Below are 72,089 nucleotides of genomic sequence, written 5' to 3'. Positions count from 1 at the left end.
CTCCCAAGTCTTCTCTGGGCATTCATAGTGAATGACAAACTGCACATTCGGAAAGAATGTGGTCTATTTCTCCAGAGTAAAACATAAATTATGGCCACCGTGTCATACTTGTTCTACATACAGCTTAAATCCTGGGAATTTCATAAAGGTGACCATTAAAAGAAGTTGCACATATATTAGCTACTATTTTATTTATTTGCCAACCAGCACAAAGAAGCATCTAACAAATGAAAAACAAAGGCAACTCTTATATTAAGTACAGTAGTAACAAACTATTCCAAAATAATATAACCAAGCACCAAGCAAACACTTAGGGCTTATCTACTTCTTCACCAAGGAACCAAAAGGCAGAAATTTACAGTTTAGGGCTGCTTTTCACCCTTGGGTGGAGTCCTGTGCAGAGAAAGTATATGTTCTGTGATTTAACAGACTCAGAGAAAAATAAGCTTTTAATCTTGCTTTATAACAAGATTCCTCCATAATATTTTCATAATTAAAAAACAGGAGTAGGCAGGTGAGAGGCAGAGCTGTTCCAAGTGAACAAAGAGATGAGAAAGGAAGGCGTAATTGGGGCTCCTACTTCCAGTTCCTACTACACAAGCTATAAAATTGCTGTAAAGTCTTTCTCAGAGAGCTTAATTATGTTATTTCATATTGTTTTCCAAGCTACAGTAGGCCTACAGACCTCCTTTGATATGTTTACACTGAATTCACATTAATTAATGATGAAGGGTACAATGAAAGTCAGCTGACCAAATGTAGATATCTACATAAGAATGAGATTAATTGTCTCTCATCTCCATTGATTCTACTGACTAGTTTGACTACAAAGGCATTTAGACACCCAGCTCACATGTGGACACCTACATTTAACTCAAGGGTAAACATCTAAAATCTCTCTGAGGCCTCACAACTCTCACTAGCAGATACGTGAATATTCCAGACTAGCTTAGTAATGAACTAAAAGATCTTAACAAAATGGAGAAATGGTCTAAAAATAATAGGAGGCAGTTCTACTGAGACAAGAGAAAGCTCTATACTTAGGCTGCATATGAAGGATGGGAGATGATAGGCTAAGGAGCAGTTCTCAGAAAAATACCTTAGGATTAAAGCTGAATAAACTGAAGATTAATCATCAGTGTCATTTAATTATGAAAAAAGCAGTCATAATATAATGGGATCTACACCTGACAGGGCATATGAAGGAATCCTTCCACTCTGTTTGGCACAGGTTACATCACATCCAGTTTTGGGCACTGCACATCAGAAAAGATGGAAAATAAAAGTAAAGCTGCAAGAATGGCTGAAGGTCAAGAAAAATTCTCAAACCATTTCCAGTCAAGATCAGGAAGAGGTAGCAATGGGCTTAAATTACAGCAAACGAGATTTAGGTTACAGATCAGGCTTGCATATATAACTTGCGTATGAAAACAGGATGATTTTCTAAAATGATTAAACACTGGAATGAACCATCTTGAGAAGTTCTGAAAGCTCCATTCTTGGAGATCTTGGAAAGCAGGTTAGTCAAATATCTGTTAAGGAGTACATAGGTATATTTAATTCTGCTCTGATCAGAGGGAAGGACTAGATGACTTTGGATCTGCTGTAGCACTGATTTCTATAATTCTGTGATAACGACCCATTTGAGAGATACAGAAGCAAAAATATTACTTGCCTTTGACTACAACAGTGTGCCATATCCAGAATTAGACACACTGACTTATGTCATTCTTTGAAAAAACACCAGCCATAATATCAATCTGTTCTCAAGACAAAAACATTATATTTTAAATAGCCACACATTAAAAATAGATCATAGAATAGTTTGGGTTGGAAGGGACCTTTAAAGATCATCTAGTCCAATCCCTCTGCCATGGGCAGTGGCTACTTTCATTCTCTAGCAAACCAACTGCATTGCTCAGCTTGGTGTTATCTGAAAACTTTCTGAGGGTACACTCAATCTCACTGTCTACATCATTGATGAAGATATTAAATAGTATTGGTCCCAGTACGGACCGTTGAAGGGACATCACTTGTTACTGGTTGCCACTTGAACATTGAGCAACTGATTTTACCAGCCAGATCCTTATCCAACAGTCCATGCAGCACACCTGTATCTCTCCAATTTACAGGTAAGAATGGTGAGGGGGATTGTATCAAAGGACTTACAAAAGTCCAGGTAGATGACATCTGTAGCTATTCCCTTGTCCACCGATGCAGTCACTGCATTGTACAAGGCCACTAAATTAGTCAGGCAAGATTTGCCCTTAGTGAAGCCTTGTTGGTCCTCTCTAGTCTCCTCCCTGTCTTACATGTGTTTTAACATATCTTCCAGGAGGATCTGCTCTGTAATTTTATGGAGCATAGAGGTGAGGCTGACAGGTCGGTAGTTACCAGGGCCCTCCTTTTCACCCTTTTTAAAAATGGGTGCGACATCTCCTTTTGTCCAGTCACGGGGAATTTTGCCTCACTGCCATGATTTTCCAGATATGATGGAGTGGCTTGGCAAATACATCAGTCAATTCCCTCAGGACCCTGCTGTGCACCTCTTTGGGTCCCACAGACTTATACATGTTCAGGTTCCTCAGGTGGTTTCAAACCTGATTGTCACTAACAATGGAAGGGACTTCATCCTTCCAGTTCCTGCCTTGAAGTTCAGGGGCTTGAGAGATGTGGGAAGAGAGATCACAGAATCATAGAATCACAGAATCACAGAATGGTCTGGGTTGGAAGGGACCTTAAAGATCACCTAGTTCCAAACCCCCTGCCATGGGCAGGGACATCTTCCACTAGACCAGGTTGCTCACAGCCCCACCCAACTTGGCCTTGAATGTTTCCAGGGATGAAGCATCCACAGCTTCTCTGGACAACCTGTTCCAGAGCCTCACAACCCTCATGGTAAAGAATTTCTTCCTCATATCTGATCTAAATCAACCTTCTTTCAGTTTAAAGCCATTACCCGTTGTCCTATCACTACATGTCCCCATAAAATATCCCTCTCCATCTTTCTTGTAGATCCCCTTTAGGTAGTTGAAGGCTGCTATAAGGTTTCCCCAGAGCCTTTTCTTCTTCGGGCTGAACAACCCCAACTCTGTCATCCTGTCTTCATAGGAGAGATGCTCCAGCCCTCTGACAGTCTTCGTGGCCCTTCTCTGCTTGCTCCAACAGTTCCATGTCTTTCTTATGTTGGAGCCTCCAGAGCTGAACACAGTACTCTAGGCAGGGTCTCACAAGAGTGGCTTGGAGAGGCAGAATCACCTCCCTTGACCTGCTGATCATGCTTCTTTTGATGCAGCCCAGGATACAGTTGGCTTTCTGAGCTGCAAGTACACATTGTTGGGTCATGTTGAGTTTGTCCTCAACCAACATCCCCAAGATTATCATTGAAAACTGAAGAAAAAAAATTCTTGAGCACTTCAGCCTTCTTCATGTCAGCTGTCACTAGTACTGTCTTATTTATCAGAGGAGGATGGGGGCAGCCCTTGCAAATTAAAAGAAGTGCATAACTACATTATTATTGAATCTGGAAATACAAACTGAGGAATTTCATCATGTTAACATAAAAAAGCAGTCTTGCACTTACAGACACATTAATTACTTAGTATAGTAAATATATGCATATTACATAGCAAATAGTGATATAAACCTGTGCATGCAGATTCATGAAGTATTTTTGTATATTTTAAGTTGCCTGTAAAATTCCTGAAACAAAGATACCACAGAAAACCTGAAAGAATGTAGTAGTATCATCTCTGTCATATGTAAAGATCATTTTCTTCAGTGACTTCCCTACAGAATAATGTTAACACAGACCCAGATGTATGATCTCATTCTTTGACCTTTTCAAAACAGATGGGCTAGGGGATCACCATGAAAACTGCAACTTCATAGTTCAGAAACCATGCCAATCATTTGTGCTGAATTAATGCAATTTTCTGACATAATATTTCAATGATCTTGTGGCCAGGGTGGAAAAAATACCTTGTAATTTGATCTAGATGGCCCAAGCATATACCCACAATTTCTGCAGGGTCCTGTGGCAATACTACAGAGCCTTCCAGCAAAGCAACGCTCAGGAGTTGAAGAAGTATAAATGGGAATTAACATTTAAAGTCAACTGTTCTTTTACGTCTGTGTTGGCTTCACCTGCCTGTGCCTCTTCCTTTCTGCAATTGTCTTGTTACTGTTATCTATTTCTTGAGAGTTTTTACCAAGCTTTAGAACTCAGTTGAATTTCCCAATTCAGCTTCAGGACAGACAGTCTTATCTGCATCACAGAACCCCGGTGGAAAAGTCTGTTGAAAATTGAGTGTCTCATGCTCTGCATACTGCTGTAGTTGGATACATACAATGACACTTCTCTGTGCCTTGGGAAAACCCGCTTGAAAACAGTTGTTCAGCACATTGGGCTTTTATATACCAAGCCTGAAAGAGTAGTCACACATCCTACCAGACTTCAATATTCATGACCTTATAAATTAGCGTGGTCATCGGATCAGTCAAATTACGATAAAATTCCCGTGCCATTTTTGGCTTCTGTAGCCCCTCAAGTAGCAACGTAGAAGCCAGTGGCTACGGGTCACGCACTATTTTCTGGAACTCCATCAGTGACATTCACCATCTGGATCCACAGATACTGTATTAGCAGCACGGACGATTTAGCTCTGTTATCAGGTCAAAGACACGCTCAGGATTTGTCTGCACAAAGCGCTTTGAGAAAATTAATCTAGATCAACGAAGTGAAGTAAAATTATCTTCACAGGTACTTAATACTATTTGGTAAATCTGCATTAGAAATCTATCAAGATTAATTTCTGTGTCCCAAAATACAGATCAATAGGGCATATTCAATGTGGAGATTTTGCCTTTCTTTCCATAATGATGAATAGAGACCAGAAGTGATTTGTTATGCACCTGACACCAAAAAAAATTGCATAACTTAACATTAGACATCTAAAATACAGATGTCTACCTCTGACCTTTCAGATCATGCTCTACACAAGTGCGTATTTCTGGGTGCAACTCCTCTTTAAAACAGGTTAGATGAATTATATACTTACGGTACCTACTTCTCTCTTCTGACTATAAAAAAGTGCGATGTGACATGGTGTACAATGTACACCTCTAAAGATAAATTATATTCATGTGTATCAAATTTTCCCTAATATTTGTTTCATCTTGGCATGTCCTGCTGAGCGCGATCAAGTTAATGACTGTAGATTTCAGATCTCTGGCTGCATGTTTTATTTCCCCTGTGCCTGCGTATGATATTTTCAGTACATTTTCACTACATACCTGAACAAAAGTAATTTTCTTTTTCTTTTGGTGTGTTCAGGGATCCATCTGTTTTCTTTTTCTTTTGCTACCAATAGCATCTGAGTGTCACTTGGCTCAAACACGAGTGCCTCAAGACACTACACTCACCTGTAGAAAAGATGAATGGAAAAAGGCTCTAGGGCAGTGTCTCCCACCAGGTTGCTCTAGCAGCCCCACTGTCCAGATTGCAACACCACATTAACTCTGGCAGACGTACTTCAGCGTATCAGCCCCACTTCTCCAGTTTGATTTCAGCCAGGTTGGCGCCCGTCCTCATAGGCAGCGTCTTCACTTGAGGCCATGGTTTGGGAACCGCTGCTGCAGGCCTTGTAAAGGCTTGAGTTAAGTGCGTATGTAGTCTTTTCTGGATAAGACTAGGTGGTGACATACTAATCTAGTTTCCTTCTGCAACAGGATAACAGATGGGAGAAGCAGGAGGTGTCATATCTTGACTGTTTTTGACACTGACAATCTTCTACCTAAGACAGAGAAACACAGTTTAGAGGAAACTAGTATAGGATGAGTACAAACTGGCTGGGAAAACATTCACTAGAAGCATTTATCAATGGTTAGTTATTGAAATGGAAGGATGTACAGAGTGGGATTCCCCGGGAATCTGTGCTAAATTTGAGGCTTCTCATTACTTCCATTAACAACCTGAATGAGGCAAGATAAAATAAGCTCATTTGTTATTGCAGATGATTGCTAATAGAGGCTGCCAGCTCACTGGAAGACAGGACTGAAATTCAGATTATCTTGACAAATTGGAGAAATAGTCTTAAAAATAGGTGGTAGATCAACGGGGACATATGCAATGTCCTGCACTTCCACACTGCACAAATACAGGCTAGGCAAAAAATCAGTAAGACAGCATTCCCAGAGAAAGGAGGTAGGGGAGCACAGCAAGGATATAATCAGCTTTGCTGCTTCAATTAAAAAAATAAGATTTAAAAAAGCAAACCCCATAGTGAGACACATAAGTAGTAAGAGAGCCTTTAGGAGACTTGGGTTGTCTGTTCCCTCAGCAGCAGCAAAGTCTTAGCTGGAATAATGAGTCTAGTTTGAGACATGGTAAAAGAGAAATTGGACTGAGTTGAGAAAAGAGAGGTATGAATTGTCAGAGGTAAAATAAAGAGAAAAAAAAATAAATAAACTGAACCCTATGAAAAAAAAAGCAAAAGGACTGGCATGGTTTAGTCTACACATGACTATGGAAAACATGCCAAGAAAAGGCTTCCAACATGAAGGGTGGTTAAACACTGGCATAGATTGCACAGGGGGTGTGAAATCTCCACTCCTAGATGTCTTTAGGAACAGGCTAGACAAACAGAAAAGACAGAAAGATAGAAGGTCATCAGGGCATAGGGAGAGGTTCAGTGATGTCTGAGGTCCCTTCTAACAGTTTTCTGTGATACAGTTGTTCTGCATCTTCTAAACTATTTGTTGTGAGTAGTTGTATTTAGAGCAATTGTGCAAAGAGCAGCATTTCTCATTCAGCATCCTTGGCACTGAAAGAACCTTGAGCTTTTTACTTGTTATAAATTCAGTAAGTCCGCCGGTTCTCAGAGTTCACTGCACTAAAGCTACGGCAGTTAGACAGCCAGCTTTTATAATGCTTTCATTGAATAAATTTGCAAAGCTGCTACCTAGAGTCTACATTATTGCTCAGCACCACTTTGTTAATTTGGAATCCAGATCTGGTGACTGATTTAGGAAAACAGTGCAGCTAATCCCTAGTGAATAGAAATCCTCAGCCTCAGATTGTATGGCTCACCAGATTCCCACACGTGCAAATGCAGCAGCTGCCTTGCAAGGGGAAGTTAAAATATCAAGTACAAACTTCAGGGGGGTTTCAGGACATGATTGTTTTCCTCCCTCAGAGATCTAGGGCTCCAAAAGGAAGAAGCAGAGACAAACACAAACTTTCCTGGTAGATAGCTTTTGTAATAAGGTGGCAAGTGCACATATGTATTCTAGAAAGGTCTTGGAAGGCAGCAATTCTGGCAGGAGAATGTTTAGAGCTACTGCTAAAAAACATAGTTATGCTAGTTAGCCTGGTTAAATATCTTCAGTCAGATGATACAATGAGCATGCATACCCATGTTACATCAATAACCTATGTATTTTCAACTATTTCCATGTAATTGCCTTCTGCATGATAAAACACATTCAGGCAGAGGACTATGATATAATTCCTCGGTGAGAGTTTCTGGGAAGGCATTTGCTGACCTGGGAAGGCCCCTGTCCAGATTGCTTCCTGCCTGATAGGAAGCCCTTAATTGACCCACAAACTGCCGAGCTTTGGGAGACCACATGAAGCCCAAACTTGGCATGAGGTGGGCAAGCAACTGATTTTCCTGAGATGTTCAGATAGGCCAGTCAGTCAGACATACGTTATATACTGTACCTGCTCCTGCAGTAGCCATCCAAATGTAAAAATAAATGAATAAATGTAATGAAATTAACTATTTAATGATGACAGCAATGAAAAGTCAGCTCTTCCTCAAAATTATTAAAAAGACATAATAGCTGCTCTCGGAGAAGTCCTTCTGAGTGGTTCTGCATTCATGAATGGTTCTAGTGCAGCTGAAACTAAAGTAGTTTCTACCAAGGGCAAGCACAAAACTTCTGCCCACCCATACTTGCAAGAATATCCCTCAACTATGATTCTTTCTGTTGTTATATTATTTACAATATGAGTTTTGAGAGTATTATGTAAGTTGCCTGGTTATATATATTGCTTTATACATGACGCTGGCTATCTCAGGTACTTGCCTCCCTCTTATCGATCTTGCTGTTTCCCACTTTCCCCCTCCCATAATTTCTTCCACTGTTTCTGAGATTTCTTCTTTCTCCTTCCAAATGAAGTTGTATGGGATTAACCTTGGAGGCTCTAAGTACCCTTTCAACAGACTGATGCTTCTCTCCAGTTCTCGGGAGGTGAGAGACCTATTTCTATAGTGCTCTCACCTCCTGCCAATTACAAAATGGAGCTCAGTTCTCTAACAGGGCAGTGCAGGTCACTAGATCAGAACAGCTGAAATCCCTGCATTAGAAGCAGGATATTCTTGTCCAGGGTTACTTTCTAGTAAATGTACATTTACAGGTGCAATGAGAGATCTTTGACACGACTAAGAAAAAAAATGAGACTCAAAATCTAAAGCTACTCAGATACTTACCTCCTCCTACCCAACAAGAAATATTTAAACAGGAGTCAGATGCCCAAGGATCCCAGATGACATTTGGGGGTCCAGGCCTATGGCTCCACCTGAGCTAACCAAGCACCAAATAATTCAAGATGCTTTCGGATGGATAAGACTCTCATGCGGAAAATTTTGCCAAAGTTTCTGAACTAAACATACTTCTGGGCAGTGAATTAGGTGTTGCTGGTATGTTTCCTGAAATCTGTGTCAGAGATAGCTGATGTGTACTAGAAATGGTTGTATAAAACATATGGAGAGCAAGGGTCTCTACAAAGATGTCTTGATGTGTTAACTTAGTTATAGTTTTTGTAGTGTCCCCCATAGTTGAGCCACTCACTTTAGCTGTAATAAAAGGCAAGCTGTATTTACTAAAATAAGGTAACTATTTTGTCATGAGCAAACACTTTCTTAGTACCATTTTACACTGACATGCTTTTAGTAACTAAAAGGACTTCCTTTTCATACACATTTTATCATTTTAATCTGTCTTGTTGATATCCTTGAGCCATCATGCCTATGACATGACTATCACATTTTATAAACATGCTATGTCTATAATCACTGTAAGTCAGTATAAAGAATTGCTCTGAGTTAGATAATTTCTGGACTCCCCAAACATGATCTTACCAGGTAAGCTTATAAGCCAGGTAAGCAACATACAAACAAGAACAGGGTGTAATAGCTGATTTTTTAAAAATATAAAAATATCTATTAAAGTGAAGAAATGCTAACCCTGAGGACACATTCTTCTCCTTCAAATGTTTTCTCCAACACCCTTTTGTTTCTTTGTGGGGAAGAATGACTGCAATATAGGGAAAAAAGAGACAAAACTGGTACAGTACCTATATGCTAGTGCTATTATATCCAGATTTCAGGGTCCTAGGCTCTAAGGTAGTATAGAAAGTCCCAAATCAGGTGCTTCAATCTGCTGCGAAATACATGAGAAAGTCTGGACTCTCAGAAGAGTGACAAACATGCACATTAAGTCACGTAGAGTTAGGTGATACAACAGCCCAGGCTTGTGAAGCTTCTGAAATCTCATTTCTGGCTAGAGTTTGCATACCTTGAAGCAACAACCCAAAACCAGTTTGAATTCTAGGCAACTGAGCGCTGCGGCAGAAGCAATACTTTGCATTTGCACATTGCAAATCTCCTTGGCCACAAACACACACATTTCATTACCTAAACGACTTTCATTTCTATCTGTGCAGACACACATTACAGATATTGAACAATGCTTCTCCATATATTAGCCCTTCAGTACACCAATCATTTTGGTTACTCTTCCCTGAATTCCCCCTAGAGCACTTATTAATTTATGACTGAGAAGTAATATTAATTAATCTATTAACATGAGAGCATACACATTCAGATGTACGCAGAGAAACATTTTTTTCTCTATGTACCCTTAATTTACATCTTGATGAGTCAAATCCCCACTGTTACATTGCCAAGTCAAATAACATTTCACCGGCGATTAAAGTTGTCCTGTGGGATTGTACAAAGCACACATCTTTAATGAGCTTGGCCTGCTAAATGCCCATGGCCAAGAAAGGTCAGCATTTTATATCTCTAAGCAAAAGTAATGAAGAAAACACTTTTTCAGAGCCAGCGGCATTTCAGAGTGCAAATAATTTTCAGTTTCAATAAATGAGTATTGATGTCTTTGATATATATATAATAATATAGATATAATAAGCCTAAATTATTCTCCTGGAAACGTTGTCCCACACTCTCAGTTACACGAAGTACTCCAGCAGCTTTCAGCTTGCTTGGGAGCTCTGGAAGGCCACGACTGAGATGCAAACATAACTCCACCTTTTTTTATTTTCATGTTTACGTCAGTTTTTTGTTTTTTGTCATTTGCCCTTCAGTTTCCACCTAACGGGTCCGATTCTGCCGCGACAAATGGACGGGCAGAAGGAGGTCTGTGAGCAGGAGCACGTCGGGTCGCCCCCGAGCTATGGGGAACCATTGGTAGTGCCGCTCTCAGTGGACTGGAGGCGGCGGAGCGGAGGGCAGCCGCCCCGTGTCCTCGGGAGGGGGGAAAGAAAAACTAACAAATAAACAAAACAACAACGAGGGAGGAAAACACAAGGTGTATTGGGAGAAACCAGAACGGATTGATGTTATCGGCCGTTTCTCCGAGCTCTGGGCTAGACGCTGATTTTTACATGGAAGAGATGCGGAGACGCGGACACGTTGAACGCCGCAGCACGGCAGCCGCGTATTACCGGCGAGCACGGCCAGAGGCGGCAGATGGCTGCCAAGAGCCCCGGGAGAGCTGCCCGGAGAGCCCGGGACCAGCTCCGCAGGCCGGCCCGGCCCCGCTCCGACCTTCCGCACCCGCCGCCCAGAGGCCGCGGTGCTGCCTGGGAAGCCCGGCGTGGGCAGGCGGGTCAGGGCCCCGGGGTCGAGGGTGTCCCCAGTGGGCTCCCCGGTAGGAGCGGGGGAAGCCGAGGCCGGGGATCCCCTATCCCTGCCTTCCCTCGACTCGGCTCGGCTGCTCGCTCCTACTTGGCCCTGCCCTCTCCCAGCCTGCCCAGCACAGTCCCAGCACCATCCCAGGATATCCCAGCACTACCCTAACTGTCCCAGACTGTCCCAGCACTGTCCCAACTGTTCCAGCACAGTCCCGACATAGTCCCAAGCTGTCCCAGCACTATCTCAGGATGTCACAGCACTATCCTAGCTGTCTCAGGACAGTCCAAGCCTGCCCCAGCATTGTCCCAGCACTGTCACAGAATGTCTCAGCACTGCTCTAACTGTTCTAGGACAGTCTCAGGCTATCCCAGCAATGTTCGACCACAGTCCCGAACTGTCCCAGCACTGCCACAGCTCCTCCGCGGGTATCCATCCTCCTCCGATGCGTCCTCCGGGTTGCCTTCGGGCGAGGGTCGCCCCCCGTGTATCGGCCGGGCGGCACGAAACGGAGGGACTCGGCGAGTGCACCCCTCGGTGACAGTCCCAGGGTCACGAGAGGAGTTAATTGTGGCCCGGGACAGCTCACGACCACTGCCACAGAAACACCGACGGGAAAAGGAGCCGGGGGCTCTGTAGATGGGGACCCACAAGTTGCTTTGCAGCCCAGCTGTAGTGTTTACAAAGTTACCGTGCACAGGGAAACGCCAGCAACGCTTCGGCTGTCCCAGGAAAGTGCGAGCACGGACAAAACCGCAGCTCGGGGTGTCAAGTTTACAGAAAATGGCCGAATACAAATTTCTTTTGCATTTCCCTTCCGGGAAAAAAAAACAAATAATAAGCTGAACTCGGGAGATAAACGACTGTCTAGCGGTAAATACTGACCAGCAGCAGCAGCTGGAGACGAATCACCACGCTGCCAGCATTTTAACTGCAGCGTTTAGCGGAGAGGGAAAAAAAGCGAGATCTTCGGGCTGCCGCAACTGCCTGCACACCCACTGGTTTCACTGGGTCGAGTGTCTGCGAGAAAAAGATAAGAGGCTGGTGTAGAGAAAGCAGAGAAACAATTAAAAGGGAAAAAAAAAAAAAAAAAAGGCAACTAAGAAGCACTAATGACTTGAAAGTATTTGCAGCGCTGCAGAACAGCTCGACCCGGCTGGGGAGCGCAACGCAGGTGGCAGCGGTGGCCGTGCCCGTCCGGCGGTCCCCGGGCCCTCTGCCTTGCTCAGGGCGGCCAAGGAGGCACGGGGGGAGCGGGGAAAAACGAATACCGGCGGCAGGGAGACCCCGCTGCCGGGAGGTTCGCCCGGTGTCCTCCCGGGGAAACCTGCGGGCAAGAGGGACGGCGACTCGGCGGTGCCCGTGGACCACGGGACAGGCGGTGGGTCAAGGAGGGCTCCCCCGCACTTCGAGGGGGAAACGGAAAGTCTGAAACTCCCTCAAACACACGCGGTTTGCTTTCAGCGAAGCGGGATGGAAATGACTATCATTAACTACCAGGTCCTGAAAGGTTTTTTTCTTGCTTTTCAGGGAGTCAGAAGTTACTTTTCAAAGTTCTGTCATTATCGTTCCTGTCTTTACGTATTTCCAATACACCGGAAAGTTTCCATCGGAGCAATTTGAACGTTTTACAGTAACTACTCATTTTCCCGTAAGCCAAAACCAGCTCGAGAGACAGATCCGCAAGAGGCTGCCAGCGGCTTCTCCGCACCGCTTCGCCTGACCAAGACCTAAGTGTGGACGTGACCCCCGCTCCGGCATCCGGCCCCGCCACCACCTCGCCGGTAACTGCCCCGGGAGCAGGATCGGGCCCCTCGGAACTCGGTGTCTTGTCAGGACAAGTAAAAAAGCAAAAAGAAGCGGCTATCTCAAATCCAGAAGGCGGTTAAACTTCGGGACAGAAAATCACCACAAAACAGTTGTTGCTGCTTTTTTTCACAGCGCTATTTCAGCATCTTCTGACTCGCTGAACTTTCTTCGATAAATTTCACCGTTTGACCTGCTAAAAGGAGGTGATTCTTCACTTCTTTCTATATGCTAAATAACTCCACATGTGTCGAGAGAAATAAAAGTACCAGTAGACACTCAAGATGCCGAATATTTGCATTTGGTGTTCGTAACGACGAGATTTAAAATCACTTAATTTAATTACGTCAAATAGGAAGATAACGTAGGCGTCTGTAGAGCTCAAGCTGCCTGAATTTACACCCAAATCTACGCGCAGTTTGACGAGAGACGAAATCGGTAGCCCCAGTGCCACTGGGGCGGCAGAGGGACGGGAGGACACATAAAAATATGGGCTTGAGGACATCTCTGAGAAAAAGAGTGTCCGAAAACGGGGCACTCGGAAACCTGACATCGAGAGGATGAGCTGGATGTTGAGCCTGGCAGGAAAGCAAGCGATCACACAGAGATTTGGTTGTTATCAGCCAAATCTTTGAACTGGGGAACGAAAAGGAGAGAGAAATTTTACATTCGCGGCTAGAAAATGAGCTCCCCGTGCTCCCGGCCCCGGTGCCCGGCAGCCCCTCTCCGGCCAGGGGCGACTCGGGGGTCACGGAGAGTATTTCTGAAATAACATCCTCTGCTCTTGGACACAGCTCTGAAATAATTAAAGTTCAAAAAAAAAAAAAAAAAAAAGGAAAAGAAGAAAAAGTCAAACAGGAAAAGACTAATCGTTGCTGGGACACCGTCATCCAAACCCAGGTCACCGCATTTCTTTCGCTAGGAGTTGTCATTATTTGCTATATGTATCCTCCCGCCAGTCAGTCGTGACGAGCACGTTTTAAAGCCTCCATTAATTACGCAAACAAAGCTACGTTGCAGCTACGATAGGAAAGAAAAAGGGAGGGGAAAAAAATCCAACTCGACTCAATTAAAAATAACGATTTTGTTCTTGGACAGCTACCAGTTTTTTGTTCTTACCATCCCGGGACTTTCATTTAACCTCGATAATATCCTGAAAGTCTGCAATCACTTTGAGGACATTGCATCGTACCTTTCAGCCCTGCAATGCAGAGCAGCACCGAGCTGACCGCAGGCTGCTCAAATTGCTAGTTTGTTCGGTAAAAGAAACGTGATGAGGCGCAGGGGGTTAATTAAGTCTTGCAGAGATCCAGTCGGCGTGAGCAAAAAACATCCAGTCTTTTAACAACCTTGTCGCACGCGCTGGATGTAGACAACGGTGTCTGAAAAACTAATTACGAAATTACGCTGCTCTAGATAGAAAAGTTTCCAGACCGAAAAAAAAAAAGTCTCAAAATCTCGGTAGAAGTGACTGGTGTTAACTGCGGCTGCTGATCCTTCAGCTTCGCTTTGACGCGCAGATCACGTCCACTCCCTCCACAGGTCTCCCAAAGTCTCGCTTTTCGAGCCCATTCTGCGGGCTTGATCGCACGGAGAGCTGTTTGGGGGAACGGAGAGGGCTCTGCCGCCTGCCCTCGACCCCCTGCGGGGCTGCCCAAGCCCTCCGGAGGCGTCCGAGCGAGGGGCAGGGGGAGGCCGGCAGGTCCCGGGGCTGCCCAGCAGGGCGCGGGGGCTGCGGCACCGGGGGAGCCGCGGGGCTCCCGGACAAGCCCCGAGCAAAGCGCCAGGGAAGAGAGCGGGACCCCGGAGCGGGATGCCGGAGTCGCTCCCGCTTCGATGGAAGTGGAAACGCATCGTGTCAGCTCCTGCACAGCCAAAACCCTTCTCACCCCTTCTTCCCTCACACCCCTCTCCTCCCAAGCTATGTCTGATTTTTTTTTTCCTCCCTAAGCACAAATGCTTTTTCCCCGCCTTTGACATTTGGGGCTTGTGAGCAAGGAGATCTGTGAAGCGGCGGTTACCACCGCGCTCTTTCCGTGACACCACGGGGGAATTTTGGGGGTTCTTTGAAAAATAAAATCAGGCAGATGCTGAATTTCTGTGGTGATGGTTGGCAGCACCCGCCAGGCGCAGAGCGGAGGTGGCTGCTCGTCCCCACGGTGAGACAGCAGCGACGTTCCCCCGTGTCCAGCTGCAAACATCTGGTGGGGAAACGAGGCTGGGAGAGATGTCACCTCCCCACCAAGAAACAACCCTTTCCCGAACCCCAAAATTAGAGCTGGCGTTTTCCTGCCCCACTCGCTGCTTAGGGGCACGGGGAGCAGCTTTTGATCGCTATCTCCAAATTTCGCTGTTTTTCTTAAGAAGGGAGACTGAAATCTCACTATTGCAGGAAACGCAGAGCTGCTAAAAGTTGTTAGTACAGAGAACCTAATCCACGCACTGCTCTGAAAGTTTCTTTTTTTAAAAAAAAATAAAAGAATTCGGATTTGTTGTCTCTGTCCCATATTGAAATGAGGTGAATTGCTGTAGTTGGCCAATAAGATCCTGAAAGTTTGCAAAAATATATCAGTGATAATGATCATAATACCAAAAGCAGCGCTCGGAGCAGCGTGCAAACCCGGTAAACGCCTGACCGGAAAATCCAGGCATTTGGAGCTGCTTTTTCTCGTTTCAGTTTGGTTGCTGATGTCAACGGCGTGGCGATAAATAAAAAGTGAGAGTCGCGGGGGAGCGGCGGGGGGCAAGGGAGAGACACCGAGAGCTTCTTTTCGAAAGGCGGAGTTTTTTGAGGTCATTTCATCCCGACTCTTTAGTCATTTTGAACATAAAAGCAAGCGGACTGGCTGATTCTCCCAGTCCCTTGCCCGGCTGGGGTGATGCGGTAACTTTGCGCACAGATTACTTTAATTAAGATGTTAAAACATTCTTGGTTCTCCCCCTGATGCTGACCGTGAGTTTTACAAAAGGTCCGTGTAACTGTCCGAGCTCGCTGCAAACTGGATTAAACTATGAGTCTTCAGAATGTGAACATTTGGAGCTTAATCATTGCTACTTTTATATCACATTACAGAAATAATATGGAAAGCTGTTGGTAAGCTTTTGAACTGCAGAGTTTCCTTGTCTATCTGAAGAGCAAAGCAGCGTGCAACACATAGGAACTTTTCCCTACAAGGCATGTCCTGCCCGGTGCAGGAAACAATCGGTACCTCTTCGGAAAATATAGTACAGTTCTTAAAAACTTGGGGAAAAAATCTCTTGTCCTTCGCTTAAATTAGCTTTCTCCCTCACAAACCAGCCGGTAAACCACTACAGAAGCAGGCAAAGTGCTCTGTCCGCAAACCTGGAAAAAAAAAAAAAAAAAAGAAAAGAAAAAAAAAACAAACGCGCGGAGGCACTCCTGACGCAGAAGTGAAACTGTCTCGATCCAGGCGAGTTTATTTGTAAACCCGTGGAGCAGCGAGCCCGGGCGGCGGCGGGGGAGGGGGGCGGCGGAGGCGGCTCCGCCCGCGGGTGCGCGGCGGCTGCGGGAGCGCGGCCGGACCCGCCGGGGCTGCGGCTGAGGCTGCTGACTCAGAAAAAGCAATGTAGGTCATAACGAGTTTCCTTAAGTTACCTAAGTTCGAACAATTCAGCTTTTCTTTAGAGACTTCCAAAGTGCTGTTGCGACATTTCTGAACGCCGTGGCTTCTGCCGAAGTTCAGCCCCCGGCTCCGGGCGGTGGGACTGCGGCGAAGCGGGCAGCGCTGGGGGCAGACGTGCCGGCTCCTCAGTGCTCGCACCTTTCATCTCTCGCTTTTATCTTCCTTCATCCACTTCCACCGCAATGCTACTCTTCTTTTTTTAAAAACAGTTTTGTCCCAGAGGCGTGTTTTTAAAAAGTTGTGCCAGCGTGTCACACTCCCATTTTCTTCTAAAATTTCAGAGAAGCAGCAAGCGAATTGCCGACCCCTACTCCCTATCCAGATCTCGGCTCTTTCCAGGAAGGCTTATTCACGGTTGATAGTTTGTATCTATTCTTTATTACCACTACTTGCTACTTTCCACCACCAATCAAGTTTTACATCACCGGTTCAAGGGCTGTTAAAAGAGTTCACTTTTGCCAAGGGTTTTGCACGCAAAAGACCATCCGTCTTTTAAGTGACACTGAACACTGTTCGCCTTGGAACTAGGTAATTTTCGTTTTTTTCTTTTTTATTATTTTTCTATTTTTATTTTGTTTTAACCACAGCAGAGCAGGAAAAAAAGTATCCACAGTCCCCACGGAGAGCTCACGGAGGATGAGCAAGCTTCGTGTTCTGTCGCAAGAGCAGCGAAGTGGGACGGCGACCTCACTGCGAAGCACAAAGTTGTAGAGAGGGAAAGCCCGGGATCAGGGGACGGTTCAGGAAAGGAACCACAGTAACGGATTTTATTTTATTCACTCGGAGCTTTCCGCAACCATTACCTGAGCTCCCAAGCGCCCCAGCAAGCAGGGGCCGTGCGTGGGCTGGGGCGGGGCGGGAGATTTTCCGAGGGACTCGCACTCTCCCCCAGAAAAATCATCATCGGGAAGGCATCCGTTGTCACGAAGCATAACTAAGAGGGAAAATCATCCGCCCATAGATTTCACGACAGTGAGGAGCGGGGGAAAAAAATTCCAAACCTCGCCCAGTCCGACGGCTGGATTTCACATCGCTCGCATGTCCATCACGGGTGTTTTTAGAGCGATCACGCAACCGGTGTCACGGCCACACACGCCTCCAGCCTTCCTCCTTCCCTCCAGCTCCTCTCTAAACCCGCAGTGAAACCCCTTCGGCCTTGGTGCGAGCAAGCGAGGATTTCCCCGCCTAAACACAGAAGGTTTTGCTAACGGAGCAGGAGTTCCGTGAATGTTTCCCCGAGCACGTTACCAGCAGCTCCACGCAACCCCGAGGCCGCAGCCAGGAGCGCCCGGCAGGCTCGGGCAAGCCCGGTCCCGGCCTCCGCCCGCCCAGGGCACGGCGGATATGCCTCCCGGGGCGGGAGGGGCGAGCCTTCGCTCTCAAAAAAAAAAAAGCCAAAAAAAAACCCACCCAAAAAACCCCAAAACCAAACAAAAAACCCCCAACGGGTTGAAAGCAAATTTTAAAAAGCAGCCTTTTTCTTTTTTTTTTTTTTGAGGTTTGTTACCCTGCGCCGTCCCCGCCGGCGGAAACTCCCCCCGTCCAGCGGGGCGGTGGCCGGGGTGACCGTAGGCACTGAGGACGAAGAGGGAAACGGGGGGTAGGCAAAGCTCGGCACCCGTTTGGTAACACGTTACCCAGCCTTGGCGGCGGTGGAAGGCCCTCCTCTGGTGTTTGCAGTTTTCTTTGTTTACATTCACTTTAGAAATATTGGCCTTCGGCCAGAAAAGCGCCGGTTTCCCCCACCCCCTCAAGCTCGCCGCCTTCCTCACGGGTGGCGAAAGAGGAGAGACTTCTAACTTTCACGATCCCCGGGTTTTAAAATGTTTTCCCCTCGGCTTCCCGAATTAACCCTTCGGCCACTTCGGAAAGAAAGCGGAGCTGGACAGTGTGTGCACCTGCCCTGGGAGCTTTCAACTGAGGGGTCGCAACAGGTTCTATCAGGGGGGATGGAGGCGCACCGCGGGGAGGGTGAAGGTGGAGAATACGGGCGAGGCGAGGAGCGCCGAACCGAGCGGCGGGGCCCTGGGCCCCGCCGCTCGGTTCGGCGCTCCTCGCCTCGCCGCCCGCGGGGCGGTGCTGTGCGGCGGCAGCCGGTCGGGGAAGCAGCGCGGTTCTCCCCGCCGCCGCACCGCCCGGTTCCCCCGTGCTCCGGAGGGCTGCGGGTGGGAAGAGCGCTGAGGTCGCTTGTATACACCGGGCTTGCTTGTGTGTGTGTCCGTCCCGCCTTTCCACCCCGATATCTTCACCCCCACCCCCCTCTAACCCCCCCCCGGCGAGGAGTAAGTGCCACCGCTCCGCCTTCTCCTTTTCGCAATGTTGACGCAATCTATAAATAGTGGAACAAAAGGACCAACTTCCTCGCAGCTTTGCTGAAACTGCACAAAAAAAGGCAACCGAGTGGGGGGTGGGCTGGTTATTTTTTGATTTTATTTTTCTCCGGTTAAAAGCCGAATCCTCCCTCCTCTCCTCTCACACACGCGCTACTGGAAGATTATTTGTATTTTTTTTTCCTCGCTGTCTCCTGTGCTGGCAACGTCCTGCGAGTGGCTATTTTGCTTTTGCACCGAAAGAAGGGCTTTCCTCCCCTCCTCTTCTGACAGTAAGTGCCACTTAGCTACTGCCTTTTCAAGGGGGAGGGAAGCGGGGGGGCCCTGCCTGCTCGCCTACCTGCTGGCTGCCCCGGAGAGCGGGCGGGAGGGACCAGGCGCTCCGGGGACTGGGGGGGTTTGAAGGGGAGAAGAGCCACGGAGCGAGTGGGGATGCGCCCACGGGGGACGGGGCGTGAGGGACCCGCGGATTTGGGAGGAGGGGGAATCGGTGAAATGAAGTGATCGGGAGAGGGGACGGTTGCCGCTGCCCGCCGAACAAAAGCTGACGCTGATATTAAACGGGCTTTTGTTAGGGGGAAGTGTGTGTACGTGTGTGCGTGTGTGTGCGCGGGGGGGGCACACCCCGCCCGCAGCAAGTTGCCGTGCGGCGGAGGGCACCTTAGACTTGTTTACCGCCGGCGCGGCGCTCACCGGCGTGTTTACCCTGCACACACGACGCGGGGCGCCCCCTCTCTGCTCCCCGCCCCAACCCCTATCCCTCCTCCGCGCCGCGGGGAGGCGGTGGGGGGGGACGGGACGAGCGGAGCGGCGTTTAAAGGGGGGGTTGCGCGGTCAGGAGATGCTGATACGAGTAAAACACACCCCCCCCCCCCCCTCCCGTTTGCCAGTCGGATCGGTGCAAGCGCAGGCAGTTACTGGCCAGAGGGAGAATTACATCATCCCTGCTCCAGTGATGCTACCTTTCGTGCCGCTACCATGCGCGCAGGGAAACAAGCGGGGGCGCGCCTCCCCCCCCGGATCGGGCTTACGCCAGGGGGTTGGGGGGGGGAGGCGCGCCCCCGCGACACTCATACACATACACGCCCGCCCGAGTGTTTACAGCGCTCACACAGGCGTATTGTGACGTCTCCTGAGTGACAGCCCGCCACGCCAACGGGGGGTGGCGCGGCCCCCGACGCCAAGGCAGGACGCGGGAGCCCCGCCCGCATTTCCCCCCCCTTCACTGGGACCGGAGCCGTGAACATTGGGGGCCTGGGGAGCCGAGCCCAAGACCGAATGCTCCAACAGTTAAATCAAATGTACACGCTCTAGTATTGGGCTGGTTTACATGATGCCGATTAATTTGCGTTTATGACGTTTTATGACGTTTTAAGCGCATACTGTACACTCGAGGAGCGATTTCTTGTGAGAGAGGCGAGGTGTACTTCTAAGCGGGGGATATCTGTGAAGTTAAACCGCCGTCTTAAGTCTTGGGCACCCGCTTAGGAGCAAGCTGGGACGCGAGGAGCTGGTCTCCTGCCCGGGAATATGCCCCTGGTGGGGTTTGGCACAGGGAAAATGTGAGCAGAGAAGCTGTCCTAGTGATGGCCTTGAACACTTAATTGTCCAGAGTGGACAATAAAAAGCTGGTTTTTTGTCGGTGGTCTTGGTGGTTTGTGGTTTTTTTTTTTTTTTTTTTTTGTAATGGGAAATAGATTAAAGCGCTGAGGACAAAAATCTGAATTTCACATATCGTATGCTTTCTCCAATGTTACGAATGTAGTGTTAGAGGGTTAGAAACTTGTTGCAATATGCTACTGGGGGGGGGGGAGCGGGAAGTGAGTTTTTTTACTCAGTCTGTGAAAATATCAGAGTCGTACTTACCCACTGCAAAGTCAATAAATCTGTATCACACTAAAACCAACAAAAAGTGTTTTACAAACTGATACTTGTCGAGAATTGTTTGCCAGAATGCAGCAGTGTAAAATTATTATTACTAAAACATCAGCATCTACTCACTGCAAAATGCAAGTAACCGTGAAGCCCTGTTTAGTAGCACACACAGTTTTTAATGTGTTAATGGTCTGGGTTTCTTCAAAGTGTACTACTTTTTGAAGTCTGGGTGTTTCTATTTGTGCAGAAAATAGACTGAGAAGCTTTGAGCTCCTACTGTTACAAAAGTTAAAAGGAAACAAAGTTGAGCTGCTAAGTCGGCAGTCTGGAATGAGTCAATAGTATCTCCTTTGTCCTGCTAGCTTTCTCTGCTGTGGTGTATCTTTGCTCTATTTCCTCTGCACAAGCAAATGAGCATTTCTGCTCTCAGTATATTTAATAGTTAGATTTTATAGCCTCCTGGCTTCTAAATATTCTAACCCACCAGTGATATTCAAATGCATTTGCCTTTCCAGGCTGTACACGACAGTTTTGATACTGTCAATGGCAGTACGCTCACTTCTTTAACCACATAGATACTTACACATTTTCCACTATCTATAATTAATGGGGCAAATTATTCATGCTTTGTTGTAGTAAGCCTTCATAAGGGAACAAATATATCTTTTTTAAAGTATCCCATCACTTTTTGGTTTCTCCCCCAAAAAAAGAAAAACAAAATTGTGACAGAGGCACAAAGGAGATGTAAATAACTCCCCTCCTCATTTACTTGGGGATTCCCTGGGAGTCTCAGAGGGCAAGAAGGTAACATAGCTGGCTTTTACAACAGGATCACAGGTCCTGACACAGGGTCACAGAGAATCTATGCTTGGCTAGCCCTGTGCTCCAGTTTTGTTTAGCTGGTAGCTAGTCCCTTGAGGCATCAATGTCAACTTCAGCATGCTGACTTCTACAGGCAATGGGCTGGCCAGTGACCGGGGGCTGTAACTGGCTCCTGGAGGTCTCTAGTTCTGCTGCACTTGGAGCCCAAGTGCTGCTGCCAGGCTGATGCTGCAGCTCTGGAGCTTGTCACAGAAAGGGATCAAAGTGGCAACTGTATAAAGCACATCCCAACACTGTCCGTTTTCTGAAAATAAAAGGCAGGTAGATGTATTCGGTGGGTTGGAAAAGCAGCTTGGGTAGGGACATGGCTTACAGACTAAGGCACAGGAACTGGAGCCAAATCCCATCACCATGAGCTAAGTTCCCGTGTACCCCAAACCTGTTTTGCTCTCGAATTCTGGCCTTGGGATTGGTATTAGTTGTTCTGCAGATCTCTCACACTCCCAGAGATTATAAACGTTAATTCATTATCCCACATGTAAAGGTATTAGTGTTCAGTAAATAAAACAGGGGCATACTTTCTCTACTTTCTCTGTATTACATATATGTCTTAAATTAATCCACTCAGGAAGGAGGTACATATATATATATGTGCACACACACATACATATCTCCGCACATTAATAGCCTCTTCTGGTTTAATAATCAAAAAGCATTGGAGAATAGAGTTGGGTTACTAGAGTATAAAGAAAAGTGAAACTATACTAACTCACTGGGAGGTTGTAGTTTTTACTTAACTTTACGCTACAATACAAAGGCTTTTTAGGTCTGCAAGACTAAGATTCTTACTTGTTTGTCTTGTTTTATAAAACATAGCTTGTTTATTATTGATTTATATAGGCCTGCTTTACTTTTGATTACCTGAATTGCATAAATGAGTAATTTAGCATATGATTATCTGAATGACCACTCCTTTCCCTTTCCACTCTTGAAAAAGATTATCTGTCAGCTGCTTCTGTAGCATTGTATCTGTGACCATTTTGACTCTACTGTTTGGTGTCTGATACTTTTTATGTTTTAAATATAATTTTGTACCTCCCCGAGTTCTTTTAAAAAATGAAGCCTCATAATTCCTAATGACAGCAAGCAGTCTTCTCTGGTGGCCACAAGGGCCCACGCTACGAATTTCTACTGCTTTTGTTCAAAACTTAAAACACTTTTCTATCTTTTCAGTTGAAAAGGGTGTTACTATCTTACATTTGGAAATTGGATGGATAAAGACAGTATAGTGGTCCTGGCTCTGCAAGCAGACAGTTCCAGTGTTCCAGCTTTTGCACAGCAGCACTTTAACAAGCAGCAGCGATGCATAACTAACAAGACTGCAAGTCCAGTTACTGCTTTCTAGAGGCCCGTACCCAGCTCCTGAGTTATCTGAAATGTCCATTTTATATCGTTGGACTCATATGACAAAACTATTAACAGCAGGAAAGCGCAGGAGGTATTCACAACGGGGAAGATACAGGGGGAGGAAAAAAAGTTTTAAAAAATAAAGCCAGAGGTACAGGAAGAAAGCAGCACAGCTCCATCTATCCTTTTATAGTAACTGGTGTTTTATGGAAAGTGGGAAAGAAAACTCTCTCCTCCTTCCAGCAGCTAGACAGTAATGTCATGACCCTTCTAACTGAAGACTGATAGCATACTTGGAGAAATCTTTATGCAGGTATCCTTTCTAGTATCTGGAAATGAGAAGTATTGTTTTCCCCAGTTCCTTCCCTTGAACTTACTTCTGGATTCTGAGTCTTATCCTCTAGCTATACTGAGGGATGTCTAATAGAACTGTTTTAAAGTTCGGCATTAATGCTTCATAAAAAGTAATATATTTTTCAGAATACCTTAAGTACTGTAGTAGTTTTCATGAATATTTTTTACATGTACAGTTAACAGTCTCAATACTATATATGTATAGATGAAATTAGCTGGTGAGGGCATTACTTTAAAATGTGTACATAATGTGTACACAGGACACACCTATCACGTTAAAAAAGTGCTCTCAGCATGGATTACAGCTGCAAATAAATCTTTGGTAAAAGATGAATGGAAATTCGGAAATCAGCAGTAGTTCAGCAGATGAAAATATGCCCTTTACACTGCACAAAGAAGTAAAAAATAAATATGCTGAAGACCAGGCAACACTAGCTGGCAAAACAATATTGAAACCACGGTACTTTTTCAGGACTCTTTAATATTCTTGTTTCTGGCTGAACGTGGTATGTGCATGAACATCCTTTCTTATGAAAGAATAAATTTCACAAAGATTCCACTGTATGACAGTGTACTGATTGGCTGTCATAACTACTGACTAAACATTAATTTTGGTAGTATTTCCAAGCTAGATCTATGATCTACTATATCTGGATAGCATGTAAATGCCTACCAACAAGTGAAACACCAACAAACCAATCTCCTGACTTGCACATTGTCTAACCTTGTTTGTAAAGATTTTTTTAGTAATTCACTTCAGTTCATAAAATTTACTTTTGTTAGTTGGTTAGAGAAATATTAAATAGTCTCTTTTTGATTTGGAGTTTATTTCATTTCAGTTTTACAACACTAAACAGTGCGATAAACACTGCATGCTAACTAGAAGGAGCTCCACATCAGTGCAATCCCTTCAGTATCGTAACTCCTGCAGACTTTTATCCCTTACAAGCAACAATTTACATACCAGTGAGGGAAAATTAAAATGAAGCTCATTATAACTCTGTAAGCGTACTTAGTTTCTGCTAACATGGACTAGATTAAACCTGGCCTATGTCACAGGAACTGTGAAGGGTGAGAGTAAAGGGTCCTTTCTCTTAATGGTCATGCACAATTAATGCTCTCTTCACCCATCAGAGAAAATCAGACCCAAAACGGGAAGGAGGGTCTGCACTACTATTTTTTCACCTTCGCTCCCCACCCCCACCCTTTGAGCTGTAAAGAAAGGATCAGGTTGCACTATTTTAAAAGCTGGTGCAGTACGCGCACTCCCTCACTATATTGGAGAGCACTAGGAGAAAACCTCTCTCAGAGCTCCCTGCGGGAACGCTTACTGCTTCACAACGTCCCTTACTCAGGGCTGTGCCTCATCAACAGCCCTGAGCCTTCAATTAAGTGACGAAAACTTCCCCTGTAAACGTACAATATTTCTAGGGACATATCCAAATAAGAATATCATTGAGCTAACTTACCTTTGACACATGGTTTTGAAAGCTCCAAGCTTGACACAAGTCATAAAAAGGAAACTATCTCAATAGCTCAGCACTACAGGTAAAGTAGACCTGCAAATAAATGAGAAAAGAAATTAAGCGACAGTATCATTTCCTGAACACACTTAAATAAACTGGATTGATTAACGCATTAAAGAATATAATTGTTATCTCTTTCATCCCACCATCTGAGTGTAGATTACTAGTTATTGTTCCTATAGACTTCTCAAGTTAAATCATACAAGTGACGTTAAATCTGTACCAAGGTGGAAGATGGACGGTGTTTCAGCCAAGGTTTGGAATGAGTGTTCAAACAAGGCCCATCATCCTGTCTTGTACTCAGAATTTCACCAATGGCTTTTCGATTCTAAGATAGGGACAATTAAAACTTGAATCTAAGAGACAAAATAATGCCTATAAGATATCCTAAGGCTACATATACTAAGGTTATAAAAAGTCTAAAATAACATAAGATCTGAAATAAGTGTTCAGCAACATTTTCTTTACCTGTGTATTTATCTATTCAAAATACAAAATTCACAGTTCCAGAGGCAAGGTGCCTTGTTAGCATTGCCTACTGAATGTCAAAAGCCTAATCCAGCTAGGAAGATCTCCCTTAAAGGAGTTCTTATGCTGCGTCATATGTCCATATAAAAGAACCAAAAACTATGGTGACTGAAATCCTCGCCAGTTTTCCACACTCTTGACATGAGCTACAAAGACCCAATTGGGAAAGGGCACTCACAGCCTCCCATCTGACCCAGGGAAGGATCCTTCTGTAGGAAGGGTGGAGGGAAGCCAGAAGCCTCCTCCTGTTGGAATGGGGGAAGTCTCGCTGTGGAGATGCTGGGCTGTGAGTCAGTGGCACTCAGGGGCCAGAAGAGCTCTATCATTATGGCAGCATCTGTCAAGCGGCCCAACGATGAGAAGGTATAAATGCCACTTAATCTTGCCTCAGCCACTTCTACCTGAGCTCTGTGACTTTTAAAAAGAACAGAAGCTCACTCCAGGTGTCAAAAAGAAGAAAAGTTGAGAGCTACAGATGAAAAGCTGTATAGTAGATCTAGGTATTACTATTGTAGTTGTTAATAATATACAATTTCAACACAAAGACTGGCAGACATTTCAATTTAAAGCAATAATTAAAATAACGGTAGGTTGAGTCATATGACAACAAATTTACAAGTAGTAGCAAAACTGTCCTTTTCGCATGTGCAAGATTCGTCATTCTAGAGGGAGAGCCTGCTGGAAATACAAAGGCACACAAAAATGGAGGGAAGGATAAGAAAAGAAGTTTAATGGAAGATGCTGAGTCAGATGACTGACGTCTTCATCAAATAAGAAAGCAGTATCCTATTTATTTTCTGATGCTGTGCAAAAAAATGAATCAAAGCCCACACATTCCCCTGCAAATCATTTCACAAATATTCTACCTCTCTATGCCCCTGAGCTCATGAGCGACCATGTACTGACCCCTGACAGAATCCTGACGCCTTTTCTTTAATCCAGCAACCATACACCTCTATAACCACTTAGGTCCATATGAGTGCTATACGTCACATGCTGCCTCCCCTTCCTTTATTTTGTTTTAGCAAACTATACCCCTAAAAACTCTACCAGCTTTTCTTGCACTGAGAAGTTTCTCGATACTTTAAGCAATCATGTGTTAAGATATGCAGAAACATATAAAACTATAAGATTATTTCAGGGAGAGATTCAGCAGTTTTTCAGAAACAAACAAACAAACAAACAAAAAGAATACTTTATTTCATAGAAAAAAGATCTTTTTCAATTGAAAGAGGCATATGTTTATATTATCACTGAAACTTTTGCCAAAAGGGGAAGAAACAGTAACTGTAGACAGTAGTTCAAAAGGAAGTTCTGTTATGCTACAGATCAAAAAATTCAAGTTCTTACAGTGTATAAAATATGTAATCAACGCTGAACTTCTGTATTTGCCTTAAATACTGAGCTGTGAGTGTGGACTGCTCTTTAATGTGTCCAACAGCCTTAATGCTGAAACCTACACAAGGAGATAATTAGCACAATAGCCTTCACCAAGCACAAAACTGAGATATTCTTTCATTGAAACTTCTCCAGCTCTAACAAAGATACCATTCAAAAAAAAAAAGGCTTTTCAAAGATGCTGGACATAGACTGATTCTTGAGTTAAAGACAGACATCCGCTAGCCAAGAGGAATAACTCAAACAAAGGAGAGACTTTCAAGTTTCAGACTTTTAAGTATGAGATCTCTAGTTTGAACTTATCTCTGTTTTCACACATCAGTAGGTTCAGTGGAGTTAGAAATAGCCAGTATGCGCAATGAAAACAATCTCTATCAGCGGATACAGCATGAACATGATAACATATGTTTTCCAAGCCTAGAGCAATTGTCAAGCAATTACTATTTGTCAAGGCAACACACTTGATAGTCAGGGTCGCCTAACCCTGGGTCATCTCCTTCCACCTTATTCCGATGGAGACCTCAGGAACTCGGCTGCCCAGTTTTCTTTGATTTACTCGGAAGGTAAGTAAGTCGCAGGCGCAGTTTTCCCTGGCCGCGGGAGGCAGAGGCAGCGCAAGGGGTGCAGTCGCTGCCCCGGGATGGTTTGTACAAGCAACAGCTGCTGGGGTTTTGTTCCGAGATGAAGGAGGGCCCGTGCGGGTCAGAGGGGACTCCTGGACAACTGATTATTAACCAGGGCTTTCTAAAGCGCTCGCAAGGCCCATATTGTGTTTGTTTAGGACCCAGAACTGCAAGCGCATGTTATCGGCAGACTGGGTGGATTGGTTTGTGTCTCCGAGTCAAATTATCAATTCTAACTGCCTTTTAAAACAGAAAAGAGAAAGACATCGCTTGCACAGTCTATTCTAGTACAATTTTACATTTGCCTTTTATTTTCATTTTAAAGGCCCTGATTCAACCAAATATATCGTCTTTACAGAATATTCTTTTCGCTACTCAGATTATTTCATGCCTGTACTATTTTTATTTAATCATCTATATAGCTAACCTCTGATTCTTAATTTTTACATTTTATGATAGAAAACAATGTTTTTTCTTTACCACATGATTCATTCTTCCAATTATAATTTGTAAACCATGTGTAGATGGAATTCAATTAAAATGTAGCAAAAGAGCACTTCATCGGTTAAATAACCATAGATGTACATAATATGTAAGAAAAAAAAAAATCAGAACATGTTGCACTGAAAACTGATTTATTCAACAAGGACTAATCACTGTTAGTTGGTGAACTTAAGTGATTGTTTCTGGTCAGCACGACCTTCAAGACTTAGAACTAGTACATCTCATCCTCTTACGGTTTTTGCTCATGGACCCGATGAGAAAAAAAATGAAATTGCCTGCTTTTCCATCTCCCAGCAGATTTTTCAATTTTGAACATACCAGCCATTAATATAAAGTAGATGAGTATATTAAAAGAAAGAAAAAAAGCTATCAGAAGTAGGTTTGGCATTCTGTAGGTTATTGTTCCAAGCGCTCTGCCAGTCACATTCTTATTGTGTAATTTTAAAATACTGTAGTAAATTTAACCTTAATATGGGCTGCCCTACTTCTGTACTTAATTTTAAGTGGTCTTGTTAAAAAACATAAACATTTAATTTAAATCAAGCGTATATATAGAACTCATTCATCTTATATTGATAATTCCAGGAGGCCACACAAGTAATAAAAAACGTGGATTCCTTCCTTTCCAATTTATCAGGCATCTATGCTATAGTATGTTCAAACAGAATGGGCTCCTACTGTGCCTGCTGGTGTACACACAAAGTTAAAGAGACAGAGCCCTGGCACAGAGGTTTGCCTTCATTTGCTCAACACCTGAGGTGCTAAAAGTAAAATGCCAAGCAGGAGAGGCTTTTTCAAATTATTTTTCCTTTTTCTAAAGCACTGGCTGTTCAGGTGCAGATTTACCAGTAGCAGGGGGTGAAGGGATGCTATGAAGGGCTTTAGATTGTCCCTTGGTCTCCATCCCTTCCTGTTCCCCTCCTCGTCAAGCTCTCGCTGGGTTCACTTGTGCCTGTCTACTGAACACTGGAAGGACTTTAAGCTACCAGGGAACTGAACACAAGCATCGACCACCTTAATCTCTGCTAAATATAGAGACTTCCCATTGAATTTCCTTGTCCCTGTTAAGTGGCTTAGGAGGATAAACCTACTTTCAGGACAACTGCCCAAATTGAAAGGAAGAGAAGGAAAGTTGTTTCTGAGAATGCCGAAGGTGGTGATCCCAGCTTGCTGCATTTTGCAACACTACTTACAGATTGGGCATTACAGATCTGTGGATTTGATTTATTCACTTAACAAGGATCAGAGTAAAATCGCTCCTCCCAAATTACCGTGATCGAAGCAACAATATCTCATGGATTTCCTGTTATTTTTTCTTCCTATTTTCTTTGGTGGGCTCAAATATTTTCTCTGTGCACTAGAGAGAATCTGAAGGCCAGCATAAGAAACAAGAAAAGTCACTACTCAAAATTACAATGGTAGCAACAAGTTGCTAAAGAGACAAAGATGAAGAAAAATTGTTTTAGGTAAAGGCATGATTAAGTGAGGAAAAAGAGATGAGGAAGAGACATTTCATTAACACATGCCATAATATCTTTGAAATAACACAGACTACATATTTAGCAAAGTTGACAGTGCAGAAACAGGGAAGGACTGACTAAAGTTGGTTCTAGTTGGTTGAATTTAAAGAGGGAAAAGTTCTTGAAAGCATTCATTTCATTTTTGCAAAGACTGTGCATAGGCCAAGATTCATAAACAAACCATATTTTAAGAACACAAAAGAGGTCAGACTGGTTCAGGGCAGGCATACACTTGGCCCATTTAACGATCTCCAGCAGCAGACATAGGCCAGTTCACACCCAGGCACGCTCTTGGACAACAGCAGGACCAGGACAAGCACATTTGATATTGCTCATGGGCTCCAGCATCCAACTTTGTTTTAGCCAGGGGGTGTTTCCTGAGCCTGATGTGGTTTGTCTAGCCAGTGACCTTTACTAGATCTCTCTTCCAAGGTGTTGTGCAGTGTCTCCTTGGATCCATGTGAACTTCTTTTATCTACACTGTCCAGGCAAAGAATGTCATGAGTATATTACCCGTGGGCCTATAAAACAATATAATTATTGTATTATTTGCTTTGAACTTGTCTACTGCCACCCTCATTTTTTTCTTGATAGAGGTGAGAAGTTGATCCCTATCCATCCTTTTCACGTGTGATTTTAAAACGTTTATTGTTGTTTTGAAGAAGCATTAGAGAGATGTTGTAAACAACAGACTACTACCCGCTGCTGGTCTTCCAGACAGATGGGGAGGAAGCTGCTTCCCGTAGTCTGAGGGCAATGAAGAATGATTTCAAGGTCTTGGGAAGGATGGTGAAAGACTCAGGGGCTCAAGTGATCTTTTCTTCACTCCTTCCATCTTCAAGTGACGATGTGGGATGGAATAGGAAAATTCATTCTCTAAATGGTTGGCTCCAAGAGTGGTGCTACAGGCAGGGCTTTGGATTTTTTGATAATGGTTGGTTCTATAAGACACCAGTCCGGACAGTGTCACGTGGGAAAGGTTTATCTCAGAGGGGCAAAAGAATGCTGGGGCAGGAATTAGCTGGGCTCATTTGGAGAGCTTTAAACTAGGCTCGAAGGGGGATGGGGTTGTAGCTGGGCTTGTCCCAGTGGGGCAGCATTCTAGAACTGATGAGGACCAGGTGGCCTCCTATGCTCCTAGGGAGAAATGGGAGTGCTCTGCTCGCTCCTTGAAATGCCTGTACACCAATGCGCGCAGCATGGGGAATAAGCAGGAGGAGTTAGAATCCTATGTTCAGCTGGGAGATTATGACCTGGTGGCAATTACAGAAACATGGTGGGACAGTTCACATGACTGGAATGTGGTCATGGATGGCTATGCCCTTTTCAGAAAAGACGGGCCAGCCAGGCGTGGTGGTGGAGTTGCTCTCTATGTGAGAGAGCAACTACAATGTACTGAATTCTGCCCAGGAGTGGATGATGAGCGAGTTGAGAGTGTATGGGTCAGGATCAAGGGGCAGGCTGGCAGGGGTGACACTGTTGTGGGTGTCTGTTACAGGCCACCAGATCAGGCTGAGGAAGTTGATGAGGCCTTCTATGGGCAGCTGAGAGTGGCCTCGCAGTCACAGGCCCTGGTTGTTGTGGGTGATTTTAACTTCCCTGATGTTTGCTGGAAGGACCATTCAGCCATCCAGCCACAGTCCAGGAGGTTCCTCCAGTGCATTGATGATAACTTCCTCATGCAGATGGTGGAGGAGCCGACTAGGAGAGGTGCACTGCTGGATCTCATCCTCACTAACAAGGAGGGTCTGGTCGAAGCAGTAAAGGTTGAGGGCTGCCTGGGTTGCAGTGACCACGAGATGGTGGAGTTCAGCATCTTGTGTGGCAGGAACAGCATAGCAAGTAGAATTGCAACCCTGGACTTTAGCAGGGCTAACTTTGGCCTTTTCAAGCAATTGCTGGGGGAAATTCCATGGGCAAGACTGCTTGAAGGAAAAGGGGCCCAAGAGAGCTGGATTACATTCAGCGATTGCTTCTTCCGCGCTCAGGATCAGAGCATCCCCACACGTAGGAAGTCAAGGAAGGGAGCCAGGAGGCCTGCGTGGTTGAATAGGAATCTATTGGGTATGCTCAAGCAGAAGAGGAGAGTTTACAGGTCATGGAAGCAGGGGCTGGCCACTTGGGAAGAATATAAGGCTGCTGTTAGAGGATGTAGGAAGGCAGCTAGGATAGCCAAGGCCTCCTTAGAATTACAGCTGGCGAGAGGGGTCAAGGACAGCAAAAAGAACTTTTTCAAATACATAGCGGATAAAACTAATACCAGAGGCAATGTAGGCCCACTGAGGAATGGGGTGGGTGCCCTGGTGGCGGAAGATACAGAGAAGGCAGAATTACTGAATGCCTTCTTTGTCTCTGTCTACTCTGCCGGAGGCTGTCCTGGGGAGCCCTGTACCCCTGAGACCCCAGATGAAGCCAGGTCAATGGAGGAGCTTGCTTTAGTTGACGAGGACTGGGTTAAGGAGCAATTAAATAGACTGGACATCCATAAATCCATGGGTCCAGATGGGATGCATCCGCGGGTGCTGAGGGAGCTGGCTGAGGTCATTGCTGGACCGCTCTCCATCATCTTTGCCAAGTCTTGGGAAACGGGAGAGGTGCCCGAGGATTGGAGGAAAGCAAATGTCACTCCAATCTTCAAAAAGGGCAAGAAGGAGGACCCGGGTAACTATAGACCGGTCAGCCTCACCTCTGTCCCTGGGAAAGTAATGGAACAACTTATCCTTGGTGCTATCTCAAGGCATATCAAGGATAGGAAGGTTATTAGGGGCAGTCAGCATGGCTTTACCAAGGGTAAGTCATGCTTGACCAACCTCATAGCCTTTTATGAGAATGTTACAAGGTGGATGGATGATGGCAGAGCCGTGGATGTGGTCTACCTTGACTTCAGTAAAGCCTTTGACACAGTCTCCCACAGCATCCTAGTTGCTAAGTTGCAGAGGTGTGGTCTAGACAATAGAGTAGTGAGGTGGGTTACAAACTGGCTTAAGGAGAGAAGCCAGAGAGTGGTAGTCAATGGTGTGGAGTCTAGTTGGAGACCAGTATCTAGTGGAGTACCTCAGGGGTCAGTACTGGGGCCAGTATTATTCAATATATTCATTAACGACTTAGACGAGGGAATAGAGTGTACTATCAGCAAGTTTGCTGATGACACTAAGCTGGGAGGAGTGGCTGACACGCCAGAAGGCTGTGCTGCCATCCAGCGAGACCTAGACAGGCTGGAGAGTTGGGCGGGGAATAACCTAATGAAATTTAACAAGGAAAAGTGTAGAGTCCTGCATCTGGGCAGGAACAACCCCAGGTTCCAGTATCGATTGGGAAATTACATATTAGAGAGCAGTGTAGGGGAAAGGGACCTGGGGATCCTGGTGGACAACAGGATGACCATGAGCCAGCACTGTGCCCTTGTGGCCAGGAAGGCCAATGGCATCCTGGGATGTATTAGAAGGGGGGTGGTTAGTAGATCGAGAGAGGTCCTCCTTCCCCTCTACTCTGCCCTGGTGAGACCCCATCTGGAATATTGTGTCCAGTTCTGGGCCCCTCAGTTCAAGAAGGACAAGGAACTGCTGGAGAGGGTCCAGCGTAGGGCAACCAAGATGATTAAGGGAGTGGAGCATCTCCCTTATGAGGAAAGGCTGAGGGAGCTGGGTCTCTTTAGTTTGGAGAAGAGGAGACTGAGGGGTGACCTTATTAATGTTTATAAATATATTAAAGGTGAGTGCCATGAGGATGGAGCTAGGCTCTTCTCGTTGGCAAACAATGATAGGACAAGGGGCAATGGGATCAAGCTGGAACACAAGAGGTTCCACTTAAATTTGAGAAAAAACTTCTTCTCAGTAAGGGTAACAGAGCACTGGAACAGGCTGCCCAGGGGGGTTGTGGAGTCTCCTTCTCTGGAGACATTCAAGACCCACCTGGACATGTTCCTGTGCAACCTCACTTAGGCGTTCCTGCTCCAGCAGGGGGATTGGACTAGATGATCTTTTGAGGTCCCTTCCAATCCAGAACATACTGTGATACTGTGATACAAAGTCTCTGAAGCAGAGTCCATTGCCTCTGTGCTGGAAATCTATTTCTTCTTAGCTCTTGCCAATTAGCCACCAGTTTGCCTGCTATCTGTGGCAGATGCTGAAGCTGCTATTGCACAGAAGTCCTTCCAAGATCCTGGGGAAATGGAAGCTTAGATGAGCACATTCTGAGAGAGCCATTCTTTCCCACTGTTAGGGAAGATGCGTTAGAGGAAAAGATGCAGTCATGCATATTGTGCACTTAAAACCCTGCCGGCCTTTCCGCAAGCAGAATCTAAAAGAATAGTAGGGAGTGGAAATGAAGAGAAGAAAATTTGCCCATGCACAGAAATCAGCCCCCTTCTAAGAAAAAAATTGGTAAGAACTAAAGCTCAAGGAATCAATGTAAAGTTTATCTGAAAACTGAAGTAGAAAAATGAAGATAAAGCAGTTCAAGCTTCCTCTAAAGGAAGAGGACACTGTTCCTAGAGTTTGGCAGTAGACCTTAAGCAGGTACAGTTAACATAATAATTCAAACAGCAGAAGCTTGTGAGACTTTTCTGTTATTTCACTAGGAGATTTGTGACCCATGCAGTACACTCCTATTTTCCCCGCTGTGTTTTACAAGGCACAAGAATATTGCTGAAGCAGGCAGGAAATCCCAGTTTCTGTTAGTAAAAAATCATATGGATGCATAAGACAGGTCTCCATTATTCAGCAAAAATACAAACGAAGGTCTTTCAGAAATCTTACTACAAGGTAAGGTATAATATATCCCTGTACAGAAGATAGGCAGAGCAGCTGTTGCAGAAAAATGCACTTTTAGAGAAATTATGTAAACCCCAGTTAGTGTCAAAGCTATTGAAGAGTCCTGTACTAGTGAAGTAGAGGAGGTTAAGGGAGACTGATGATGCTACAATACTCAAACAGAAAGTCTTTTCATTTAGGTTTGTGAGTAAGTTGAAGTGACTCTATTTGACACAAAATGATCTGTACTGTGGCAAAATAGTTTCTGTCAGCAGATTTGATGTAGGCAATGCCCAGTCTATCAGCTATAATCATACTGGGTTTGGCTGCAGCATCTGATAATTATTTCAGAAGAGTATGTTTGGCTAAGAAGGCAAAGAGATTGTACTGAAAGTTTCACACGACAAAGAAAGGTAAAAAAGAAAAAGCAGGCGAACTGTGTTATTAAACAGATAAACAACACATATTTTTCAGGAGCTCTCAGCATTCCCCTAGTTAGAACGGGACATCTATTTGCATCAGTTATGAACAAGTCCACACTTAGAAGTCCTCATTTGAAAAAGGTAACTCTGGAAGACAGATCATTGCTGTTGAGTCCCTGTGGCAATGGTTAGATATGCTGAAGGTTAAAAAGGCTCAGAGCCTCTAACGTTACCAACTCTATCTAACGCCAAAGGTTGCCTGGCTTAATTCAGAGCCATATGTCACGTAAAAGTTCCTGAAGATGGTCTTGCCCCTCACTGGCTTGTTGACAAAGCATGTAATTAATTATTACCTTGACTATCAGCACTTGTTTGGTAAGTCCCTGAAAAACAAAACCAAATGTTCAAGGCAGAGGGTCCTGACTGAAATATTTACATGGAAACAAAACATGATTTAATCAAACTGCCACTGGCTGGGATCTCTCCCCTGGGAAGTAAAAAAGCTCTTGGTAATATGATGTATAACAGCAAAACCATAACCAAGTGTTTCAAATCCATGTTGCTGTTTTTTTAAGTCTGCGAACTATTGACCATATAGTTTTAGACCTGTGTGAACTGAACTGATCATCTGTTGTGGTACTACAGTTCAGTTCTTTGTCTTCTGAGACAGGCTGTGATGATGGCTACTTTTTCTGGGAGGAGGCAGGAGAAACACAACAGAAAATTCCCGCTTGGTTCAAGAGAAAGACTGAAGTAATAGCACTCCGTAATGTAGTTCAGTGTTCATATGAGGAATCTAATGTCTTTTCTCTGCTGTATGGACCCCTATGTAAAAATAGACATCTTGCAGACTGGCAGTTGAAAATCCTTGAGGATTAGTGATTGGTTTGGAGATTATGGATACAACTTCAGTCTGAATTTGAAATAGCAAAGGAAAGTGCTGAGGCACTGATAGTTGACACTGAACTGCTATCCCCTTCACCCTCCCTGTAATGTTGTGGATACAGAAGGCTCTGTCACTGATTGGTAACAGTGCATTTGCTTCTGCAATCAGTCATAGAAGGGAATCCATTTCTGGTGTTTATTGTTTCTCATAAACCAGACAGCTTGTTAGACAATAAGAGAGAGAAAAGCCACGAGACCAACAAGTCACTGAACACTATGTACAACACGGTACTGAAAATACAATCACTACTATGAGAGCTATAAATACATAAGGGACTCAGCACAAAGCTGGTCACTATCAAGGTCCCTGCAGGGAGCATGAAAGTAATAAAATAGGTCTTTTCAGGCCCTGGACTTTAAAATATGTGAACCAAAGAGATGTCATATTGCTGATTAACCTTTTATCCCTTGCTATGTACATAGGCAGCAACTTGTGCTGGTAATCACGCTCCTCTTGCCTCTATCAGACTTCCCTACCAGTACAAGTGGACCCTGGTAATGGATGTGTCCCAGAAGCTCAGAATCACAGCTTTTAGGACACTGAATAAGAGACACTGTCTTATATCATAACTATAGCTTTACTTGTGGAATTTAGGAATAAATTGATTTCTGTTCAAGGGAAGACTGCTCCCTCCCTCCCCCGCTGTATGTTTCCTCTTGGAAAAAGGAAATGTTATTGTGGAACATGTTGCTCTCTGAAGAATCACTCTAGGGAATATCTTAAACATCAGTGACTTATGACTCCTTTATCCATATCTAAAGAGATATATCTAGTATGTTAACTCAAACTGTATTTTACTAATGATCAAAAAGAGACTTAATTTACTTCATGAAATTGGTTATACTATTACGGATAAAGTCAAGTGAATCACACAATACATACACTGCATTATTTCCATATTCGTGATGTAATGCAGATAATGAAACCACTAATGTTTGCACTTATGTTGCTATTTAATGCCCTAAGGATAGAGGACATGAGGGTGCTTCAAGTCGTAGCTGATGATACTCTCTAATGGACTCCGCTTGTCCAAATAATTTGTCCTTGAACTCATGGGACACATATACACTAGCAATGAAATCTATCTACACAACCACTCAAAGAAGCAGCCAAAAGTATCCCAGATGTGTTATTCATGGATTTTATAGAAATCAGGCAATTAAAATAACTCTCTGTGCTTTGGCCAGCTTAGATGGAAAACTATAGAAGTGCTATACAAACTAACACATAAATTGCATTACAAAAGCAATTGTCTCTTTATACTGTACACAATAGAGCCCAAAACTACACACAAATACACCTCCTAGTACTCCAGAAAAGAATATTTTCTCAATTCTGACATTTTCTTATCTATTTCTCAAAATTGGCCAAAAAACTTCCACACTCATATGCTAATGCTTATACTTTCAAACCTATATGAACCATAGGACTGTCTTTCTGAAGTATAGCTTCTACTACTTTGACCAGTCTAATTGCAGTTATGTTAAATAAGGGGACTACCACCACTTTAGAACATCATTAAATCTGCTAAAATAGAATAACTCAGAATAACTACACACCATGTTTTCCCAATTCTACCTCCAATTACACGTTCTCCTGCCAACTTAAATAAATATCATTCCAGTTTCCTCACATACAGTTGTTTACTTCAGTTAATCAAACTGCATGTATTCTTTTTCTTCCTAACTGCCCTTTAATTATTCTGTTTCTGAATGTCCCTATTTTATCTCTAAGCAATATTTTCAAAATTATTAAACGATAAATTCATTGGCACCTTTGCAAAAGGCACTTGATCCTTCTGTATTATTAGCTCTGTATTTTTCTGAGTATCATACTATCCAAAATAGACACAGGCACCTTGCTGCAGTAGCTGCATTGGGCCTCTGAAGATATGCAGGAAAACTAAATTCCTCATCATAATGAATTCCATTTGGTTAAGTAAATATTTTCTTTAGTCTGAAGAAAAAAAAAATTAAACTGTTCAATAGAAAACTGAATGGCAAAGCTGAAAATATAGTTTGCATGTTATAACTTCAAACAATAAACATAAATGTGAAAGTTCAAATACAAAAATTATTACATTCACATACATGTTGAAGAGCAAGTTCTGACAAGTAGATTTCAATTGTAAGTAAAAGGAGCCTTAGCAGTTTTTGCATTTTTCTCAGTTTGTCCAATTCATTAAGGCATCTCACAATTCAGAACCATTATTCACTTTTCACAGAACATCTTGGATCATAAGCCACTTCTTTGGCTTTCATGAGAAGTCAAGTCACTCAACTTGCAGAGTCCTTTTTAAAGCAGCATTTAACTTCCATCCAGGAATTATATTTTCCTATCCTTGTAAAAAAATGTGAGTCACACATTCTAGTTATTTGCTAAACATATTCCTCCAAAAGCTGCTCTGACCTACGCTGCTTTTCTTCTACATAAACTGTATTAATACAAAGGTGGAACGATATGTGATTCATGTTCTTGTACCACAGTTCTGTAGGAATTTTAACATACATTATACTTTCCCTGTAACAAACAAAGTTATAATGCAGTCAATTATTGCTGGCAAGTAAGACTCCCAAAATTAAATATATCAATTTGACAACGATTTTTCTCCAGACTGGCTTGTATTATAAAGGTTTTAAGCCTTGGGTAGCCTCTTTCTAAGTTAATTCTCAAATAGCCTAAGTAGATATTTCCTCCTCTAAAAAAAATTTTTTTTAGAAGTACAGTATTAAATAGAAAAGTTATACTGGAACCCCTTCCTTCTAAATCAAGTTAACAAGACAGACTGAGCTCCAAAATGAAGGGATGCTACTTTTCTTACTTAGATCTTCTTCTCTGGGAGGTTATCTGAGTGAAAGTACACTAGTCACGTATTTATTACAGCTGCTTCTAATAACTGTAACCTTTCTAACACAATTTGAGGGAAGAAGGTACAATAAAAGTCCATTTGCAAATGTTCACAGCCTTCCTGTCGCAGACCAAACACAAGAAAACACACTGCAAGATAAATACTTTAATTTGAAGACTTTACTTATTGTTTGACATGAATATGTAAGTCCTTAAGCAGCTAACAGATTATCACAGTAATAAACAGTTTTCTCAGCATCCTTCAAATTGAATTTCTTAGAAAGGACATGCTAGCCAGTATTCTGAATAGACTGAATTCTGTCAGTATTCTGAATAGGCAAATGATCTTCATTCCTTCAATATCCTTGCTCTCTTACATTTCTTACTATATGCTCTAACAAAAACATATATCCCAATGACATTATAATCAAGGCCACGAACGTTGGTAACGTGAACCATACATATTCTTTACTGTTGTTTTTGAGTACAGGAAAATAGAATATCTTGAGGTTTGGAGCAGAAATACAAGTGATACTTTCTAATATCAGTAACTAATTTCACTTTAGGGTTCCATTATCACAGCATAGATACTAGGTTTCATTTTTATTACTAACAGGCTTTACTTAGCACAGTAAAAACAGGCTGTTAACCACAAAAAGTAAAATGTACCATCAAAGTTCTGGTTTTGCTTAGGAATCAGAGTTTTTCAGATACTCTATCAAATAATAAAGTCTAGTTATCTATATGTGACATAAAAGAAACTACATGTGTTTTGAATGCAGAATATTTCCCTGAAATATCTACAAAGCTATACATAGATGAAGAGCATGTGTTAAATAGAATTAGAAGCCAAGGAAAAAAGTATTGACAATGCTGAAACGAGCTTCCTGACTGGAGAATCAAGTAGTGTAAGCAGAGTAACAGTACTGCTTGCATGAACAGGTAAAATGCTTTATCCTTGTTGACAATCTGAAAATAGAAATTATATGTATATGAACTTTAAAATTGAATTAAGTGAAAATTAAAATACAGAAAGGAATACAAAATACATTAATACATCTACTGACAAAAAAAATGATACTTTCATTTTTATTTATCACGTGTTCAGACTCTGCAATTTCGTCTCCACATTCCAAATTTCTTTTTCAAATTACTTTTTAATATTCCAGATTATTTACTGAGTGGAGCCAACCATTATGAAAGAAGATAGATGTAAGAGCATTACTATGACAGAAATGTTCTGTCTAATCTGTTCTGAACTGCCAGTGAGGAAGATGCTCCAGCACTGCCAGATACCCTGGTTCCAGTCTTTAACTGTCCTGGTACTTAGAAAGATTTTCCAAATATGTAGCCTGTTCTTCTTCACTGTAAATTAAGACAAATTGTTCTTGTCCTTCTACAACTGGGTACAAAATACAAATGATGACCGTCTTCTTCACAATCAGTTTTAGATGTTGGGTTATTTTCCCCAGTCTTCTCTAGGCTAAACAAATACAATGATTTTGAAATGTGCCTTATAAATCCTGCTTTCCAAAAACCTTTTCACTCATGTGCTCTCCTATGGATTCACTTTTGCCTGGATATCAAAATCAATTTCCTTTTCCAGATTTTATTCTAACAAACAGATGCAATTATTTTATTCACTGACTTATATTGTCTACTTTGCATGAACGTCCTTCAATTTTGCTTCGTCTGTAAAACCAGGTAGAATCAATGTTACTTGGAATTTTGTGGTACTCCAGAGCAGTAGGCCCCACAGACCCTTGAAACAAAATGCATCTGTGCATCTCTTCAGTAACTTTTTTTGAAATCAGTAATTACACTCAATTTTCTTTGAATGTAGAATAATTCACTTCTTATTTTTTCATTTTCTTTAAAGAATCAGATGAAGTAGGGATTTTGTATGCCTTTTGCTTACTAATCCTATAACTTTTGTTTTTACATTTAACAGCTACAACAAGAATTATAATATTCTTAATAAACAAACAGACGGATAGTTGGATGGACAGGCACGCATAAATCTAGTTTTCTTTAAGAATCAAGTGTATTAGAAGGAAGATTTGACTTAAAGCCTGTATCTCTATTGCCTCAAAATAGATGGTGTCTGCTGAAATGGAGGTAGAAAGACGTTGCTAGTTGAAGCATAGTATGGAGTCTCTTTTTGATGATTACACGATGATTAGTTTGTAGTAAAAGCATGTCACATTCTGCATTGTTTTCAAAGAGCTTTGTCTGAATAAAGCAGAAATATACTGGACCAAGAAAAGTAAAACAGAAGATGTAAGATAACAGAACTAAGAAGAGGTCTAAATGCTGCAGTGGCTGACTGGCTCTCTTCACATTTCTTTCCAGATGCCTGCCTTTAGATAATATAGTCCCTTTATGTTTTTTTACCCAGAGACAGTTTATCCCAGGAATCTCCAAATTAGTTCCTTGGAAAGATGAAAGAAAATTAAAAAATTGAAAAACTGGGCAGCAGTTTATGACACCAAGCCCAGAGAGTTTTTCTGCTTCTTTGCTCCACTTCACTTGTACAGACTATGCAACTATACCACAGTCGCATATGAAAGTTCTTCTAAGAAGTGGTTTCTATGGTTTGGTTTTGTCTTTTAATATTCATATAGTTTATTCATAGGGTACTTTCATAATGAATTCCTGAAATTTAGTAGTTCTTCTTTGTAATCTAGTTAATATATCCACCTTCAAAACACCCAAATCTCATGATACCTAGGTGTGCTTTCAATATACTACACAAATAAATAGGCGTAAGGGCTCCCAGCACCTACACTCCTGCTTAGAGCAATCCACGTCCCATCTCCGGAAAAGCCTTTTTACAATTTCTGTACCTTTCAGCCAAAATTCTGATGTAGTCATCTCCTACTTGCCATACTACAACTTAGCTTCCAGCAGCTCCTAAAAACTATGTCCCCCCACTTCCTAGGGAAACACAGAGAGGCAAACCCGCAACAAGTGATTACTTAAGGAGAAGTGATGAGCACGGAATGTATTCGCGATAAAGGGTGAAGCACTTAATGAACATGTCTCTAGCAAACAGTTGTACCTGCACTATCCGACATAACATTTTTAGAACCTCTCTTCATAGAAGTCTTAAAATTACTTTTTTCCTCAAAGCAGGAACTACCAGTTCTGGCAGTTCTGGTTAGAATATGCAATGTATTCAGAGAGAAGCAGACAACTTCAAATATTTTGGTTGTTTGTTTCATGTGATTTTCTAAAACTAGGCTCAAGGGGATCATAGTATTAGAATTTTATATAAAGCATTTGCATGTCAAAATTTTGAGGTAGTTATAAGAAAGAATACTCTTTTTTTTTCAGCTATGTATGTAATATATGTGACAGATTTGCTTTATGTTTTTCTCCAACTACATGTATAAAATTGTACTTTCTTACATTTTTCATTGATATTCTGTTGCTTTTAAAAATGTAGCTTCTATTATTTACAAGAACATAACACCGCTGAAGCCAAAGCAAGCTGAAGGTACAGAAGAATACATTCATATTACAGAAGTTACTTTTCCCCACCTAGTTCTCCATTGTGTTGCACATATGGTTGATGGCAACACAGTAAAGCCATGATAGCCACTTAGCTCCTCCAGAAAAGTTGCCTGCATTTCTGCAGGACTCTTTCTCCAAACAAATTACACTACTTAACTATAGGCAAATCTATTGCTGAATAGTTGTTATGATGGTCTATTTGCTTCCCAGTGTGTCATTAAGAATCATTTCCTATTAAGAATTGTTTCCAAACGCCTACTCCCAGCCTTCCTTCTCAACTTCTGGCCGTTTTCCTTTGATCTACAGCATCCTAAAATCTTGCCCAATTTACTTATTTCATTGATGTCCTTTATATACTAGACTTAAAATTAGTCAGTATTGTACACCTAAAAATTTGAACCATGCAAAATTGCTTTGTTGGCGGATTACATACATTTAGTAACTTTAGCATGTTTTCAGGAGAGTCATTACGTCGTTATGCATTTATTTTCTTTTAAACTACCTATGACACCATACCAAAATGCCTCAAGCATTACAGGTATGGTCATAATAGCACCATGTGTAAAAGATCTAGTCGCTCCTTAAATTTATACTTTTAAACATAACATGCTAACAAAACCAGTGACAGCTTTCCTTGCATGAACCCAATGGCATTGTGATAACTTTCTTGAGTTTACCACACTTTAGACAAATACTTCAAGCATCAATTTTGCAAAGTAAAGTAGGAAGTAGAGATCCTCAGCACTCGCCTTTCAGAATCTGCAAATAGTTTTGATTTGAGCAGTTTATTTCCTCTATTTACCTCTCAGTAACTTAAAAGACAATATTCAACTGAATACTAACGCATCCTGTTCCAACATTTTCTGACTTGTCACATTCTGCCTTCCCTTTTTATTTTCTGTCTTCAGACTTAAGTAGTTAATCCCAGGTCATAAAGTAGTCTATGAACGTAACTTTATTTCCCCCTTTTTTTTTTTTTTGCATCCTGCACATAGTTTTCTACAACCTGTAAAATTAGAAAAGATTATGAAAATAACTGGTGACCTCACTAGGTCAAAATATGACCTGGAACCTAATAGTAATTACATCACATACTGGAAAACTGTCCAAGTAATACAGAGCTTATGTTAATCCCAAGATATTATTGCATATCCCCTTTTGAAATCTGTATAAATATTCAGTAAAGCACTTATCCCATCATGTGCATGATGAGGTCATTATTTTATATTGCAGTGTGCCCATTTCAGCACCAGGTCCTTCTCAAAAGTCTCAGAATAAAACACTGTAAGCAAATGCACAATGTTTCAGGAGGTCTACATGGGTTGGACCCCAACAGTATTTTAATAATTAACTATTAATGAATCTATTCACCCAAATGGACAAATGCTGACTTCTTTATAGTAACCTTGCTTATTTTGAAGACAATATTAATTCATCTAACTGGCTTTCCAGTTTCCTTTTAAAAATACTACCACATCAGATAAATACCGGTTTGCCTTTTATTGTCCTCCTCCAGCTATCTTAATTTACTGATTTTTCAGATTTTCTATGCTTTCTTTCCTTTTTATAAAGTCACACATTACATCCAAATTTACAGATTCATTGACGTTTCTGTTCAAGAAACAGTAGTCTGAAAGATACCTATAGATCATCAGTTTTCATACCATTGCAATTTTAATTTAGAGCAGGCTAGTACGGTTTTAATTATTGCCAACTGGATGTAGTTCATAAGGTTACATCTGTTCCACTGACCTAAACAGGGCCCAGGCACGTGCTCGAGCTCTCCCATGTGACAATCCGTGTCATTTCACTCTCACCACGCTCTTTGGGATGCGTTTGGCTCAGGCCAACAAGTGCCCAGGTAAGACACAGCAAGATTTGGGGAAGAGCAGGGGTTAGGGACTGGTGAGGAGGCCACCTCTGCTTCAGGAGAGCGGATGGGTGAGCCATGTGAATGGGAGCTGTCATTTGCTACCAACTCTTGACTGGGCTGTGGTCCACTTTGTTTTCTAGCACTGATGTCACCTAAGACATTAAATGTAGCTGAAAATGGGTAGAGAGTAGGGGAACCCTCTCATGCTCCTGGGGGAAGGATGAGGCGGTTGGTGTGGGACAGGGAAAGCCCAGCGTTCAGACGACTGTCACTTCACCACAGCAGGAGGATTTTCAGCCTGTGAGCTGGAATGGCTCTTGGCTACCTGTGCTACCTCCAGTGGGCAGAACAGGGGTACAGAATCTGGACCCCTTTGTATTTTCAGACACTTTTCTATATTTTTGAATTATCATTTTTGTTTGTTCTCTCTTCAACTGCCTTTTCAAATAAATTCTATGCAGACAGTGGTCTCAGATTTCTTCTTATTCAGTATTACCCTACTGGAACCAAAGAAAAATATTAAACGTTAAAGAAATTTCTTAAAAAACTGCTTTCTAGAGTTTCTTTCAAAGTTTCATATATTTTCAGATTATATTAGCAAAACTATAGTAGCTAAGCAGATAATTAGGCTTTCTCAGATAGCATCACATGGTCCGAGCTTTCTTTCTGTTTTATTTTATCTTTGCATGATGGCAAGCTTCAAGTTCCCATTTCCAGTTCTGTTTTCTTTTCTCCTACTTTATACTTCACTCAACATTTATTTACAGCAGAATCTTGCTCTTATTCTATTGCAATGTTACTGCTGAACCAGCTTTCTGCTATTACTCTTCAAACTCTTTACCATTCTGTCAGTAATTTTCACAATATGTTTACCTTTTTTCTGGTCTCTTTATTAAACCAGAAGTATTGTACATTCATAAGGTCTTCATTTTAGATCTGTTATATTTTTTTTATTCCTGATCGATATCAGACCCAGGACTGAATTAACTCTCATTACTTCTTCCAGTTGTTTTAAGTACTACACAAAAATATTCCCCTGTAAGCCTATTTTGAAATATTTCTTGCATGTCCACAAATTCCCCTTCTACAGCTTTTCACACATTTATTTTCATATACATAGGAATATATGTATGTGTAATATACATATATGTGTATATATATATATAATAATAGAGATCCTGATAATGCTGGAGAAAGTCAAATGAAACAAACCTTCAACACGATCTTCATGGATTTTGCATCTTCCATTTTCATTTGTGAAATTATTTCTGTGTCTGCCAGCCACATGAATTGCAGGATCTGCAAGCAGGGTGGTTCTTTTATAAATTATGCTTCCCTCACCTTATCTTCCTTATATAGCAACAGATACTTATATTCTACTTATGTCTTAGCCAGACTTGTTTGTAATGTGATCAAAGAACATTTAATGGAATTTGTAGTGGCACTGCACCTCTCAAGACCACATGTACCTTGGCTGTGTTTATGAACAGAAATACCTAATTTTTCATTATTATTTCCTGCAGGAATTTATAGATGAAGTATGTTTTCACATCTGAATGTAGTAATAGTCACTCAATGTTACTGTCCTCTTGCAAGTGTTTCCCTATGGTTACACTTATTCATTTGCTGAAAAATCCTTCCTGTTTTGTTAATATTTCCAGCAATGCCTTCCTCACTGTTCTTCATATATTAAAGAGATGGACATTTTAACTGGTTATTTTAACTGAGACATTATCACTCAAAAATTGCAAATTAAAAAAACCCATAAACTTGAGTGTAAAAATAATTTTGTCGTCAAACTACAACTCTACATTTTAGATTAGTAGTGCGATTACCCATGGAATAGTTTTGTAACTTAACAAGCAATACCAATACTGTAGTTTCAAAGCCAAAGTAATTTGCTAAAACTATGCTAATTCAAGTCAGTTTGAAGTACTTCTTTCTAACAATAATATGCCATTGTTAGACTTGTATTATTTCTCATGATGAGTAAGACCTTATTCCATAATCACTCTACTGTAAAATGAATACAAGTATTAAGTAAGGGACTATTTCAGGATCTGTTATTGTATTATACAGTTAATAGAAAGGCCAAATCTTCAGTAAGCAGTGGTGACTTAACTTCATGCGTGCCAATTTATATCATTTGAGGATACAGCCCAGAAAACTCTAATGGGTTTTACATAGTTTTCAATATGCTTTCTTTTTCTATGGATAATTTTCATACAGTTAATTTTTACAAAATTAGTTGCAGTTGATTCATCCTAACAAAAAACACTGCTACTACTGTACAACACAAAACCTCATCATCAGTGTAACTGCTTTAGAGATTCCAAACTTCCTCTGCTTTCTAATCCTTGTGTGTAATGTCATCCTCATGTTCAGTAAATGAATCTGGCAAGGAAGGTACTTTTTAATGGGCTCAAAATTATGCAACGTCCTGCTCATAACTACACTAGTTTAAAAATTTGGGCATTACATTCTTAGCCACACCTTCAATCACCTCCTAGTGAGTTACTATTATTACTGTTATTGCAAATTACTGCGAGTATCAGAAGAGACTTCAGAATCATATTTTACACATCTAAACTGAAAAGTTCTGAACTTGACTATTTCTGTTTTATCGTGGATCTGGCTTTCCTTTTATTGCACTATCTCAAATCCAAAGAATTCAGATTAGCTAAAGAATATTTAGTATAGATAATAAAATATGTAGGTATCTACCCCTCAGACAGTAACTTTTATTTAATGTTTGTGCTATAACAAAACATGATTTGCAAAAATTCTCCTGATTTTATGTGTGTACATGTTTTAGTTGTCTTTATTATTTTTTTTTAATTTTAACTGCTTATACTATCAATACAAAACACTCTTTCCATTAGCATTTCTCTTTATCTGCAAACAAAATCTGAAAACATCTGCCATACCATTTATAAATGCAGTATGCTTGCTTTTGTTCAGATGCTCTTTTTAAGTCAGCATTCCTATACTGAACGAGTACCATCTATACTGAACGAGTACCATAAGTCTATATTTTTACAGGAATGTTTATCTCTGCCCATAATTGTCATTCTATTGATGTAGGAGGCAACATATTTTGATGCTATGTGTCATAAAAAACTTAAAATACTGTCACTGAATTGTTAAGTTTCTTATCTGGTTTACTGGGAGTCTTAAAATAGCAGATGCTTACAGTGTTTAGAAGTAAGTATATTCTTGAATATATATGATCATGCGTAAGGCAGTATTTTAGGCTAATGGATGCACACGACAGAAAAATGGATTGGTATTGAACCAAAAGACTTAGGAGAGTCCAGTGGAAAAAGGAATAGGAAATTTACATTAACAAAAGGAGTAAAAAAAAGGAGAAGACAGAGAGCTCAAGAGAAGGAGAGATCTTTAATAGGTATAAATCAAGAAAATATTACATTGGGAGGAAGAAAATATTCACCTTTTAATAAGTCAGACTTCACCAGTCCACAACTTTTAAAATCTCTCCCACTTCTTGCAAGTGAGCCATATGGGACTAGATTTTTAAAATAAAGACTAATGCTATATTTTGTTAAATCTAAATGTCTTTAATATGGATTTTATATTCTTGAAATTTGATTTTACATTTCTACAAACATCTTTAAATTAAAAGTACATTAGAAAAACAGCACATTTTATATTGAAGGTAGAAGAACAATACTTTTTGACTATTCAAAACCATAAAAAATTAACATGAGTGCCATATACTTCTTTTTCTGTGTCTTCACTACAATACTGTCTCTCACAGAAAATAATGGTATCAGCATCAAAGGAAAGTGTCAGCAATCTTCCACATCAGAAGTTAAGATGATACTCTCAGCATGGAAGGTAGGATGGTCAGAGAGGTAGCAAGTGAAAAGCATCAGAAGATTTGGTAGCTAAAACAAACAAACAAACACACACACCACAGGGAAAGATAACAAGATTGAAAAGGACAGGAAAAAACAAAATACGTAGGAAATAGCAACGGTAACAATTGTGTTTATTAATTTTAGAAACAGCACAAGAAGAACACTAACAGAAGAAGAAGTGAGGAATAAAGGCAGCCATTCTTAAAAAGAAAGGTCTACAGGTCTACAGAAAAGACCTACTATGATACGAAATGCTCACAGTTATTCCTCTCTTAAGGTGACAGGCCACTCACTTGACTTTTAGCTTGAGCTCGTCAGTTCAAAGCAGGATTCCTGTGAAGTCAGTAGACTGAAACGGGCACCTCCAGAGGGCGATTCATCCCATCCTAAGATCTGAATCCTAGACTCTGAATCACGTATTTGAAATGTGATTAATTTTGTGAAGTTCACTGGGTATTTGTGAACCTAGCAGCATATCTTTAAGCTAAATACTTATGGATAACAACTTTTGAACTAAAATAATACGAGAAAAAGCACATTTTCAACTTCCTTTACTCTGCACAAAGAAAATTTACTAATGACTTTCATCTGCATAGAACATGTTTGTGCTGCATAATATCTTTTGTTACTTAACATTACTTGTGTTCACTATACTGAGCACAAACATGAAGTCTGACCCAAAAGAAAGAAAATGCGCTTTTCTATTAGGGCTATGTACTACTGGGGGTGTTAAGTTCATCTGCTGTAAGCAGAAATCAAAGCTTGATATCACTGGGATTTTACATTCCCAACTTTTAAGACCTGATTCAGGAAATAACACATTTAACTGATACTTAAAATGACACTGCTGATATTTCAGTAATTTGTTACTGAACACAGTAAATACTGCTGTGAAAAAATGCTGAAATTCTATGTCATGGTGACAGATACTTGCATTATAATGGTTACTTTAAATGAACTATAATTACATACAAGATGGGTGAAGGGCTGGTTTTAAAGTTGGGCCATGGCCCAGTCTCTGTGCAGGAAGCTTCAGTGCAGAGCAGGTCTGTGGGGACAACCTCTTCATCCCACCTTCAGCAGCTTGCCAGCCCAGGCAATAAAAAAAGACTCTGCTCCTACAGAACTGTCATACCAAAGCACAAATAATCAGAGAAGAGGATGGGAAAGGGAGCTTTCCCCCTGTGCACTGATCTGGGCGCTGGAATATACACCAAAGGGACAGTTCACAGTCTGCACTTTCTTATTAGTACGGAAAGTCTGAGAGACATAATCCTGGGACTAGGCAATTCATACCTCACAGGAGACCTATGCATACCATGGTTTTCCACTAATGACCATTTCAGAATAGTCATCCCGATACTGCCTATTACATGTGAACAACATAGAGTTGTCAGTTACCATGCAACTAAAAAGACACCTTTAAAATCTAAATATGGGTCCACTTGAAGTGTTATTTTGCACTCAAGAATTTATATGATCTAAACAATTCTAGAGTCATGTAACATAACACAGGGTAACACTAATGCAAAACAACATTACAGTAAGGGCTAATTATAAAATACTGCACAAAGTCTTTTATTTAAAACTGCATTTAATTTCCTTTTCCTTTTAGAATTACCACAAAGAGTACAGTTATATCAATTTTCAGGTATTCATATCTTCACTAGGTGCCTTTAATAACTGCTGTCCAGTGACACAGACACTTAATTCTTATGTAGACCTATCTCTATCAGCAGAAAGTAATACTCTACCTTCCAAAAAGTAGATGTTAGCACTCCAAAAATATTTGTGAATTGGCACCATAAGGACTCTCCCTGCTCCACCCATTTTCACTCTTTGTGTCCCCAGTCAGCCACGGGGCAGTGTTAGAGGGGATGAGACTCTGCTGCACATCAGCTTGGGGATCAGTTACCCTGGAGTGTTGCTTGGATGGCCAGTAACAGCATTTGATGCAAACCACCACGTTTAAAAAGAAACAAGTTTTTAGCACAGTAATTCATGAAGACCAGTTGCAGTCACTATAGCAATATTAGTTACTTGCTCAGTTTAAGAAGTACATAATTTCCATAAATATTTACTCTGCTATAATACCATATATACTCATGAGACTCAAGGAATAACTAAGCACATAAATGAACAACTTATGATTCAAACTTTTTTGCCGATTTCCTAATTTATTTTATTTTATTACAGCTTATGGACGAAATCCTCACACTGATGTCTAACCTGTAATGAAAGCTGATGTAAGTAATCTATTGTTCTATGGCTATATTTGGTTATGAATTAAATTACTTTGCTAGTCCTGGTGAATAACAATTAATTAGCAATCTCAGTTCTCAATTTCAGCATTATTACAACTATGTTCTGCATGCAAATTTTGCCACTTTTAAGTATTACTGCCTGCCTGCGCCTCACTCCAAATGCTAGTGACTAGAATTAACAACAGAAATATAGAAAAAACTGGCTTTGATTTTTCATGTCTAATAATGGGGTTTTTTTTAAGAGCTAACTTAGGAAGACAAAACATTTGGGGTAGTGATCATTTGCTAGTAGTATAATGCATTTCGTGATTCAGGTCATCTCTGAAAGTCATTTTAAAGCCTTCCTTAGGCGCAACTGTGCTAAAGCAAAACTGTACAGAGCAAAGTACAGCTCAGTACAGCAGTTAGTCAGAAAGCTGAAGTCTGAATCTGTTCTCCATGCAAGCATAAAGCATAACATGTCTGAACACTAAATACAAATTAATAGTGTAAATACTTACCTGGCTTCTCCATTTTCACCCTATTATAATATTTCTCCTATGCTCATTATATTGTGTTTCACCCTTCCCTTCCTTCTGAAAAGAATTTCCTCCTCTCCATTTGAGTTTCTTCCTTTCATATTTGCGTTTCCTACTCACCTGCACAATTTCTGAAACTCCAAAATTTAAAAGGGCTATGGATCCAATCCTGGGGTGAAATACCAAGTTCTGAAAGCTTTTACCATGGCTGAAGATCAAAAAATTTGGTGTTTCTGTTCTCTTATTTCCATACGGATACAAAATCACCAGAATAAAATCAAACAATGAAAATCTACTTAGATAACTGTAATCCTAGAATGAGATCACCACTCTGTGAAGAGCTCTGCTCATACAGCAAAACATAACAACCATTTTTACTGATTTGGCACTACATTATTATCTCTGATACCTTATTTTTATGCATAGCTGTTATGAGAAGCGTGCATGCACTTCTCTCCTTTAGTAGCCATTTTAAATGATGCACTGAATGCTTCAACAAATGAAATGATTCATCTCTTTAAATACTTTACAACCAGTTTATGATAAGATATTTAGAAGGAGATAAAAATAGCTATGGTTAAGACTAGCATATTGTACATAAATGTACGTAAATATTTTTTTCGCCTGTAGCAATTCACAAACAGCATTTATCACAAACAGTATCCATGACATACATTTTTAGATGCCAGCTCTTCTAAACACAAAATCCATCTTTACAAGACCTTTTTCAAGTAACCTAATAGCCATTATATCAAATGTTGTTTCACAGATAGTATCAATATTTGATGTTTCACTGACATATAACAGTATAAGTTACTTTGTAGAGGACAGTGCCAAAACTTCAAGGTGTTACCTCTCAGTAGTCATGAACTCCTGCAGTCTTTAAAGATAAAATGACATATGACAAGCAATAAGAGCAGAGCGAATTTTTAGAGACCAGTATTGACTAACTAAAAGAGTGATCTCTATATCCACCATAAAAAATCTGCCCAAGAAACACCAAAATAGTTTTACATTAAAGTGTACCTCGGATCAAAAAAAAGTATGCTTTGTTTTATTATTGTTATGGTGATCTTGTTACCTAACCTATTTGTAATGTCAGGAGCTGAAAGGAATATTAATTATTTATTGAATTTGAAACTTTAACGGAAATCATGCTTTTGGCTAGCTAAGTCTAGTCATAGACATAAGTGTGCAGTCATATATTAAGAAGGAAAATGGTTAAATAATAAAAGCTTAAGACTTACAAAAATATCTGGTTTTAAAACAAACAAACAACAACAACAACAAACCTGCATTTAAAAAGAACTTGTATTTAGGGGGATGCCCTAAGACATGAGCTTTCAATCTTTCTGCAGATTCTTTAGACTTCACGAACAATTTTAAGGGGTCTGCAAAATAATAATTAAGAAAAGCAGCCATCCTGTCAGTAAGCTTCAACTTATCACCAGTAGGAGCAATCATCCACTGGATTAATTACTGTATTTGTTTTTAGGAAGGTCATACATCACAGAAAAACGCAAATTAACGATGACCAGGCTTTAGAAATCTGAGATTTTTTTTCTGCTGTTCAGTAAGATAAGCATTATAAAAGAAAAAAAATGATAATAATTTATCATGTGGAAAAAAAACCCTATCACATTCTAATGAGTATTACCTGAAGTGGGGGAAAAGAACTAAAGATTGATCTATGATCAGCAGATTTCAAATGACGGAACATGTCCCACTTGGAGGAGATGCAAACTGTATGTTGGAACCGAGAGGTGTTATTGTTTTGCATCCAGCACTTCCACAGCACCTGAGTCTCTTTGTACTGGGCATTGGTGATGCTGCACCTTGAATCCTGTGTTCAGTTTTGGGCCCCTCATTACAGGAAAAACATTGAGGTGCTGGAGAGAGTGGAGAGAAGGGCAATGAAGCTGGTGAAGGGTCTGGAGCACAAGTCTGATGAGGAGCGGCTGAGGGAACTGGGGCTGTTTAGCCTGGAGAAAAGGAGGCTGAGGGGAGACCTGATCACCATCTACAACTACCTGAAAGGAGGCTGTAGCAGGGAAGGTGTTGGTCTCTTCTCCCAAATAACAAGTGACAGGACGAGAGGAAATGGCCTCAAGTTGCATCAGGGGAGGTTTAGATTGGATATTAGGAAAAAAATATTGATGGAAAGGTGCATTGGAACAGGCTGCCCAGGGAAGTGTTTGGGTCACCATTCCTGGAGGTGTTTAAAAGGCATTTAGGCAAGGTTCTTAGGGATATGGCTTAGAGGTGGACTTGGCAGTGTTAATGGTTGGACTCAATGATTTTAAGGGTCTTTTCCAACCTCAATGATTCTATGATTCTATTCTATGAGTCATTTATCTGTCTGCACCTGCAGTGCAGAACCCCATAGGCAGGAGAAAGTATAATTGGACAGAAGAGAAACTTTAGATGGGAGGGATTTGTTGGACCATCTGTGTCTTTGCATGCAACTGTTCCTGAAGTAAACAGGAAAGCAGGTTTTCCACTTTAAAGGGTCACGTGCAGGAACTGCAGAAGCAGCTGGAGTTTCAGAAGGAAGACACAGGGAAGGCTGTAGCAAGGGCAAGTGTGGAGTGAACTAGATTCAGATAGAGAGCTACATCCACGTTCTGTGGTAAAGTGACTTCCAACCGACCCTGAGGTATCTCTAACTCCCATGGAAACCTTGTTCTGATCCCTATATCAAATTCTTTGTTCACATACACTCATTCCCAGTCCTACCCATAGACTCCATCACCACTTCTGTACCCATCTGCCTTGCCTAGACCCATAAATCCCTCTCTCCTGTCACTCACAGATGACACCGGGAAATAACCTTTTCCACACTACAGCAGAAGTCACTCTCTCCTGCCTAACGTGTTGTTTTCTGATACAAGGCAAAGATTCCCCTTGATCTCATATTCACCTAGCAGCTTAAGCCTGAGCAGACAGCTTCAGAATCGTGTAAGTTAGCAACAGGTATTTAGCACTATAGTATAAAAACACAGACAACCCCCCTTATTTTCAATACATGTATCAAAACACACAACTGAAAAACATGGAACAAAAAAGGTTACACAGAGCATGCTCACCTGCCAGCTTCCTTTAGCTCCTTCTAAAACACTATAACCAATAACTTTTGTTTCTAGTATTTTGTTTAAATTTCATAAAAAACACTACAGTCATTTTAGATTAGACAACTGATTTCTTCAGGATAAACACATTCATACCATCCGAATAAGGCGTATAATTTGGCATTTCTCAAATTCGACACCACTATAATTCCTAACATAAAGATGCGCAGGATGTTGGAAGAGACAACTTCTCCACTAAATACTTATGGATGTGCTTGTACGGTACTCAGAACAATGGGAAGTAACCTATGTCAAGGGCAACTAAAAGCAGGGATAATACAAATACTTTATGATTCCAGAAATTTTTCAGTAGGAAAAAAAAGTACTAAGAGACTTGATATGAGGACAAAGAAGATGTTTACAATGTAAAATTACCATTCAGGGTGCTGACATAGATTAAAAGAAGTTGGTCAAATAGAAGTGGGATTTTTTTAAAGTAATGAACAAACATTATAATAAGACATGTTAATACCTGTACGAGAAGTTTCCATCTGTTAATGACAGAACAGAAAATTTTAAAATCTGTTTTTCTGGCAATGAGAAATCAGGTATTAATTCACAGATGGATATATATTTTAATGTAGTGGAGTTGACAAGTTTAATATTTGACCCAAAGACTTGAAAAGTATATTCACTTCTCAAATCTAAATCTACTAGTCATGAGTATATATGAAAAGTAGGGGTAGCAAAGACTTTTAGTGATACTCAAGGACAAAGTAATGATTAAGAACTCCACAATTCTGTTACTGAGGAGGACATAGTGGGGACAGAAGGGTTAACGCTACCAGACTGCTTGTCCTGGCTCCTTTCTGGGAACCTCTGGCTGTTGCTTTTGGTGGAGAGACAGGCAACATACCTAGAGCTGAGAAAGTGGGGAGTGCTCTCTACCTTTTCATACACCCCAGAACAGTGGTTTCCATAATTTTGGAACAACAGATTGTTATCAGCCCCTAATATTTTTCAAAACCCACTATACACCCATCTGATCAAACTTTTAATGGGAAACACTATTTAAAACACTTAACTATGGTTTAGCCAAACAGCTGTTCAACTTACCATAGCCTTGTAGTCTACTAGGGCTTTGTGGACCACAGCTTGGAAATTGTTACAGCTGTTTCAAAGGTACAAGGATGCCTTTTACTCCACCCCTCCTCCCAGACCCTGTGGTTGTTGTGTGAAACATTTCTGCTTCTTTATCTGATTTCCTTTGGGACTAATTTTAAGGCCTGCTACTGCTTTTAGCTTTCTGAAGTAGCAGCAAACTGGCATTCTCCATTGCCCACAGGTTTGTAAACAACAGAAGTAAAACCGATCTGCCCATCCATAATGTTGCTACTGTCAGATAAAGGAACAAACAGAAGCAGACAATTAAAAAAAATATATCTGCAGATTTAGGAAAACAAGACCAGTTTACACTCGATTCATGTTTGAAAACTTATCAGTGATCAATGAGGACTACAAACTTTTATTTACAGAAAAGCTGCAATTCTGCACAGGTTGGATTTTGGCCATGGCTGGTTCAAGACAAGTGGAGTTTTCAAGACCAGTAAACAGCTGACTTTTGCACACTTGAAAAGATGTACCCACAAAACCATGGCAAATAAAACCGGTGATAAGTAGCCTTCCACCATTTTAAAAATCATCTAAATTAAACTAAACAGTGACCAAAGGCCTCTTGTTCCTCTGTTATGAAAAGAGGGAGTTTATATTAAACACTTAATATTAAACACTTCCACGTATTCACAGTTTTAGAGACCTTTCTCACATTACCTGCTCCTCAGTCCATATTCTTCCAAACTGAGGAATCCTGATCCATTTACTGTCCCTGCAGAAGAGCTGTGCCATACCTCTTAGTCATCCTTCTCTGTATCATATACAGCTCTCACCAACACTTGAAATGCACCAGCATGCCAGTGCCACTTCTCTGTTTCAAATACCATTTTGCCACTTTTTGCCAGCGTCGACTTCATTCAGAATGATTTCAGGAATTAGCAGGAGCTGCTAAAAATCCATGGGAACACCAGTAAGATGGCTTGAGAACCCTGGCTTCTCACAGCAGCAAGATACTACCTTTCAGTTTAACAGTGATATTCCACCCCTGTGACAGGCAGGACCTCCAGGATCAAAACCTGCATTTTAAACTCAATCAGGGCTGTGAAACCCTGAGAAATACAAAGAATCATCTCTTCAGCTTGCACCCCCGATGTGGTTAGAAAGAACAGCCACAAGTCCCCGCCTTCCTGAGCAGCAGGACTGGTCACAGCCTGCTGAGCTCAGGGTTTGCAGGGTGATGGCTGCTGTAATCCAACAGCCGCTGCCTCTCTCTGCTGATAGATGTGGCTGAACAGCAGGGTCAGCGATATCTGGCCTCTGTGACAGCCACAGCTCCTGGATCACCATAGGTCCTGCTGCAAGATCCTTCAGGGTCTACATCAGGTCTGACTCCAACTGAATATCTTCCTTTTATTATCTGCAGTCTTTATCACTGCACTTTTTCAGACCATTTAGGAATGAGTAGATGAGCAAAGGTGCCAGTACAAACCTTTCTGAGGTGGCGCTGTTAAAACTGCCCAGTAGGTGCAATACTGTTCCTTATCCTGTAACCCTTTACTAATCAACAAAATATTTTAAGTGACTCAATACTTCATTTTGTTAACAGTCTTTGGTTATGGAGCTTTTTTAAAACATTTGGGTCACCCTTTCTTCTACCTGTCGACTCCTTCAAATAACTGGCAAATCTCAGACAAAACTACCTCGTACAAAAGCCAATATGATGGTTCCTATTCATTACATACTTTATCACATTCACTGGCATTTTGTCTGTTGTGGTAGTCAGACCTATTAGCCCATTAGTCCATGATCATCCCTAGAGCCCTTTTTAAAACCAGTGTCATATTTGTTACTTTCCATTCCTCTGTTATCAAAGGTAATTTAAGTGACAGATTATACAACACAGTTCATGGCTCATGGATTTTATTTCTGAATTTCTCTAGGACTACTGAATGGCTATCTGGCAATCTGTTACTAATTTGTTCAACTAATTTGTTCAAAAATATTTTATTGATATTTTAAATCTGAAATATACCCTATAAAGAACAACTTTAATGTGGGAATGTTCTTAATCTCCCTGTAATAAACCTTGCCATGCAGAGTTCATTTGTTTCTGCGATGACTTTGTCTTTAAACGTTCCCTTTATCCATAATTATCTATTGAACTCACCTCTCCACAGGCAAAATTTACACTTGTAAAAAAAAAAAAAAGGCTTTGGCTTCTAGGATTTTAGCCTGTTGCATTTCAAAACCTTTATGTCCTGCCTTATAATAGTTCTAATATTTAACTTGCTACTTTGCTTACTTGGATTTCACTTTCTGAAAGACCTCTGTTTATTTCTAAAAACTTACTTTACTGTTTAGTTGTGTTGGACAATTCTTATTCATTTGGGTTAGAATCAGAAAGCAAAGTTCCCGGGGGTCTTTTAGTATTTATATAAACTGTACCTTCATTTATATGTAATACTTCTCTTTTAAAAAACACTGGATTTTTTTTTTAATATTTTTTTCTTTCCTAGAGAAACTTGAGTATGATATATCACTACTGAATGGCTCTTCTATAGCTACTTCTTGTGTGCTAATCTAGGCCAAATCAAGGGCTGTCCTTTTCTCGATTCTTTAGCTGGTTTTCTCGAAAAGTAGTTCTTGATGGTATCTCAAATACAGCCTGTGTATGATGGCCTAATGTTAAGTTTATCCAGTCATATATAGCTAACTGAGAACTCTTGTTATGATCAAGCTTTCGGGTTGTATAGCCTCTCCAGTCTCCCACAGTATTTCACAATCACTGTCTCCACCTCATCAATTAGTCCAGAGCTCTTGCTAGATATAGAAGGATTTGTAATTACGTTTTGTAGTTTATTCTGACAAAATTAATTTATTTGACTATATTTTCTTTGGTATATACAGTGCCATTTTTGTCTGCATAGTCCAATCTACCATCTCTGTGTCAGCTGGGCACTAAACATTCTATCTTCTCTGTATAATCTATACACCCACATTTCAGTGTCACTTTAAAAGAAGAGGGATACATGCAGACCCACTTCCCAAAAGAGGGTGACATACCTGGGGAATTCCTGACGGAATTCATGCTTGCAACTCTTCTGAAGAATCATTTTCTTCAAGACACAGTGGAAACAAAGCACTAGGAGATAGCAATGTACCAGTATACCAAATCAAAACTAGTGTAGGTTCCTTCTCAACAGAAATAGGGTGGTATTTGAAAAAGGACTGACCAACAGTATGGCTGGAACAGCTGCTTGTGGTTATTCAAGATTTCTGTACCAAGAGATGCTGTGTCAGGGAGGGAATGCACTAAAGAACAGAAGGAAGCTACAGAAGTAGAAAGAGTCCTTTACCCTTTTGCATCCTCTGCAGAACTTGATAATATTTGCATTTGCTTCCATCTACGAGAAGGGAGAGTCTGTTATTACTGCTGTGGAGAAGAGAGGGATGCTTTCAGGACCCAATGCCAGTACCTACTGACTTGGGTTTGACAGCTGAGGCGGCCTCTGGGACTTGTATTTTATCTGTTGGCTGCACCTCACTTCTTGTTCACTTTTGTGGTGTTTCTAGTTGGGGCACCTTCTGTCTGCATTAAATATAGCATGACATTAGACACAGCAGAATCCAACAGCTAGACTGCAGTATCCAGTGAGAATTCATGATTATTTGTTTGTATTACCATAAATCTTTGGAGGCCTTGCCCTGGACCAATTCTCATTATGCGGGGCCATGAATAAACACACAACAAAAAGTAGATGTGCTTGAATGCTACATAAAGAGACAATTGAGAGATTATGCCACATTACAAATCCAATGACACAGTACTACTGTGATAAGCACTGGCATTAATATACCTCCAATGTAACTGTTGTCTGGTTGGATTGTTTTAAGCTTCACAGTACATAAAACTTTTAAGAAGATACTTGAAGGAAGATAGTGAACAGTTCTGTTTACAAAGAAGTCAACCAATACATGAGAGGTAGCTGAGGAGAAAATATCCACTGTGGTCTGAAAATTTAATGACTGAATGATGGAAGCTGGCATCATATGTTGATCAAAACCAGAGTCAATCTCTTGATACTGAAGGAGAGGTATCAGGTAGAAGTAGTCTTGATAGGCCTTGAAAATGAAGACAGATAGCTTATCTTTATTCCTTTAAACTGAAGCAGGAAAACGAAAATACCAAAAGAGTAGTTTTGGAAACAGATATTTACAGTAGCACTTTGACAAGACAATGACCATGGCAAGACTGCATTTGTCAAGGCAAAAGAAAAATATTTTCTAATAAAGGTATGATGCATGGAAAACGTGGATGAAAAAATCTAATCATCTGACAGAGAAGAAAGACCATCCTTAAAGGGCTGGAAAAAGATTCCCAAAACTCAGATGTAGCCTAGATTGATGACTTAAAACAAACAATAGCATGATGGTGTCATTCACGGAGGATGTAGAGAGGTTTTGTGAAGGCCACAACCTGAATATAAAAAAAACCTACTAACAAAAGACCAATAGTTGTAACTGGAAATAAAGAACCAAGGGCACTGCTGAATAAAATTTTCATGCAGTATATCTGCTTATGAGTGGAAAAGAAGATGGGAGGAGGTATATGAAACACATAAAACATTGTTTTTCCTATAAACATCGTGAAATGAAAAATCTATTTCATGTCACATCTATTACTAAATTATTGCAGCTACCTATGCTACTACATTTTGACTTTCAAGGGTTGAAGAAAAACAATGTTGGTGAGGTCATAATATGACGAGTGCCTCATTCAACATAAACAAAAACATGCTACAGCCAGCTTGAAGACAGGACAGTCACAATTCACGCCAAGTGCAAATAGCAGCAGAGAAAAAGATCTCACAACTTACAACTACTAGCATGCTGGATGTTCAGGCACATTCCTTTGCTCCTCCTTCTTAGTGCACAGAAACAGGGCTATCGCCTCGATTTGCCACTAAAGGAAACTCAGTCTCTTGTCTGCAGTTTCATATTCCAGCTCTTGAAGTATTCCCAAGTCCACACAATGTGTAGCTGTGTAGCAAATGCCCACTCCCTATACTCCACATCAACTCCCTGTCTTGATATCTGCTTTCTTGCCTCTCTCCTAGCTTCAGTCATTTACAGCATGGGCTAAGCCAACGAAACAATCAGATCAGGTGCTCAGTAATGGGGGTTAGCAGCAGTGAGTAGTGGAGAGCTGGTTACACCAGGAGACAGCTCGGAGTTCCTTTTCTTCCCAATAATATTTGTAGTAGTACTACTGCAAGCAGAACATAAGTGTGCCCCAGCATTATCTCCTTCAAAGTACTGGGAAGCTGACATCTCAGGAAGCAGAAGCAGTCACCTCTAGGTGATCTGCCTCAGTAGATATTTACAAAACATCCACGGGATTCCTCACACCCGCTCACTAGCATGTCATTTTCCTCTCTTTTCTCTTCTGAAACCAGACCTATTCTGAGGCACCTCTTTTGACCTGGTTCAGGACTGGGCGGGTGCAGCTGGAGGGCCATGTTTGAGAGGTTTTTGCAATCACCTCATCTCCCTCTCCTTTTCTCTCTTTTACCCAACTCAGTGCAAGTAAGAATAACTAGGGCCAATAGGATGTAAAAGGTAAAAACAGTAATCCATTAGGTCTGAACATTTTAAAACCAAAATATGCTGATCAAGATTTTTTATGCAAAATGAAACACCCAATGTTCTCAAAACTTGATTTAATTTCAGATTAAAAAAAAAAAAATCTCAATTTTATATTGCAAAATCTCGAAAGAATCACTTCTAAGTTTTTAAACTAGTTTATACAGGTAATTCACAACTAGTTACCGAGCCTTCTTCAAAGCCCATATACTCCCCTCTAACAGAAAATAATTGGAGAAAAACACTGATCGAAAGTTTTAAACTGAAATGTACCATATATTCAGTGCAATGAGAAATACCAGTAGTTATGCATGTTTTTCTCCTTTCAGGCGTATTTTTGCTGTCCACTTTTGTTTTTTCAAATTGAACACTTTAGTCTGCTTCTGATGTGAGTTTATGATTTCTTCTTTGTTCTTACTCTTTCTTCAAACTACTTTAATTTCACATTGCTCTTGTGCCAAGCAAGCAAAAAAAATATATATATCCTGTCCTCCTTAATCTTTACATACCAATTATTATCTGTGTCCTTACTCCATGGGAAAGGATCTCTAATTGTTCTAACATACAACTCCTCTAGACCTTTACAGCCCCTTAATAATTATCCACAAATTCAACAATATTTCTAGTTCTTCCATTTTTCAGATATTAAGATGCCATTGAAAACATTCTTGTATTTGAATACCAGTAAGGAAATACAGCATCATAAAAAAGGGCATGGAGTTTATAATACCCCTTTTGTTATACAGGGAAAACACCTACATGTAGTTTTTGCTCATTTGGATATAAAAATAGAAGTCATAGCACTGACTGTACCCATAGCTACAGGAAAAGAACTTCCTCCTTAATCCAAGCATAGATATTTATAGTTATTTTGGGTGAATCCATTGACATATGATATGGGTAATTACTATTGATTAAGCACCAAGTACTTAGGTACAATAAAATATATCTTTCCTGCCTAAGCCTATAGTTAATGAGCATGCATGATCAAATTCACTCATAATGCCAGATTAGTTTCATTTAATTTAATCAAGTTACATTGACACAAGCGTATATTTATTAACATTTCAGTGTTCAACTCAGCAAAACAATTATGTTAGTAAATCTGTTTGCAATATCTACACAAATATTGGTGGTATTAACAGTTTTTATAGATCTATAAATTTCAAAAAGTTTCTGAGTGAAAATATAGAGCAAGTCAGAGACACTAATCTGAAAATAAAGAAAAACAAATTAAAACTCCCTACCTAATAGCAGTATGGAAGGACTCCAGGTTCACATGGTGAATTACTCAAGAATAATGAAATCCTTAATGGACATATAGTATATATTTTCTAGAAAGAACTGAAGTCAGCTGACGTAATTTAAACCTCTTGGTTCACCTTTTTATCAGTATTAGTTTGTCAACATCAGTAAAGACTAACTATTGAAAAATTCAATCATTTCAATGTACTTACAGCTGAATTTTCTCATCATGTGACCAACTATCCACAAAGTCTCAGTGCCATTAAGAAGTTTTGAGGAATATATTATTTGGTACTGCCAAAAAAACATAATTAAAAGAACGCATGTAAATGATATTACTTTTCCAATTAGAAATGTTTTATGATTATTTCATGTCTAAAGTACATTTGGGGGAAAAGCAGGACTTACATTATCCCAAAAGGCAGGTTCCAGCACAATCAATGATACACTGACAGAATTCACAGTAAGGAGTCACAGTAGCGTCCTGATCTTGCAACAGAACTTTCACAAAAAGAACCCTGCACTATTGTAGAATCTCCTTAATTTCAATAGGGCCCTACCCAGACATAATCAGTTACAGAGTCCGCCCATGTGGGAGTAACAACAGTGAAAACAGGACCTGTTCCTTCACACACCTGCAAAAATATTGGGATAAAAAAAAAAAATCAAATTAGTAACATGCAGCAAAACCTACTGATAGCCTGTTTTATTACAGCATTTAGCACATAATAAAGGAGTTCCATACATATTAATATAGGAATTTTTAGCTCCCTCTTTTAAAGAATGTTGGCTTAAAATTGCTTAAGAATTTTATATGGAGTGACAGCGCATTATGGGAGCTTTTACTGATATGTATTTGAAATATAAAACTTTAATTATTATTTTCTAAAAAGAAATTAGCCTAATTTATTTGGTCTATGATGCAACTCACTTTTCAGTGCTTAAGCTTTCTTAAAATCTGTCCCACAAGACCCATTCTGAGGATGCAGTATAGGCCTGTGAATTTACGGAGGTCTTCATGATCATGAAAGTATCTGACTACATACAGCAGCATGCAAGCCAAGGTCTTTGAAAACACATGGAAAAAGGTAGCTTAATATTTGTCATTTTTAGACTAAAAATGGTCATTTTTTTTCAACAAAAAATCCTTATGAAAATCAACTATAAGTAATTATTTAAAACACAGGAAGCATACAACATAATGTTAAACAAGAATATATCACCACTTCACTGTTCACACCGAACTTAACATTCATTATTTGACCTTACTGTTCTTATTAAAAGCACATCTATGTTAAACTTTAAAAGGAAAATACTATAAGTTACAATGTTTTTATATACTATATAGCATTTAAAACCAGGTTAGTCATAGGTTCCATGAAATAATGTAACAGGTGACACTGTGCAAGAGTATTGGTGATAAAGGTTGTAAGAACAACCACTAGATCCTAGAAACATGCTGAAGACATTTCTTCATTCCTTTAATACAGACAGCATTAGGGAAACAACAATAATTAAAAAAAAAAAAAAAAAAGAAGCTGGGATCTAACAGAAGAATCAAAGAATCAAAAGATGCACATAAAGGGAATGCAGTCTTTTATTTTTTTCACCAGTTGTTCTCTTCCTGGCTTTGATTTAGTGAAACAACAGACATGAAAATAAGCATAAAATGGATAAGAGCATCGCAGTTCTTCATTCCTTCCTGCCAGGCTGATGGTTTTCAACTGGGCAGAAGGACAAATGAAAATATTTAAAATACATATTTCAAACATCATGACAAATTTCAAGGCAGTTGTCTTACCATATTGGATTTGGAGTGTTTTTTCTCATGTACTGCTTTTAAATTTTTTGTTTCATATGCATGACTCTTAGGCTTCTGTTATTCTGAGAAATTCAACTGTTTCTAAAGAGCAGTGCTACAGTGCTAAGTTCTGTTTAAAAACTGGTTCCCATCTACCATGACACAGAAAATTTTAAAATATCAGACATCTGCCAAGTTAGTGCTGCCTACCTGAGCCTGCAAAGTGAGTGAGCCAATATCTCTGTCAAGTGTAATCTGCCCATTTCTCACTGAGAAGAAAGGACAGACCATACCTTTCAGGACAATCATGTAGCTACAGATTTAGCATTTCCCAAGTCGCAATACAATGTGGTAACTTGATGCAGCCAGATCCTAATATTGTTTTCCGTCCCTGTGCCTAGCTTCACATCTTTCTTCACAAAGGAAGTTAATTGGAATACAATGCATGTTTCCTGTACTGTTCCAAGAGTGTAGGTTGTAGGATGGGTCAGGGACACATAGCTGTGGTCAGTTTCTGGGGCGAGCTGAAAATACAGTTTTATAATTTTGACAGTCTAAGGAACAGCTCAGAGCTGCCATCCAGTCAAAGAAATTAAACATACTGAAGCTGTCTCAACAGTTCCCTTCTCTGACGTGGATAGGAAAAACATGCATCTAACCCAGGTATAGAAACTACTATAAAATGGAATGATTCATAAATGTTTTGGGAGACTACAAGGCCCTGGCAAAAACACTATTTTTTTTTTTTTCAGGACTAGCAGAAGTAATGAAGTCTAGTTTCCTATCAGCATGCTTGTATGTGCCACCAACACTCTTATGCAGTAATCGCAGGCTGACACTATCCTGGCTGGTTTCCCCTTCCCTTCCAAACAGATTTCCCTAAATTCCTGCAGAAAACACCAGCTTATGACTTTTCTCAAAGAAAAAGAGGCAGCTTACACTGTGGCTAGGTCTGAGCTACACATGCGTTAACTGGCAGACTAACAAAGAATGCTGACTGGCAAGTCAACAGGCTGAATAGAACAGAAACTTTCTGGATCCATTTTTTCTACCCCGGGAGCACCAATCTGAGTCCCTTTTCTACTCCCACCTGCTAAATTTCACTCAAATAGTAGAAACATGACTTTGTGAGTTCTGTCTCTGTATCAAATGCAGCTGAAATTAAGTGGTGGATTCAAAAGTTATTAGGAGACAACACAATCCTGTATATCTTGTTTTGTTCAAAAATTGGGCATGAAAACATTGTAGCATAATCACTGTGAAAATAACTGATTAATTTTATGTCACTTATTGTTTTCATTCAGGAGTTACACCACAAACTCAGTTATAACAGAACACAGATTTTTACATAGTGATAGCATAAATGAATCCAGAGCATGTAGAAATTGTTTCAATAAAATTGGCTTTGTTTTGACACTGTGAACAGGGCCCTAAATACACGCTGCTTCATAAACGTGAAAACGTAACAGGAATAGAATTTTGTATCTATTTTTTGAACTTACCAAAACTGCACTTGACTGCCCTTCATGAAGATCCCCACTTCTCTTCCAATTCCATGCTGTCTCTCCTAAGGCTCAAGAAAAGTTCAGTGATACATAGCTCAATAAAAGAACAGTGACATTAAGTCTAATTAATCTTTTCAGTATACCTGGACTTTCGTGGGATTTTTTGTTGGTTTTTGAGTTTTGTTTTGTTTTTCTAGAACAAGCATACTTATTCTTACAGAATCACTTTAAAATCCTGATCCTACTGTCTGGATCCAGATCCTGAAATCTCAATTTAGAGAATAATTTTTAATAATACGCAAGTTCCAGTTCCCTTTTTCATAAATGGCATCCACAATGCTCTGCTTACCCTTTCTACTCCTCTAGCACTACATTTTGACCTGTATGTTTCTCACCAAAAAGGCATCGTTGAAATCAGAGCGGTTTATTTGTTGTTGGATTCCAGGAAGTGATGGAAGTAAGGAAACTGAAAAAAAGTGTAATGACCTCTCCAAAACTTTAGTAAAGAGAGACAAAGAATAGTCAGTGTGGAAAAGTTAATAGAAAACTGGACATTAGAGGAGAGGTTAGCAGGAACAATGGGTATAAGAAGAGTCAGGGAAGTGAAAGTGATTTAGCCAAAAAGGAGATTGAATAAAAGAAACAAAATTATCTTCTTAGCAGAGCAATGAGAATGGGATTTTCAAAACTGTTTGACATTGGCTTATCTTTTCTTCTATTGAAGTAAAAGTACATCAATTCCAAAAATGCTTTAGGAAAACCTTTAAGCCACTTAACTTGAACCATTTCACTTTAAGCACGTGGAATATCTAAACTCAGCTCAGCTAAACAACTAAAGAAGTGCTTACATTTGAAAACAAATGTAAATTATCTTGTAATCATTCCCTATGTCTGTAGTATCAAGCACGAATTCAAATCTGAGCCCATACTTCTTACTCTGCTAATATACAGACTCACACTTAGGTACTAGTCTGGACTGACCCTACCTGTTATCAGATGGGCAAAGTCAAGTACAAGAGCGAGAGACTAATGTGGATTCGAACTCTTCCCTCAAAAGCCATACTCATGCAAGTATTGTGACTTAAGTAGAAGATTAATTGTTTGATGAAGCAGAATGTAAATAATTAAGTGCTTAAAGTTAATTCAAGAATCAAGTCTCAAGAAGAAAACTAAAGAAAGAGTGACTGAGAAAGAAAAAAGAAACAGATTGTTGAATCTGTAGTAAAAAAAAAATGACCTGTGGGTTATATCTCAATGCACTCTGCCTGAAAACTACTGCTTCTTTCTGGCTTAAGTATTAAATATTATTAATACACTAAATGGTAAATAACTGGCAAAGGTTAAATTACTTCAGAGTTTGGTAACAGTACTAAAGTAATTCTTAACACAGGCTGCAGTTCAGTTATTGGTACAAAGGGCTCACCATCTCTTTTGCTTTTTGCAAACACATTTGCCCTTCCAAACCCAACCTGGTAAACAGCTGGGAAAGGGTTAACATCCCATATTCCAATCTCTATGGTAACAACCATAGAGAGAGAAGAGAAAACATGGAAATCATAAGATGCTATTAGGTTCTGTCCCTTTCACTCCTTACTCTACAATACAGTTACTAAAGGAAAACAGAAATTAAGCCACTTTTTGAGATCAAAAAGTGAATTAAAAAAGGTCTGGGGCATCTCTCAGCACTCTGTGAACTTCTAAACACTACGATCTGGATAATTTTGTGCACTGCTATTTTAAGCTGTCATGTATCTAAATGACCAGAAAGCTAATATCAACACTAAACAACTATGTTCTTACACACACACCCCCTGCTACCAATATTCCACCCTTTATCTATAGCTGTAAAAAAGGAAACTCCCTGTTTTTAAGAAGTGTGCTTAATAAATCCACACATATAAGAGTCATTACTTGATGAAAGTAGGGCGTTAAGACAGTAAGTTAGAGACAGAATTAGTTCCTCTGTGGATACAGTCACTTTTTCATTAAATGGTTGAATACAATAATGTTTTGTTTTTCTCAGGAGAATTATGAGCATTACTAAAATTTTATAAATGTTTTGAAGCTCAGATTTCAAAATTTCCCAGAAATTAAGAAACTAGAGAAGCTAATGAACAACTTACATCAAGCTGCTTGAAAATAAATAAATTCAACTGCATAAAAGCAAACAAATTATTATTAGCTAAAGCATTTCCAGATCCCTCACTCCTGCATTCATTTCAGTAGCATTTAATTTAAATGCAGGCATATATATCTGCAAAGTTTAGGCTTCAATCTTTCAAACAATTCCACATATCTGAACTTCACTCCTCTAAGTAGCGCTACTAATAAAACTACTAATGTGAACAGAGTTAAGCACGTGCACAAGATAAAGGCTAAACCAACTAATAGAGAAATTAGCTCATGAATTCAGAGTATCACTAACTTATTACTTTTGAAAAGTCAAGGACAGCTAAGAAGATAGCAAAGCTTGAGAAATTAACAGCTGAAATACTTGGGAGAGGAGGAGAAATTAGGTTATGGTCCCAGCAATTACCCTACAAAAAAAAATCTAACTTCAATACCTATTAAATAGCAAAATCCATGCTAGGAAGAAAAAAAAAAAAATATAGAGCATCCCCTCAACTTAATAGGCATGACAACCACACTATTTTCTCACCATTTGATGAGTCCTCTTCAGTTCAAAGCTGAAGTTCATGGGTGCTGTGGAGAAGATCACTTGGCAACTGCTCTGCTGTAATTAATCCATGAATAAAGAATAGGCTTCAGTTTTCACAGATACCAAGCCAGCACTTTTCACAACCACTAAATCCATAAAATTATTAAAATATTTAGAAGTTACAGCCAGGCCACATTGGCAAAACCTTACCATGGAACCTAAGTTTAATAACAAATCTTTCTTAAATCTTCAGGGATATGTTCATGATTATGAGTCAGGCCTATAGCTATGTTAGAGTCAACATTACAATATCTGAATGAAATACAGTAAATCCAACATTTTGACTACACCATTAGTCTTTATGCTACATTGAGCATTTTAGAGGTTGAAAAAGAAAAGTTAAATTGAAAGCTGGCTACTGAAAAATTGGGAGGTAGTCTACAGTACAAAACCTGCTAGGTTTTCTTTCATCTGAAGTTTATAGGAAGTCTAATAAAGCAGATGCAAGTTCTAAACCAGCACATACTTCTTGCAGTCCTTACTGCCTACAGAAGCATCCCTAGATCAGGTCTATACCGGCAAATTCAGAACCTTGTTTTCACCATACAATAGCAAATGCTGTACACTTCTGTCCTTTCTGGATTACAACCCCTGTCATTGCTAGCAGACTGAAATTGTGAAAGTAATGAATTCCAAATCCTATATTTGTCAGGATAAATCAGGCTACAGAAGGAAACTCATACATGAAAGAGGATGTTCAGCTGCAGTTACAAGGCTATTAAACTGAAACTTTAAACTTCAACTGATATCAAACTTACAGAGAAGGTCTGCAGTGAGGCTTATATGAACCTGTAACAGGGATCTAGAAGGCTGGATGAGCACCAGGGGCAAGGCAGGGCTCATATTAGAAAAATAAGTTTAAAAAATGTTTGAATTCCCGTGGGATGTATGTCCATATGCCATATAAACACAGAATACCAAAGTAATATGTAGATGTGCAGTTACTGAAAAAAGATTATTACAATTACTACATGTGGATCTATCTTGGTGCCCTCCAACTAGTCTAACTTACCTAGGAAATGGACCAGATGAAGGTCATGAAATAATATGCAAGTATCCAGGCAAGCCAAAGAATCTAACTAAAAAGTTACATGGTAACGACACAATGCCGGCTTTTATTACAACAAATTCCTCTAATCCTCATGGTTGTAAAATAAATCTTAAAAACACACAGCAAGGTAATTTGTAAAGTAATATGTGCCTGAGTCAGAAGACAGCCTCCAGCCTTCTAATCACCCCTAACTAGGCTATAAGCTTCCGTGACATTTTGGCAGAGAAGTACCTTGCTTTGGTTTTGCCACCTCTCAACTGGACCTAGGCAATTCAGTATATCCAAGTATGAAACTGGATACTCCAAACTCTGTAAACTCCAAATGCAGGAAGCTGAGAGGATGTCACCTCAGCAATGTGGTTTATTATAAGTCACTCTCTTCCACTCTATACTAATTTTCTCTAGGATTTTAAATTACAAATTCAGGGTCTCAAGATCCTCCAGGGCCTAAATCCAGGATTCCTAAAGAAATGTCTACTAAGTCTCTAGACTGCATCCAGTTGTCAAACGTTTCCCTCTTCTGACATAAGAGAACTTGTGCAAAAAACGGGAAGAAGGTACGATTTCTAGAGACAGAACTTTCTCAGGGCTGGTGCAAATATATGGAATGAATGTGCCTAAGAGCTAAGGGCCATCAGAAACCTAACTGCATTTTGCTTGAAGAACAAAATATTACTTTGACCTTGCCTCACTAACATAAATACATAATACATATATGGAAGAAAAGACAAATAAAATAAGCTGAAAACATTCAATTGTACATGCACCTTCCCCTGGTGACAAGAGAATAGATAATATGACAAACGCTCGTCATGTCACTTATTACAGCATGAGGAGATTCTCTGACAATACAATGACACGTTCCAAGGATAAGAATCTATAACAGAGGACAAGCACTACTAGAAGTTGTCCAGGTAGTGCTGTAACGACAACTGTGTGAGGAAAGGAGTCCATTATAGAAACTGCAGCTTAACCTCATATTTGCTACCACAGCAGATAAGACTTCTACCATTCTGATGAGCCCAAGTTGTCTGGAATGGAAATTTGATCTAAAGAACTGACATCACTTTTGGTGAGGCTCAAAAGCCCTTTCGTCTCCTTTCCGTCCTCAGCTGGGTTCCTGCTGTGACTTCTTGACTTCACTAGTCACTGAGAAAACAAACTGATGACCCTCTCCCAGATGCTACAGTCAGAGAATGCAATATCCACCTTGTATTACATAGATTTTCAGACTATGGCAATTGTCTTTCTCACTTTTTCTGATACTCAGTTAAATATTTACCCATTCTGATCCTCAAATTACTATAACAGTGCATTATGTAACGTAAGTCCCAGAAATATGAATGGAAGATGTAAATCAAGATGATTACATTAGGTTTATGTTTTGTGCAGTCTTAAGTAATACCGAGAATAATGATTGTGTAATATCACTATTAGCTTCTTAAGTCTGAAATACAAGAGCATAATAATGAAGAGAACTACTCAGTGTGCTTACACATAATAATATACATTTCAGTCTGTACAGTATTGGGACCTATGTGCATTAAGTATGGAATCTGAGAGCAAATATTGGATATTAGAGGGTGTAAAAATCACACTTTCATTAAAAATCTTAATGAAACCTCAGGAATGACATCTGAAAGAACAATAGTGCGATTCATACAAGAGGATATCATATCCTGTTAAACAGAATGACATAATATCATCTATATCTTATTCTAATATTACGGTTGGAAAAATGGGTGAAAAATAATAACTAAAATTATTTTAGGGCAAAACTATACATAATCTAAGTACAGAGAAGTGGTATCAGCAACAACATAATTTTATATTTTTCTTTACTGTTTTCACTGCTATTCCTACTGCAAATCCCTGTTCTCACAGGCACATAACCTTCAGAAAAAAAATAGAAGACATTTGCTATCATTCTTTCCAGTTGAAAGGCACACTTTCTGAAAATTTCACGCATGGTAATTTTAATAAAATAACAGCAAAAATGTAAAAATACTGCAAATAATTTATATTTTCTCCTTTTTAACAGAAAGGTTTTGCAAAGGAAGTTTTTTCATCTAATTTTCACTGAGAACTTGCCTTAAAAAATTAGTAATCAATTTCTTTAGCAATACTGAACCTGAAATCCGAGGAAAATATAGTAACATAAATGTATGTTAGCTATATAATTACTTACATGTTGCCTTTTACTACTTTTTCACTAAGGAGCTCCAGAGTTACATATTTTCTGAGTAGCAGCCGTTTTCGTAGCCATGATGGTCTAAGCTTTTTGAGCCCAAAAGCTTGCTGTTTTCTACTGTGTCAGTTGGTGTAAAAAAAAAAAAAAAAAAAAAAAAAGACAGAAATTACCTCTCCGTTCAAAACTTGTTCTGCTTATATTTTTGTCAGTGTAGCTGTAAAAGGGAGCAGTGGAAGCAAGGGAAGCATTAGGCCCTGAGCCTGCTAACGTTCGTCTGCAAGTAGTCCAACTAAGTCTGAGAGGACCAGCTCACAGACGTGCAGGGAAGATTTTGAAAGTCAGTGGGAACAGAGCTCCCAAACTCTCATTATGTACTTTTGAAAATCTTTGCCCAAAGTCATGGGAACAACTGCTCGCAGATCTGAGGCCTCGGCTTTTGACTGCTTTCCTTTCCCTTTTAAAAAGCGGGACCAGATTAAAAAAAAAAAAAAATACCACTTAAGTAAAAAATCGAGAGGAGCCGCTCGCACGCTCGCAAGGATGCGTTGGGTCTGTACAAAGGCAGGGGTCGGCACAGCCCGCGGAGAGCTCACACACGGGAGAGAATCCCTCAGCAGTCAAAAGTCAAGTGCAGACCGGTGCTTCGGGCGGCACCGCAGCCTGCCTGCCCTCCCTGGCTTTCCGCAGCCAGCGACCTCCATCTCGGTTTCCCCGTCTGTGAAATGGGGACAGGAGCGCTAACCCAACTATCAGGTACCTTATGATCCGTCACAACTTGGGTCCGGGGGAGGGGGGGAGGTGGGTTCGGCGTGAAAATGAAAGTTCACGTTTGTCCCCCCGAGCACTGCGAGCAGCCGAGGCGGGAGCGCTCTCAGAGTTGAACCTCGCTCCGTCAAGTTCCTCCGAGAGATATTTTTTTTCAAATGACCAGCATACGGCACTCCGGGCCCAATCTGCCCTAAGATGCGCCCACACAGCCCCGCTCAGCTTCGCTCCGCCGGAGGCTGTTCGCAAGCCCGGGCGGGGGCGGGGAGGGGTGGTGGTTGGGGCGGGAGGTGGGGAGGGGGGGGTCGCGGGGCCGCTGCCGCCGCGGCGGGCGGGAGCGGGGCCGCTGCCGCGGAGCCGGTGCGGCGGAGCGCGTGAGGCGGCGGGAGGGGGAGGGGGAGCGGCGGCTGCTAGGGCGGGATCGGGCCCGCGGGTGCCTCCGCGCGATGTGGGCAAGCGCCGAGCGCTTCGAACCCTCCGGCTTCGGCGGGGTGCGCGCCCGGGGCGGGGGGGGTTGCAACCTGAGCGCTGCGGGAGCCGCGGGGGTCCTCGAAGGCGCGGGGGGGGAGGCGCTCTTCATATTTTCCTCAGGCGCACATCCCCCACCCCCGCCGGCTTCCTTTCCCTACCTTCCCAAAACGCGCTGCCCCCCCCTCCCGCGGCGCCTTTACCTTGACAAGTCCGCGGGGCCGG

The 72,089-nt window shown here is 40.9% G+C and overlaps 2 long non-coding RNA genes across 2 annotated transcripts; both read left to right on the top strand.

Moving 5' to 3' along the window:
* The first annotated feature begins 11,700 nt into the window (after positions 1–11,700).
* Positions 11,701–13,580, top strand: LOC308047104. Its single transcript, XR_013922979.1, has 2 exons — positions 11,701–12,321; positions 12,471–13,580. It is a non-coding gene; the product is annotated as an uncharacterized lncRNA (long non-coding RNA).
* Positions 13,581–18,483: 4,903 nt separating this feature from the next.
* LOC308047655 lies at positions 18,484–69,418 on the top strand. The gene is made up of 3 exons (XR_013923052.1): positions 18,484–18,992; positions 49,710–49,759; positions 63,918–69,418. It is a non-coding gene; the product is annotated as an uncharacterized lncRNA (long non-coding RNA).
* Positions 69,419–72,089: the final 2,671 nt, after the last annotated feature.

The sequence above is a fragment of the Nesoenas mayeri genome (genome assembly GCF_963082525.1).
Source record: "Nesoenas mayeri genome assembly, chromosome: 1".
Lineage (NCBI taxonomy): Eukaryota > Metazoa > Chordata > Aves > Columbiformes > Columbidae > Nesoenas > Nesoenas mayeri.
This window is presented reverse-complemented; position numbering and strand designations above follow the sequence as displayed.